General features: G+C 38.9%; 1 protein-coding gene across 1 annotated transcript; it reads right to left on the bottom strand.

The window, feature by feature from the left end:
- Positions 1–22037: 22037 nt before the first annotated feature.
- AKR1D1 (aldo-keto reductase family 1 member D1) lies at positions 22038–61499 on the bottom strand. Its single transcript, XM_054563883.1, has 9 exons — positions 61341–61499; positions 47619–47786; positions 43049–43165; positions 38268–38345; positions 32273–32395; positions 30938–31047; positions 30064–30229; positions 25406–25488; positions 22038–22991 (listed from the first exon to the last, which is right to left on the bottom strand). Exons 1-9 carry the CDS (start codon positions 61431–61433, stop codon positions 22949–22951), a joined length of 981 nt encoding a protein of 326 aa, XP_054419858.1. The 5' UTR covers positions 61434–61499; the 3' UTR covers positions 22038–22948.
- Between the last annotated feature and the right edge of the window lie 900 nt (positions 61500–62399).

Genomic DNA, 62399 nt, shown 5'->3' with positions numbered 1-62399 from the left:
AACAAACTTGGAGTGGGATTCTTTTCCAATATTTCTTCAGAATCCCAGACTATATTGATTGGAGATTGTTATTCATAAGACAAAAGAAGACATAGCTTCCTCTAGTGGTCCCCAAGCCTTAACCAGATGTCCTTCTTAAAGGCAGGAGGACATCTCATGTTCTGTAATGATGGAAATACTCCTGTTGCCTTAAGTCAGACTGGGAAATATAAAACAGAATATTTCCAAGAAATCACCATAAAAAATGAAAGTCTGTGATTATATTATTATACATTTACTTTAAAATGCTTCAGCATGTATAGTGTGGTATAATGTATCTGAGTTAGTTTTACTCTCTTCTTAAAAATAGTTACTTGACATTTGAAGAACTCTAATTGGAAAACATTTGAAATTCTCAGTTCAGAAGCCACATTCCAGAGGAGTTAGGTTATGGTTTCAGCCAACTTTATCTTATATCTGCTTCAGGGGTTTTGTAAATTAATTAGTACAATGAGGTTAGAAATAATTTCTCATTGGGGTGTCAATGCATGAAACATCCAAAGCTGTAAGAATTTTGAGGAGTTTATTTGAGTTAAACTGACAACAATTGCTGGGAAGCAAAATCTCAATGGATTGAGAGAATATTCCAGAGAATGGCAGTTCTGCACCTTATTTTATACATTATAATCAGAGGAGCAGGTGTAAGGGGGTTACATGACATTCACTGGTGATAGATTAGGGAGGCAGGAGAAAGCAAAGTGGGGAAATCTCGGGCTGGGTAAGGAGTAAAACAGACACATACTTCTTTCACGCTGTGGGTAAGGGATAGTTAACAGTCAACGATTGACACAATAATAATAACAATGAAGGAATTCACGTTCTCTGCTTTGACACAGTGGTTGTACTCTCAGGAATCTGGAAGAAAAAAGGAAATTACCCTGGCATTCCAAAGGTATGTTATTGTAGATGCAATAAGACAATAGACATGAAACTGGAAAAGTTGGCGTTTGTGCTGCCTGTCACTACCAGACCCAATAAGTAGAGACAAGGATTGAATCTTAATGGGCGCTTTATTCAGATACCCATGACTTGAGAAGATAGCGGGTTATGTACCCTAAAATATTTCTTAACATCTCATCTCAACTCAACCTTTTTATAAGGAGAAGAAAAAGGTAAGTAAGGGTTTGGAAAAAGGTTAACAGATAAGAGTTGCAGTCTGACGGTGATTCTCCTAGTACTTCTTTATCTGCATCAGGGATGTTGCTTCCCTGGAACACAATGGCTCATATACCATCCCCAGCTTGCAGACCCCCTGGGGCACAAAGGCTGAATTGCCTGATTACCTTGGGAGGCATGTATTCCACTTCTTGGAATAACAGCTTTCCACATACATGAACCACTTAAGCCTATCAACTATAACTATAGCTGAAATCTTTAACTCTTGAGTTCCCCTATCAGACAGGCTCATGGAAGGTACAGGTATAGGACCTGATTACCCGCCATGACTCGTGGTTTACTCTAGGTCTCTGAGTTTATAAGGCTGCCACACAGGCCTTCCCTACGCTTGTCAGATTTAGTGTTGGCTCCCTTTTCATCTACAGGTGAAGTGGGTTTCAATTTATGTGGATTGGCTAAAAATGTTTGATGGGTACACTTGCCTTTGCATAAATGGGATTAAAAAAATCTAGACGGCCTAATAGTTTATTTACTTTGGATTATCTCTCCGTACTTGGGAAACTAAACTGTGTCTATATTTATGATGGGAGGCCTTTGTAACATGGCTGCTGCTTGAGTGTTGGGCCAGGCTTATCCCAAAGTTAGAACATTTGTTCTCCCTGCCTCCACTGTCTGCAGGGAGCTGCTGGAGCACCTCAAGTCCAGAGAGGTAAGACTTCAGTAGGCTCTCTACAGAGGTGATGCCGTTTAGTGAGAGCCAATAACGAAATATTTATGCATATGATGTAATGACCTCAGAATGACGTCTATCTAAGACTTGTTTTCATTATAATACACCATCTGGAAGTGAGGTCTCGGTAGTTAACACCTTGTAACCTAGTAAAGAGTTCATCCACCTGGTGCTGCAGCTAACCAGATACACTGAAACTGGGTTGCAGTGAAAGAAAGTGGCATTTATTGTACAGTGCTAGAACAGGCAGCTTGCGCTGGAAAAATCCAAGCTTCCCAATGGTTTACAGACAAGGGGTTTTATAGAGCAAAAGTCATGAGTAATTATGAGTAAGGGGTTCAGGGCTGAGGGTTGTGTTGATTGGTCAGTTCTTATGTATGCTTCAACAATCTGATTTATTCAGCTCCTGGCAATAGCCCTTCTGGGACTGTGTGACTATGACCAGGCAGCCTGCAACAGAAAAAGAGGTTTGTGAGACATCATGGGACTGTGAGTCAGTGACGATATTTTAAGAGCAGAAAGAAAAGAAGAGAGCTATACATTTCATGCTTAACAGGTTACATTCTTCTGTTATCTTAAGGAGAGTGTACCTTCTGAAACTTGCTTTATAGGCATGTTTACAGGCCCCAGGACATGCTACATTCCAGTGCAGCTATGACTCTCAAGAAGGGCTAATTTAATAATTGTAACTAACAGCTAAATTCTAATATTTCTAGTCTGTTATGATTTGTGGTCAGCTTCAACCTGCCTCCAGTTATTGAAACCATGAATATCCATCAAAAGGCAACTAATAACTGGATGACCACATCAGCCTTGGTACCTTTGAAAGAGCATTGTCGCTCTTATGTCATCCATGGTCTTTGGCCACAAATGCATGCAATAAGCAGGTGAATATCTGTAATATCAATGTAATAACTATCTAAACCTATAGAGATTTTTAATAACAGTGTATTTGAGGCAAACTGACAACGATTGCCAGGAAGCAAGATCTGAAATATTTGCAAAGTGACAGTTTTGCAGTTTCTTTCCTGTGTTTGAAATTAGGGAGGAAATGTAAGGAAGATTATATAAAGGTGGGAAGAAGCAAGGCAAGGATTGGATTACAGGAAAGTGGACAAGATTATGTGCTCTTTTGAGGGTGGTCACTCTTCCAAGGGGTCTGGAAGAGAGGCATTTCCAAGGTGTGTTAACCTAGATGTACAGAAACAATGGACAGGGCTTTCTTAAAGCAAAGGTAAATCTTTTACTAAAGAAGATAGAGGCCTGAGGCTTGATCACCCGCCATGTTCTGCCCAGTTGGGAATTTATGATCAGATCACCCTGTGAGGTTACTTTAGGTTAGATTGATTACAGTGCTCCCTTTTCATCCATAATTTTTTCTTTTGGTCATTAATTAACCTGAAGGATGCAACGATGACCAACCTCTTGGCTGGATGGTGTGGTCTCACAACATTAGGAAGCCTCAGCTTGGCAAACTTACGAAGACATTTTATAAACTCTAGCAACATAGCTTGTAGACATCAAATCAATTATTAATATGGATTTTGTTTATTTTACCTGGGTAAAATATGAATATTATATTTAGTATCAATAACTCAAAAGATATGTCTGTTCTTAAACCAACAAACTTTAACTTTTTTTACTAAAGATGAACCTTAGATCATGTGAACTTCAAAAGCAATTGGGTTCATTTTTATATTTCTCAGGCCAACGTTTAAGCCGCTGAGCCACACCAGCCAGAGCTGTTTTAATATTTCTGAGTTTAGAATACCTAATCCTCACCAGCACTTGCCTTCAAGTCAATTAATTTTAATTTATTAAATAAATTTTAACAATAACATTCAGAAGTAGAAATTATCTCACATTTATAACATGCATATACAGGCACACACAGACACAAACAAAGACCTTTTAGCCATAAGAAAAATTCAGTAGTTCATTAAAGAACAGCTGGAACCAAAATTCTTTTTGGAGACATTTTCAACATGTATGTATGACAAGTCAAGTTCCAAATGAGTTTCCCTCTTTTATAATAAGGACAGCTGTTTTTAACACCTCAAGGAATTGGATTGCCACCTTAACAACATCACAGGTTGATCCATTTATCTCTATCCTCTTTTTGAAGCTTTGAGAGACCAATTAAATATGCTTTAATTCATTCTGCTTAATTTTATAGCTGGCTTTTTCTAATTGTGCGCACAAAAGATTAACTTAGAAGTATCAGCCCTGGCTGGTGTGACTCAATGGATTGAGTGCCAGCCTTCAGACTGAAAGGCCACTGGTTTGATTCTCAGTCAGGGCACATGCCTGGGTTGTGGGCCAGGTCCCCAGCTTGGGGCGTGTAAGAAGCAACCAAATGATGTATCTCTTGCACACGGATGTTCCTCTCCCTCTCTTTCTCCCTTCCTTCCACTCTCTCTAAAAATAAATAAATCCTTTCTTTTTTTTAAAGAAGTATCAAAGAACCCTCCTTTCAGCCATCTTTCTGCAAGAGTGTTAATTGGTCTCTCCAAGCTTCCTCTGCCCTGCCATATAGATAGGTCAAAAAAGTGATCTCTGATAATCTCATATTATAGGCAAGGTGCCCAATTCAGATAGTTAATGGTGGGGGTGGGGGTCTTGTGCTGCCAGGGGGACAGTTGTCATTAGCTCAAAATAATCCACATAGATATATTTTCGGGTGACTTGTTCTGAATTTCTACAGGTGTCTAAAGTTTTACACAATTTTTTTTTATTGCATGGGGGTCGACACCTCTAATCCCAGTGTTCTTTAAGGGTCAACGGTATGCCGTGCTGAACTAAGGAGAGGGAGAGGCATTTAGGGCTGGGCCATGGTTCAATTGACAGAAAGGTGAGAAGGGGAAACATGGTAAATAAAGGTAGCCATGTCCTTCCGGTAAGTCTCTCAGGTAAAAAACCAAAAACAAACAAGACCCCCCACACAACCTTATCTCTGGTAGAAGCTCTCTTCCTGGTACAAATACTCTTTCAAATAGAAATTTTCTTTATAAGTATACATTTCCCTTTCAAAAGGGGAGATTTGTACTTTCTTTTAGGCAATTACGGGGGCGTTAAGAGCATTTCTTGAGTCTGATGGTTGTGATTGCTTTCAGCTCAAAATAATCAACCTATCAAAGTGGCACATGCGGGGATGGCATGTTTTGAACCTTTTCAAGAGTAATAATAGCCTTTTCCTTATTGCAAAATTAACTCTACCTCTCAGTATATAAAGAAATGCATTTTACATATATTAAAGAAATAGATATAAGCACTTTAAAAATCATAGAAGAAACTGATATGTTCATCATCTTGGGGGCAGGGAAGCCTTCTGGAGTATGACAGGAAACCCTGTCAAAAAAAGAATAGAAAAAAAGATTGAGAGATTTAATTAGATAAAAACTAAACACTAAGGGATGATAAAAGATACCAGAAAAATGTTGTTAAAAAGCCACAATCCAGCAGAAAGTATTTGCAACGTGTAAAAAAAAAAAATCAGAAAATAATTACTTCCCATTGCACTAATTAAATTATAACTGACATGGTAGTCCTTAATCACTTAGAGGGTGTGTCTCTCTGTCATTTATCTCAATAGCTTAATTTTTCCTCATTTAATGACATAATTTGCATACATTTCCATATTCCTAAATGTGCTCCTAGAATATAGTTGTGATAACCCCACAGAGCGGCACTGGGCTGAGTGGAGTCTGCGAGGTGCCGTGCCTGCACTGGCATCGCCCTGGAGGGGGTGAGCTGAACATTTTCTCCGAGACCCTCCCCCGTCCTTCCTCCAGGCTGTGACCGCGGCTCCTTTAAATCAACATTGGACACATATTTATGAAGCGGAGCCAAATTATCATCTTGTGTGGGGTACTGGTGTCTTTTGAGCCAGCACTGCCTGTCCCTCTGGGTTCAGTTTGATCAAACCTTTCTTCTTTCTCTTCTTTCTAAGCAGAAGATGGAAAACACATGCCACAGTCTGAAACCAGAAAATGTGTGAAAACCCCATGACTAATTTTCTCAAATAAGCAGCTTTCACAATACATGTATGTACAGATATTTTCACAAAGTAATAGGAAACTGAGTTTGACATATAATTAAATGTAATAATTCCCCTCTTCTGTCACCCTTACATAACACTTTAGTCCACAGAGAATACCAGATAAAAATCATTTTAGGAGTAGTTTCTTATTTATAGAATTTGAAAAAGTTTGCTTTTTATTAGAGCAAATATATTAAAATTTATTTAACAATTACAATGAATGAAAAGTATTTTGTTTGGGAAGTTCACCATTTTGAATAATTTTTTCAAGTAAAATGTTAAAACTTTTACATTTGTAACATGTTAATTGAAAAAAAATGAGGTTGCTTTAATAAAATTAAAATGCATTCTAAAATACAATATTTCAACATTTTCATAAGTTTATGACATAATTCTGATTAAAAAGTAGAGACCAATGGAAAGAAAAATTCATTTAAAGTCTCACAACTATTAATATTTCTTATATTTTTTCAGTCATTTTCTCCGTAGAGGCTCCTCCCGTCTATCCTTCATGATTATTACATTACATATACAATGTGAATTCTTCACTTTTCATCTGATATAAAATAATGCATTTTAATAGAATTTTAATTCTGTGAAAAGGATTGTTCATCTAAAGAATGCACATTTAAGACATGGCTCCTGTAACAACCAGAAATACCACTGTGCTAAAGTGGATGTGTTCATAAGTGAGTCCTTGTTCAGAACAAAACCTTCTTCGAATTTAGGGAAGGCATTTGGGTAGCATTTCTTATTACAGCTCTCTTCCCAATGGCAAAGAGAATGACTTTTGGCAGCTCAGTTTGTAATGTACTGCCAATCACCAGAGGCAATGCTGATAATTAACTTAAAAAAGTCTCATTGCTTTGGACTCAGAAAAGGAAAGGGATACTTCCCAATTTATAAATATTTGGTTTATTATTGCATGGCAAACAGAAAACAAGTTTTGTGAGGAGATACTATTCATGTCAAATACATTCTTCTAGTAGGCTGGTAAACAGACACCTTCTGTCCCCAGATCAGTGGTAGTTACAGCAGAAGTCCCCTAGTTTCAGGCAGCCCTCATTGTACCTGTGACTGATTCAAGCATTGACTTGGGCATTTACATTGTTCTTAACCTTAAAGAGGAGTCACCCACTCCATCATGCATCTCCCTTCAGTGAAGTCTAGCCTCCCTAGAGAAAGCCTGCAGTGGAAGGCGTGGCCGTCTCAAATATCAGATGCAGACGCAATCAATAATGCCCAGAAAATAAAACTAATGCGACTGACCCAAAGTATTCATCTATCTCTGGCACTGGAATTCCCTTCCCAGAAGTAGAAACCCTAACTCTATGAAGAATGAAAAGTACACCATTTCAAAGCAAAATTCACAGTGTGCACAAAGCACTGCTTTGGAATAAAAGATGGCAGCTGCAGAGAGGAATGGTAGCTAGTTGCCATGGTTACCAAGGCTCTGATTCAGCCACCATATGCCACCTGGTGTTCTCAGCCTGAAAAAGCAGGTCTGTGGTGTCCTGGATTGGAGATGGAGTCATGGACATAGTTCTTCAGGGGAACAGTACCGGCCTTTGGTGTGACGCAGTGTTCGCACCGTTTTATCTGGTGATGGGATTATGGAGCTACAGCCTTAACACTTAACGCAGGGATTCAGGTGGGGAAAGAAAATAGACATGCCCCTCCCCCTTTTAAAAATCATTCTTCTCTCATGGAAATGCTGTTTTATGGGCATTCATTCTCAAAGATCATTCTTTATCTTGTTTTCTGGGCAAATTTGCTACCCAAATATGTTAGGTCCTACAATATTGCAATAACAACAAACTCAAAATGTTGGCTACAATGATTGCAGAATATTAGATTATACCAATTCTCAGGCAACCAGGATCTTTAGTACCCTTATCTCCTTCTGAAAGTGCTATATGGCAAACAACAGCCATGTGACTTTCTTTTAATGAATTGTGTCCAAACTTAAATATATATTACAACTCTATAATAATTTTTACACTGCCCTACAACAGAAGGTAGAGATTCTGGGTGCTTGTTTTGGGATCCCTTGAGAATGTTCATAGTCATTTTGTTGTAGTCATGCAGAAGTAAGTAAATATACAGCATACCCTATAATGATAATATCCTATAAAAATTGCAGTCCTTACTGTAAGTTTTGGGACTTAATAGTTGATTTTTATATTTATGATAAAGATACCACTGAGGTTTAGATATTGCTAGTGAATCAACTTTGAAATAAATGCTTCATGTTACCTTTCTCTCCAGTTTTGAGAGAGATTAAAAAAGTGATGACTGATTTCATACTAAGGATTTTGGCATTTGGGATTATATATGTTATTTTGCTGTCATTTTTATCAGTGCTATGGAAACAATTACATACTATAAATAAATAAGATGATTTGAATATAAGAAAAAGAATTATTACTCTTTACAACCATTTCTGCATGTGTCAGGATTTTTAATACTGTGCAATTAAAAAAATATAAAGATTTCTATAATACAGAATGGGGAAAGGAGGTTTATAGTTGTATGTGAAACACAGGGTTTACTCTTGTATTATTATTTATTAATTATTATATTATTTTCCATACAAACAACTGTAAACCTACTTTTACCCTACCCTATATGTAGTATTTTTAATTTTGGGGTTCATTAAAACAGCTTTATTGTCCTAATTAATTGACTTTGCAATAAGTAAATATTACAAATTTGGATTTGTAAACTGCATTATGTCAATTGAAAAGAGCTTTTATTTCTCATATATTGGGGTCTCAAATGCAATTTTTTTTTTTTTTTTTTTTTTTGCATAATGGGTTCTGCTGCTAAAAAGTCTGAGGATCACTAGACTTGATAATGTCAGGGCCCTATCCAAATACCTTTTGAAAAAGAATTGACCTCCTCTCAGTGGACAAATCGATTGAAGGAATTTCAGGTAAGTTAGTCTCCTTTCTGATCCAGGTAGAAGTAGCAGTAGTTTTAACCACCGCCAGAAGAAACTCCATAAATAGTCGTTCTCTATTTCCTCGCGTCTCCCAGCCCCATGTTAACAGGAGAAACTTGGTTATTCTTGCCGATACAGTAAAGAATTACAGATCACCCAGTCCATTAGTATGTAGGCAGGGTTTATTAGTGACATGTTGGGCCTTGCTGAGGTGGGACTGACAGGCAAGAGCATCAGCTTCTTTGTTCTGAGGACATATATATAGTTGGCAGGATGGGGGGTGGAGAAGTTACATATTGATTGATGGGTAAAGGCGGTGCCAACTTTCTCAGGGAGACATGATTACCCAAACTTAGGTATGTGTGGGGGCCTGTTAGCCTGAATTCTTTTCTGGCTCCAGACCCCATTTGTTCATCTTTTTGTAAAACAGATACGTGACAGGAAGCAGTTAATTAAAGTTGGGGCGGTTATCCACAGTTACTTATGGGCTCATTCCATAAGCATTAGGGACTCCCTTGTAGAACAGATAGTGACCAGGGGTAGGCAATTAACCAAAGTTATTTTATGGGATTCTTCTTTGGGCAACGTGGACCTTTTCCTACCTTCCAGGCCTTGGGATGAAAGCACAGTTTCAAAGGCTTTCTTTCCCAGAGAGTGGAGATGATACATAGAATTTCAAGGGCTTCCCTCCTCCCGTGCTAGCGTGGTGTTTCTTGTGATGCTGGAACACCTGGCAATATTATCAGACCAGGCTCGGGACTACTGAGTCAGTGGGTAAGACATGTCTCCTCCCTCCTCCCTGCCTTGGTTTGCTTTCCATCCTACAGAAGTGCTGAACGGCGTAGCCTGGCAACCAGGGTCCCAGATATGGGCCAGTAATAGCAGTGCAGTCTCAGAATTCTTCCTCTGCTTTCTCGTGCCTCAGCTTCCCCCCAAGAGACATGGTTCTTATGAGTTCTTTTTTGGGTCGCTAAGGGGTGACGGTCCGTCTTCTGTAGCTACTTCAGGCTTGGATGGGACAGTGGACCCTGCCCGTCGTGAACCATGAAACTCTCACCCTATTCTATCTGGAAGTTGGTGAAGGAGAATTCCTGAGGCCATCGGGGACACTGCCTGTCGATCAGAGGAGGTGGAGTGAAGTGTCTTTCCATCCATCAGCCATGATAGGTGTCAGGAGCCTGAGGTCCCAGGCATAGACAGTAATTTCCTAGAGGTGACAAATTTGACAAGAAGATTCGTGGAGTGGAGGACTTGGAATCTTATCTGATAAGGGTGAAGTCCTACAGGGACAGAGATATTCTTCTCTGGGCATGAGGTTGAGCCTATTGACAGGCTGGTAGAAAGAGTGTTAGGAATATGGGAAAGGCAATTATATTAGGGTTCAGTTATTAGGTTACTTAGCTGTAACAGGTTCTTGTTTCTTGAAGAGGAGTTTGAGGTCCTTCATGGACAGCCATAGGTCGCAGGCTGTGGTTCCTGTCACACCGCTGGTGACCCATCGGGAGGCAGCCAGCGCCAGGATGTGGGGCGCAGGCGGGAGCACCAATTCAGTGCGTTATTCCTTCGAGTCCTATAAAGCCTTGGCATGTTTAAAGGTATGATTTGAAAATTTGTTTTTAGAATAAGTCAGATGACATAATATTTTGCAAATGCAATAGTAAAACTGTCCTTAAATGAAGAAATACTTAAAACGATGGTTATAAATTAGAATATAATGCAATTAACAAAGCAATTTGCTTTTTGTAACACTTTAAATCAATTAATTGATTTTGCCCACAGACCCTCTGCTATATTCACAATCCTTCAAAATTGCATTTCCATGCCGTATGCCTTCTACCATTAAAACCGTACATTTCTTCCAACTTAATTTGAACTGTTAATTCTTAGAAGCCTTTATTTCCCATGGCAGACAAAACATAAGCAACCGGCATCCCTTAGGTTGGCTTTTATAAATGCACTTTATGACCTTCAGAAACATAGGTTCCTCTCCTGGCAAACAGGACATACTTTCCCTTTAATGGAAGGAAACCTCTTTTGAGTAGAGAGGTCAGGCATCTAGGACTTGTGAGAAAAGAATGAGCCAAGTGACACCTGTCCCAGAGGCAGCTGAAAGGGAGGGCGACGTTTCTGTTGGCGGGCTCTTCCGCTACAGCCAGGACAGTGCAGGTTTGGGAGGAAAGGAGTCTGGAGAAGGAAGTAAGGACAGAATAGGTGGCCCCTGTGCCCAATAAAGGTTATCGTCCTACCTGCCACGTCCATGCGTGCCCTAGGCTCCAGTCCAGCACTGGTGACCTTTTGAGGTGGGGCCAACTTGGGGACAGGGGCAGCTTCAGGCCTGAGTTTCCATTTGCAAGGCAGCTGCAGACCAGGCCCAGGGACCCTGCAGCCTGCAGTCTTACATTCGCAGCAGGGCATCTGAGGCGGCTCATTCCGATTACGACACTCCTTTGCCCAACACCCCTCCTCCCGGCATCCACAACACTTAGTGTCTTTTGAAGCAGGCAGTGCAGGGCCTGTAGGATGGGTGTGCCTGGTCTCCTTCCGTTCCTCCTTCTCCTGGGCCCTGGCCTCCCTCTCCCAGTTGTGGGGAACTGAGAAGGTGCCATCTAGAATATCTCTGTCAGGCCCTGAGGTAGACGTTCTTTGACCCAGAACCAACAGATGAAGCATGATACGATACAAAAAAAACTTGCATGTAGAGAAGCTCCGACCACTTGCCTAGCCTCTGACAGAATGGAATGTAACTGGAACAGAGTGTTGTAATTGACACTCCCATTTTTGGGGCCTTTTTCCCTATATCCTCACTTCTACTGGGGCCAGGTTGTATTACACAAGCAAATCAGCCTCCTCTTCTTGAGATTTTCAAACTTATCCCAGTTCCTAAGAATGCATCCCAACGGGGATCCTGGGGGAATAGAGGATGTATTTCCCATCTGATCCATGGTGCACCTAGGAACAGAAAACAGAGAACTCCTGGGCTCCCAAGAGGCATCCCTCTTGATTACCCAAGGAGCCTTCTAGTGGGTTACAGAGAGTCCCCCAACTTCCTACCGCAAAGCTACCAGATGTCTCTGGCGGCAAAAAGCTCGGATGTGCTGGCCAAAAAAAGACTGAGCTAAACTTACCATGGACTGCTGGTATCCCCTTTGCTATTGGTGAAGTTGACAGCTTCGATTAAACTGGACCTTTTCACCCTGGCTGGTGTAGCTCTGTGGATTGAGTACCCGCCTACTAACCAAAAGGTCACCAGTTCAATTCCCAGTCAGGGCACAGGCCTGAGATGCAGGTCAGGTCCCCAGTAGGGGACGTGCAATCTCTCACAAACTAATGTTTCTCTTCTTCTCTTTCTCCCTCCCTTCCTCTCTCTCTAAAAGTAAATAAATAAAATCTGTAAACTGGACCCTTTCTGCAGATCTCAAGGCCTTTAAAAGTTCGCCTCCAGGCCCGTGAGGGGTCGGAGAGAGAGGATGGCACTGGTCGTTTGGTATATGTTCTGCAAGGACTAGAGGCCAATATAATATTGTTCAATCCAGTGAGGGAGGTCCCAACTGTGGCAAAATATTTGCCACCTATGTGGTCCTGGGTCGCTCTGGTCCCAGGATTCTATTGGATTAAAACACAGAAGGCGTCTAAGGAGGAGAGGCAAGCCTATCTCTGTGAGGTACTGCGGGGAGGTGGGGTGGTGAGCTGGGAAGCAGGCTGTCCTGCCCTTAGAATGGGACCCCCGCCCCCAACCCCTTGCTCTGCTCAGGACAGAGGCTGGAGAAAAAGTGGCGGAGACACCAGGCTTAGGCCTCAGACAGTGGCTGAAAAACAGCCCGAGTTTCAAAAATAAATAGGGCATTGGCCAACAAAGATGAGTGGAGAACAACAACAAAACAGAACAGGATAATGCTGGACGTGAAATTTGAATCAAACATGAATTAGGTTATAAAAAAGATCACCGGCCATTTGAGAGCCTCTTGATATGCAGCCTGAAGGTGAATTTATCAGCATAAACAAGGACGGTGGTTGTGAGGAAAAGGATGATGTCCCAGAGGAAGTGACAAAAAAATCACATTAGAGGAACTTGCAGATATTTCATGACATTGAAAGCAGAAAGCATGAAATGCTGGGATCTGATCCAAACTTACAAAGTGATAGACAATTCTCCAAAGTACAGAAAAATCTCTCTGATTGTACTTTAGGTAAAAAAAAAACCAAAAGCCATTCAAACTAATCTTGATAGGTTTTCTACAAAAAAATAAAACACTTTAGTCCTCAATTAAAGTTTCTAAAGTTTAAAATTAAAGCATAGCAAATAAATATTAGTTCTATTTTTAATTTTACTATACAGAGTAAGAAAAATTTTTTCCCTTTATGTGTTTATTTATTTTTAGAGAGAGGGGATGGGAGAGAGAAAGAGAGGGAGAGAAACATCAATGTGAGAGAGATACACCGATCAGTCGCCTCTCAATCAGTTGCTTCTCTCATATCCCCAACCTGTGCCCTGGCCCACAACCCAGGCATGTGCCCTGACTGGGAATCAAACCAGCAACCTTTCAGTTTGCAGGCTAGCGCTCATTCCACCGAGCCGCACCAGCTAGCGCAAAAATTTTTTGTTTTGACAAAAATTTTAAGTGTCACAGACAATTATAATTTTTTTTCTGTTACTTATTAAGATTGCTTTGCATAGTTTTAGCTTGCATGGTCCTTTTTTAAAGTTCCATGCTAATAAGCAAAGGGAGGATTACCTAGTTGATTTAATTGTTTGTTGGTATAAATTTATGTGCCTTTGTCTTATTTAAAATAATTTAATATTATTAATACTTTTTCACATTAAACTTTAAGCTTGTGTGTTGCATCTGGCCTTGTGCCTGAGCCATAGAAGTTGCTTAATATATATAGCTGACTTACTTTATATGTAAAATATTATTTTTCTGAATACCTTATTATGTTTATATTTACTTTTGAATATAACTTTTACCTTATATATTGGTGAACTAAATACTTTAAAATTTCCAATTTTTAAACATTGGAAACATTCTGCTTGTGTGTGTGTAAAATAGAAATAGTTTGACTCCAAATTCCCTTTTTTTCTCTTGCTTACTCTAAAAGGAAAACAATTACTGATCATCTCTTACTTTATGAAAATTGAAAGTTCAAGATATTCAAATTATTAAAAATATTGTAACTGAACAGACCAGAGCTCAGCCACATGGCACCTTGACACATGACCCAACAATTAGTGTGGAAGGAAACAGGTTTTTATTAACAGGATTCCAACCTTGGGGTGGCCTGTGTGGCTCAGAGCCCTCCTTTCCCATGAGTATTTCCCTTGCTCTCCAAAAGGCTGCCAGCCAAAACCATGCCCAGAAGTTCCCTGTTTCCTTATCTGTTCTTAGGCAGGCTGCGCAAACAGGTCTCCATCCTCTCTGGAATGTGCGCCTGTGGGTTTCAGAATCCCCATCCTCTCCCAGCAGCTCTCTCCTTCAGGAGCTGGGGTGTGCTGTTCTCAGCCTCTGTGCAGTGGTTCAGGGGAGCTTGTGCCGTGTTACACTGGATTGTGGTGAGGTCCAGGGGGCACACGTCCCAAGAGAGTGACTTTTCCATATGTCCTTCAGAGCAGCAGAAGTGTGCAGCTCAGCATTGGCGGGCTCAGCTCGGCTCCAAGCATCCCCCCTGAACCTGTGCTTGGCTTGGCCGATCCCTCACAGCTCTATCAGCTCTGCGGCGTTTTCTCCGCGCAGGCTTCCCAGTGGCTCTCCTCTTTCTCGCTCTAGATCTCTCTGGGCCTCTTCTCTTCGTGGTGGGCTCTCCTCCTATGCACCAGACCTCATGGTGGACCTCTCTGTCAGCCTGCCCATGTTTAAATGCTCGACCTGGAACTTCCTATGTGACCTCATACCTGATGCCTCCTATGATGTGCCATTTTTGCCAAATCCCGAGTATCTTTTACCTTCTTTCAGCTGCCATCTTTAGTCAGGGCAAGAGTTCCCTGCGACACAGGGGCAACTGGAGTGGGCATCCGCCTCTTCTGGCTATGTCACAAGTGCCTATATGCTCTTAAAGCCCTGCTGCCCTGGGTGGCAGCCTTCTTCCCTTCAGGAAAGGCACAGCAATTAACTTGCCATTGTTATGCAAAGTATCTTAAAGGCCATATCATCCATCTCCCCCTTCCCCCAGTCAAGGGTTGTGGGGGATACACTCTGCTGTTTTTAGGGGACCCCCCCCCTTCGCACCCTGCTATAATACCAGCATAAAAATAGCCTTTTTATAATGGCATCTCAGTTAGAAATGGAAATTTAAAAAAGCATTTATAGAAGTAACAAATTATAAATTACCCAAGAATCAATTAAACAAGAATTATGGAACACTTTTCTGAGGAACACTATACAATTTTATTGAAAGACATAAAATAAAACATGAACACAGGATGCTATGTTTCTGGGTGGGCAAATTTAATATAATAGACTTGTCAATGTTTCCCAAAATAAGATATACATTTTATGCAATTCCAAACAAAATCCCAGTGAAGCAGTTGGTGAGATCTTGAAAAGTTTCTATTTTTATCTGAAGAAAAAAAGTGATAATTACCAAGAAATTGTTGAAAAAGAATAATAGTGAGGGAGGACTTAACAGATACTAAAATATGTTATAAAGCAACATAATTAATAGTTTTGGTGGAGGGATAAACAGAAATATCAGAGGTATAAAAGAGAACCCAGAAATAAACTCATGAACACATAAGAGTTTTAAGCATCTGATAAATGGGCATTTAAAATCAGTGAGGAAAGGATGACCCCTTGAATAAATTGCACCGGGACAACTTGATTTCCACTAAAAATACAAAGTTATGACCATATTGCATAGCAAGTGAAAAAGTATTTTCAGATGAGTTAAAGATCTAACTGTTAAAATAAAACAACTAGAACTGATTAGAAAAATAAAGGTAATTTGTATAATGTTAGAATAAGGGGAAAAGATCAGAATGTCTAAAGGAAAATACTGACATATTCAACTACATGACAGTTTACTTTACTTGTTTTAGGTGAACTTCATTTATGGGGCTGAGTTAACTACATGCCTCAGTTTGTGGCCCTAATATTAATAGCTTGTGTGAGGCTTTTCTTTTCTTTTTATATATGAACATAATATATTTATGTATTGCCACATCCCTTTTATCTTTTCACTCCTCTACATATGTAAGTAACTGTTCTAATATTTTAAATGCACATTCTTTTGTTCATGTTGCTCTAAAATGGGTAATGGTGTTCAGAAGACATGTCTCTGTGTAAATTGTATCATGTTGTAGAGCTCGTTCCATTTCTTTTTTTTTAAATTTTAGAGTTCCTATATATTCTTATGACTTAGAACTTTTAAACATGTATTTTTAAATTATAGTTGGCATACAATGTTATATTGGTTTTCATCCCATTTCTTATTTTGTTTTTTTCCCTCGCCATGATTTACAGATCCATGTTGCTATGTTTACAATTAGCCCGTTGCCTCTTCTGGCTGTGCAGTAAGGACTCCACTGTGTGCATTTACTGTATTTTAATCATCCTCTTCACTGCCGTGGGTACCCAGATTGCTTCCAACACTGAACTACAACAAGCAGTGCTTCTATGAATAGCATTGTGCATACAATCTCATGGATATAAGTGGGTATTTCTTCGTGATAAACCCTCAGATATGGACTACCTGGACCGGAGGGCTGCACAGATTTAACATGGACAAGCACCAGATTGCTCTCCCGAATGACTGTACTGGTAAAATCCACTTCTATCATCAAGGCCAAAATCCCCTAATTTTTCTAACTTAACAGGTGTAATTTTGTAAAAAAAAAAAAAAAATAATATTTAAAGTGAGTTTTCTGTAGGTCGCATATAATTGGGTTTTATATTTGTATCAAGTCTGACAATCTGTGCCTTTTATTTTGAATTCTGGAACAAATTATATTAGTCATAATTATAAATTTGATTGGGTTTGGTTCTACTATCTTGTTTTCAACTTTCTATTCCATCTGTTTTTTTTATCTTCTGTTTTTTCCATCTGTCTTTTATATTCTTTTCTGCCTTCTTTTAGGTTAACTACATCTTTTTAAGATTCTGTGTTTCTCCATGATTGCCTTATTAGCTCAATTTTTAAAAAATGGTTGTTTTAACTAGAATTTCCCTGATGCATGTTTAACTTAAAACAGGCTATTGTCCAATGGCTTCATGTTCAATAGAAAAGCCTTATTACAATGTACTTCCATTTCCAACCAGTCATGTAGTCACATGTAGTTTGTTATGTAAATTTCTCCCATGCCACCTCCCACTGATAAACACCTGAAGTTGTCTCCAATGATTAATTTGTGTCTTTCCCGGCAGAGAGGGGATGATGAACACTGTAAATTTATGTCCTCTTTTTAGGCAAATAGACCTTTTCTCATACTTGTTTCTTCTCAACTGCCTCCCACTCAAAATAGTCCATATGCCAAAGTGGCGTGTTTTGAGGTAGCAAATTCTGTTTCCTTCAGTCATAATGCACTAGCCGTTCTGTAGCCAAGGGTCTCCTTTAATGCTGTGTTCTTCTGTTTCCCCTTCTATTGTCACTTCTTCTCCCCATCCCCCACACCAGAGGTTTATTCTGGAATTAAGTCAGAATCACTTCGATTTTCTTGTTTTAATCTTGTCTTTTGTGTGGTTCTTTGAAGTGATTGAAAGCTGTGATCTGTTTCTCAATCCAGTTTCAATACTGTGGTCTTTGCCCTCTTCCAGAATTGTATTCATTTTGTTTAGAAAGAAGTGGTTTCTCAAGCTGGCAATTACCAAATAGTCACAGGGATGTAAAGTACAACAAAGGGAATACCCGTACAATCAACAATATTGCAGTAACTAGGTATGGTGCCAGGTGGGTACTAGACTTTTTGGGGGAATCACTTTGTAAATTACCTGTGTCCAACCACTGTGTCTAACAACAGAAACCAATACAAAATAATACTGAATGCCAGCTGTAATTGAAAAATTAATTTTTTTTTAAAGAAAGAAATTATTTCAGCCAGAAGAACAAACATGGCTCTTGGCAGCCCCTCAGGTCTGTGTGTGTAGGAGGAAATAGCCCTGGTGGAATGTGGGGTCATTGAAACTACTTTTTTTCTTTCAATTTTTTTGACTCTAAGTTTGAAGTATGTCTAAAGTTGCTATTATCTTTGCAGCAGTTGTTTTCTGCAAGCACTTTGGGCTACAGTTGTCTACTCTTATTTCTTTGCCAGTCCAATTACTTCTGCTTTCTGTCCTTAGGGGTTTTTTGGCCCCCTGATGCATCCCTTCTTTATTCTAGATGTGCTGTGGGTTTTGTCTATTCAATTGGCTCTCTGCTTAGTTATTTTAAGGAACTTGGGGCAGGAAGGAAAGCAGATTACCATCTTAATCTAATCTCTCGGATTGCTTCTATATTTCAATAGCAGTCTGTTATTTCTCAGAGCAATTTTCTCTTGACTTAGTCTGAAGAAATAATTTATCATTTCAGTTTCCTGCATTAACTCATTTTCATCGAGACTCATTTGCCCATGCGCTTTAAACTCAAATACTGACAGCATGAAACCTGTTATTAGTTTAATGATCCGAGAAAAGATAAAATGCATAAGAAAAAAAAGATAAATTATGAAGAATGGGAGGCTTACTTTAAACACTCTAAAAATGAGCCTAAATGGGTTAGTTTTCAGTTATCTGCAATAAACGGAAATTACGGTGTTAGGGATGAGCACATTTTGACCTTTTCAAGAAAGACTCTTGTGTTGGCAGGGCTTCTCATCTTTGGCACTTTTGACACTTTGGCCCCGATAATTCTTTGTGGTGGGGCTGTCCTATGGAGGGTGTTTAGCAGCATCTCTGGCCTCCACCTACTCAATGTCAGTATCACCTTCTCTCGCCTCCCACTAGTTATGACAACAAGAATGTCTCCAGACACTGCCAAACGTACCCTGGAACCACTGTTAGTGAGGCAAAGGGGGAAAAGTTGGGACAACTGTCATAACATAAACAATAAATTATAATTTTAAAGAAAGAACCACTCACCCAACATAGCTTTCCTAATATTAGATGGTAAAATGTATAACGTAGAATTGTATGTCCATTATATCCAACTCAGTATTTATAGTAGAATGTGTCTTGTCACAATCCCATGAAATATTGAAAACATTGATGCTATCTGAGTTCAGCATGGATAAAAGTAGGATATAAAGGCTAGAGGGAAAAAAAGCTCTAACACTAGAAATTAAAATAAGACAGGAACTCTTGTAAACAACTATCAACCAAAGAATAAAGCAAAACCCAATGAGTATGTGTAGAAAATAACAAGATTGAGAAAATCTTAACTAAAACAGCGCTCAAAAGGAAAATTAATGTATTCAATGCTTATATTGTAAAACAATAAAAAGAAGAAGAACAAAAAAAAATCAATGAAATGGGCATTCAACCTAAAAAATTAGAAGGCTGTTGAAAAAGTAAGGAAAGTAGACAAGAAATCAGTAAAAGAAAACAAGATATTAATGAAATAGGGAACTGGCAGAACCAATCAATGAATCCTCTTTTCCTTTAGGAATTTTGCTCTAAGTGAAATCCAGAAACAAGAAAAAAATGACTTGATGAATGACTAATTAATTAACTGGAAAAACAACAGAGGGATATACAACATAAGAATGTAAAGGGAGAAATAACCACAGGTTTAGGAAAATTAAAGGAATCAAAAGAGTTCAAATGTGTAGAAGAGCTTAGGAATTTTTATTTTGTTTATTGATCTGTCCCAACTGCCTAGAATAGAGCCTAGCAGAGTGGCACACAAAAAAAGTTGGTTGACTAGATGAACCAATATATTTCCATTTGCTAAACTATACAAAATTGAACAATTTCAAGAAGAAGAAAAATTTGAAATATTGATCCTAGATGAGATACAAAGTATACAGTCTCCCTATTGACAGAGACAAAATTCTCAGGTAAATTCTGTGAACACTTTAAGGAATGAATAATTTAAACTTAATTTAATTTGTTCTAGAGTGGAGAGAGTGAAAGAAAATCTTGCTCTTTTTTAAAAATAATGGTTGAGCACAATTTGATAATAGAAACTAAAGAGTATATATAAAGAAAACTACAGAATAGTCTTACATATAAATATCAATACAAAAATACTCAATAGAGCATTATCAAATTGCAGCACAGTTTAAAAAATGTGCAATTATTTCTGTGTGCTCCTGGTAAGGCTGCTCCTCCCTGACCTCCATGTGGCCGTCAGCAGGACTTAAAGTGAGGTCTGTCCAGCCCCTAGCCTTCCAGCGATGTTGTCTCTTCCTAACAACCCCCACCTGCTCCTAAAGATTCCACATAGCTCTGCATGGCCTTGGAAGGAAGTTTACCAGTAGTGAAATCTATGGAGGACCCTACATAGGTCCATGTATTTGCTACTTCCTACCCGCCTACTCTGCATCTCAGCTCTCAAACTGTCTAAAACACCAGAGCCCAGAAGTAGATTATGGGTAAAACTGATTATCCATTCTTCCCCACCCCCAGCCCTAGCCAAGAGAAATGAGAACATAGGGATTTGATACTTGGAGGTAGAAACATGTAGTCTATAGTTCAGATTTGGGGAGAGTTCACATTCAAGGGCAGGGCTCCACAAAACATCCAGATTTAGTTAACCCGTCTATAGTGATCAGAGATCAAAGTCACCAGCAGAAGCCTGAAATTGCTGGGAGTTCTAGAGAAATACCAAGTGTGGGAAATAGGAGTTTGCTCAACCTTTATTAACTCCTATATCTGTGGTCATAAAGTGTATGCATCTCAAAGAGCTGAAGGCCACAGACTAGGGATCATTGTTTACATCCCTCTCTTGGCCTCTCCCTGCCCTCAGCATTATTACTACGGAAGACAGAGCCCAAGGGAGATCCTCTGAGGGAACAGTCAGGGTAGGCAGATCAAGAAATGTACTCTAGCCTGGGGCAGGAAGCCCTTGCTGCTCCCATCCCTGCGTTTCTGTGGACCAGTGAGCATGATATGCTTTTGGCTGCCTCTCCTTTTCCAGGCAGGTTACTCCACTACTGATATATCTTACTCCCTAGCACATCAGAGACATCTGATTATACAGGACATAGATTTGGGTTAATAACCATCTCCAGGATCACAAAAGTCCCTGGGAGGGTTAAAATGATTGGTCATCAGTGTCTGAGTGCAGCAGAGCTCTGACTAAGTAAGGCCATTTTTATGATTGACATCAACTGGAGAGGCTGGAAATCTTGACGGAGGGATGGTGTGTTAGTTTGCGAGGGATGCTGTAATCAGGTGCCACCAACTGGGTGACTCATACAACAAATTTATTTTTTCACAGTTCTGGAGGCCAGATCCAAGGTCAGGGTGTTAGCAGAGTTGGTTCCTTCCGAGGGCTGCGAGGGAGAGTTTGGTCTATGCTACCTCCCAGGCTCCTGGTGGTTTGCTGTGAATCTTTGAGATTCCTTTCCTTGTAGAAGCACCATCCTGATCGCTGGCTCTCTCTGCACATGGCATTCTTCCTGTGTGAGTGTCTGTTCATATTTCCTCTTCTGAGAAGGATACCAGTCATATTGGATTAGGGTCCACCCTAATGGCCTCATCTTAACTAATGAGAGCTATAATAACCTTATTTCCAAATAAGGTCACCTTCTAAGGTACTGGGGGCTAACACTTCAACATATACATCTTGAGGATACAATTCACCCCAAAGTAGCTGGGAAGCTTGAGAGGGGAGGGAGGATTGACATGCAGAAGCTTGTAGCAGTCTGTCACTCTTTCCTGAACTTCCTTTTTTCTGTCCCCAACATTTCTGTTATGACTAAGAGAGTATTCCCTTCTTCTGATCTTTAGAAATATATACGTTTTTTTCCCCTGACAAATGGTGGGACTCCTTTCCCAATGCTTGTCTTTTAAAAATGATTTGATAGATATGGCCCCTCCTCCATGCTGGCCCCCTCAAAGTACTTTGAAGGGGTTTGACAATAGAGATCAGGTCTAAAGTTTCTGCTCTTCATTTTCATTTCTGTTCTCCTTTTCCTTCCCTCTCTTCCCAGTGATCAATGTGCAATAGGATCTTGATCAAAGGTCTTTCCATTGAATTGATTTCAGATGACCAGCTCCACCCCCACCCCACCCCATCCGACGGCAAAATGGAGAACCATATGGTGGAGCAAATCCTCACAGTTTATTTTTAATTTTTTTGAATAGAACATTTTCCAGAGGACAACATTATACGTATTAATATTGGAACCAGTGGAAATAATTAGTCGAGGTCAATTTTTTAAGTGATAATTTCTCAGAAGTGTATGTTTTCAGGTCATTGAAGATTATGTGTTCAGACAAATATAATTTTTGAAGACCTTTCTTACCCTGTGAAAGTGACCTAATGTGAATGAATAAAATATATTGCTTTAGTTTAATTGAAAATAAGTATATCTCTATTGTGAAATTCTAATAACTTTCTTATTCACTTAAAAAAATCACATACAGCACAATTACCAGTGTTCTTTTGAAATTGCTATCTGGAAATTTACATAATTATCTCAAAAACACTTTTAAAATCTTAAGTATAATAATTTTATAAAGCTTCTTTTTTCAATTTTCTGCCCAAAAGCCCCTTTCTAAAATGCCTTCTTTCAAAATAATCGTCTTTGGACTGGCTCACCATACAGGGTTTTATATGCATATGCTGATAGTCTCAAGTCCTTTTGCATAATGATGGTTATATGATGTGTGACCACCATTAGAAGTGTAAATAAGGGTCACCAGTTAAGTGAAGCTCAGGCCCTTTAAAGCATACAAGAAAGAACTAGCAGTTATCTATCCCTAAAGCTGGGTAAAAACTAATTAAACACACATTGAATGGTAACAACCACCAAATCAGTTTGGTTTTGTCAACCACTTAATTACCTCCAAACCATTATTTCAACAGATTTAACCTTTTTCAACATAGCCAAATCAAAGCCATACGTCACACAGAAGTTAGACCCATCACCACTTCATCTGAGGGGAGGCTCCAGCCAAAGGTTCTGGCACACACGAGAGGGAAACATCAGTTCAGGAGCTCTCCGAAGTCAGTATTCATCATGAAATGGGTATTCAGGATGATCACTCCACCTGCCAAATCGAGTCCCCGAAGGGAAAAATGTCACTCCCAAGGCGCTCGGCTGGATGCGTTACTGGCATCCTTTGGCCCTTTCACCGAGCGCTCCCTCACTCTTTACATCATTCCTTTTGTTTCTGATGCGCCCTCCTCCCAGTTTTTGTCCAGCCAGCACTTTTACCGACGCCCGAGGCAGCATCTGAGTTTAAGTGTGTGTGTTTGGGGCGTGGTGGGGGTGGGGGCGGGCTGCCTCTACACCGACATTTGGCTCAGAACAAAACCACCACTGGTGGGCGACGCCCGCCACATTCCAGCCCCTGCCTCCCCTCTGCTGCTCTGATCGAGGCTCCAGCGCAGGCCAAGGACCCATGGAACCCTCCTCCCCACCACCGCTCTGCCCTTCTCCTCGTAGCCTTTCCCTGCCTTCCTCACTAGGCCTCCGGGGAGCTGGTCATTTGAGATCTAAAATGATGACCAGCAAAGTTTCTGCTGTAAGGATGACAAGGACGATGACGAACCTATCTCTTAAATAGCATTGGTGGAATAGCCTTTAAAAGGACTGGAGTGTGTGTGCATGCGTGCGCTCACATGTGCGTCTCCCATGGGACTTGTCTAAAAGTCAGTTCTCTGAGCTTTAAATTAAAATACAATATAAATTAAATCAAAACAAACAAACAAACAAACAAGTAAACAAAAGGCCCTGAAATCCAGTCAAGGATTAACTGGATGAAAGGCAGAAAAGAATCATGCATTGCCCAGTATGCCTAAATAATGCATGTTTTGGACCCATGGGGCCTAATTCCTAATTCTCCTTGCTGATTTTTCTATTTATTTCCTGGTACAATTAGTTATTTTTCTCAGTGTTTCTAGAATTAGATGCTAAATATGTCAAATGTCCAACCAAGACATGTCATCAATTAACTGTCTGTAAAAGAAATCAGTACATTGGTGGATTGGCTATATCTTACTATCCCTTATTAATTGAATGGTATTTATTCAGTAGAAATCATTTATCTTCGAGAGCTATTAATTAACTTATAAGTGTTTCTTAGCTCCAAGTTTGCGTTTGCCCTTTCATTCTCAATGCGAGGTGGTACCTTTTGATGTTGATAGTTTTTCCCCCTGGAAAACTCACATTAGGAAGTCATTTTATCAATTCAGACGTTTATTTTTAAGATTTTAAATTATTTTTTAGAGAGAGAGAGAGGAAGTGAGGGGAAAGGAAAGGAAGAGAAACATTGATCATATGCCCCCAACAGGGGACCTGGCCTGCAACCCAGGCATGTGCCCTGACTGGGAATACAACCGGCGACCTTACAGTTCACAGGCTGGCACTCAGTCTACTGAGCCACACCAGCCAAGGCTAATTCAGAAATGTTTACATTAACAGAGAGAAGTTTCTGACTCTTGAAAAAAAGTGGGACCAAAAGCGTTCAAATTATATGAACCATTTTAGTGAGCTTTTATCAATGCTCCCTTACAGAGAAGACTGAAAAAAGAAGATGACTATCCAGGTGATCTAAAGAATGGGAAATAGTAATAAAGAATGATTAAGAAGAAAAAAAATGTATGTGTGTATATATACAACAGATGTGTGTGTGTATACGGGGTCCAGCAGAAGTAATGCCTGCCTGAGTGTGGTTGGTAGGGTAATAATGTGGGTGCCATAATTTAGAGTTTTAATTTGAACATTTCACCTAAAATGTCATATGGTGTGCTTGAGTGTGAAATTGTTATGTTACAGAATTACATGCTTATGATTTTGTAATTAAAGATTTTGTAATAAAGAAGGGGCATTATTTGTGCTGGATGCTGTATATATATTCTTTTTTTATTTTAAAGGACCAGTGGCTGAATCTGAAATTTGCAGGAGTGTAAGGAATTTTGCTGGTGGAAGGTCTCCTCAGAGGTGGAGCTAAAAGCTTCAAATCTTACAGGCAAACATTCATCTAAAACTAGTTTCTTGGCTTCCAACCTGGTGCTCTTTCTACTACACTCTCATGTCTCTGTTCCAGGCATTGCTTTTTGTGGCTAACTTTTGCTCTCATTTGTGCATCACTTTGATTTTTAGGAAGAAAGGCATATGGTATTTGAATAATGGTGCAGCTATTAATTAATTTGTATTGTATTGTACATACACTATGACTAAATTCTCCTCAAAGTCGTTAGCCTGCTATGCTTTAACCTGTCATGAGAAGTCCTATGAATGCCAGAAATCTTCTTTTAAATAAAAATGCAGATTTGCAGGAAGTTCCTAGAATGAATATAATTTACCCAGACTTATTTCATATACAGAATATGCTGCCCAGTGGCCTTGAGCCTTGTGCTTCAGTGGACACGGGCGCGGGTTCGTAAGAGCCCTCTTGGTTGATGCTTGATAACCCAACACCTTTGGGTAGTACCTGATCGATGATCCCCCAGAACTCACATGAGCAGTTGCACCAAGCGGACCTTTTTATCCAAGGCTTCGACGCTCTTCATTTCTTCTTCGGTGAGAGAAAAGTCAAAGATCTGAAATAATGGAAATAAAAGACAGACTTTTATAGTACTAGAAAATGGGTCAAGCTTGGGGACAGGGAGGGAGAAGAGCCAGCCATCGGAAACCTTCAAAGATTTATGAACATCTCTGCAAATTCTAAGAAGACTTGGACTAGCGCTGGGAGCAACCCCACTGTCGTGGAGCAGGAATTTTCTTCTGCGCTTTGTCTTTCAGACAGTTCTGCTGGGGACGCCTTGCAAAGAATTCCAAATGCCATGAAACGTTAATTGAGGACATGTGAAATTCCAGGAATAAAGAATTCTTCTTATTTCTGGATAACGTGATGAACTTTTGATTCTCTACTAGACCTTTTGTACACTTAAAAAATATTCCCTTGTCTCTAAATTTGCTTCTGTATTTTGAAAAAAGTTTTAATTTGCTTTGTTTTGCCTTTCTACTCATTTCTCTCATCACTTTTAATGTCTCTTTATCTAGCTTTTAATTCTTATTATATTTTCATTGTTTTGTTTTGTTTTTAGCTGGTATACTTTATACTCTGGTTTTATAATTGTCCTTTATTAACATTTTTATACTTTATTTTAGCTTATTTATATTTTTAACACTTGATTTACCTGTTTATATAATTTATCTACTTTTTATCTTCTTTATCTTCCTATCATTTAAATTTTATTTTAAATGGTACACTTAATCATTTTCAATCTTTCATATAAATAATACGTAAGTAATGCTTTTATGTAAGTAATGCATATAATATGTATTATTCATGGAATAAGTAGTGAAAATTGTTACCCACTACCCTAGCCCTATTCTCTGTCCTAGATGTTCTTTCCAAACATTCAACACACAGTAACATGCAATAATTGTATTATATCTATATTATTCTGCAACTTTCTTTCATTTACAGAATGTCTTGGTGATTTTTTTTCTGTCAAAGTAGGCAGACTGACTTTATCTGTTGTTTAACACTGTACCCATGGTATAGGTGTAACAGAATTTACTTAATCATTCTCCCGTAGTCTGTTACTAAGCGCTTCCTCCGCTGCCCCAAGGAAACCCTTTCTTTGATTATTTATTATCCAAGTTTTGGAGTTTATGAGATTGTGTAAGAAAGCAAAAGTTTGCATAACTTAAAAACAATCATGAATGAACCAATTGCATATAAATTGAGTCCTTCCTCAAACTACCTTTAAGCTTTTTTGCCCGTTCCCTGAGTGCTGGTGAGTCAGCCTCAGACGCCGATGGATACGCAAAGCATCCAAACCACAAAGTGGAGTTGCAAACCCTGCCAAAGGTGCAGGATTTCATGAAGTCAATGGAAGTGATCGTGGGGATTTGCTCTATTATAGGCACACTCTTTTTCAAATTAAGACTCTGATACAGTTAAAATCTACTTTGGTAGATATATCTACCATAGAGTGTGATTTGGGGAAAAAAGGGATTAAGAACCTCCTTCAGATGAAGCCATCTGAAATTTTACCAAAATTATTGTTTTTATGATCACTTTATAAAAACCTTTGTGAAGTAGCAATGTGATGTGTTATATAACTTTGTGAAGTGTATATCAAAAATCAACTGATTCACTGTTTCTTTAGGGCACATGTGTGATTTTAACCTAAGTTTTGTTTAATATAAAATGAGTATCCCTGGCCAGTGTGGCTCAGTTGGTTGGAGCATCGTCCTGTAACCAAAGGGTTGCAGGTTTGCTTCCCAGTCAGGGTACATGCCTCGGTTGTGGGTTCAGTCCCCAGTTCGGTGCCTACAGAAGGCAAACAAACAATCAATGTTTGTCTCTCACATTGATGTTTTCCTCTTTTCCCTCTTCTGTCTCTAAAAAACAATGAAAAAATGTCCTCGGGTGAGGATTAAAAAAATTAAAAATTATAAAATAAGTAAAATTACTTTCATAAATTTTGGTTTCCATTTTAAGATAAATTTCCAAATTCCCTCTCCCTCCATTATTTCTATGCAATGCATTTCCTTATCATGTGGATTGGTTTTTAGTAGTCTTCCCCCGCCCCAATCTCCTGGCACAAATTATCCTAAGTGAACGAGGAGCTCATATTAGAAAACTGAGCTCCTGATATATTCCCCCCAACCTTGTTTCTCTTACAGGAAATATTTCAAGAAGGAGAGAATGTTAATTGATTGAGCTTCTGTTGAAAGATCTAGTAGGACAGAACGAAGAACTAATTCTGGGGTCTGGGCATGTGGGGGTCCCTGACGAGAGCAGTTTCAGCACTTCCCAGTTCAGCCTCACAGTGGCGTCTCAGTGTTGAAGTGGAATGAGGAGTTCTAGGTCTCTCACTTTAAATCAAAAGCTAGAAACCATGAAGGGTGGTGAGGAAGGTATGTTGAAAGCCAAGATAGGTTGAAAGTTAGGACTTTTGTGCCAAAAAGCCAAATTGTAAGGGCCAAGGAAAAGTGCTTGAAGGGAATTAAAAATGCTACTCCCATAAACGCAGGAATGATAAGAGAGCGAAATGGCCTTATTGCTAATGTGGCAAAAGTTTTCATGGTCTGGACTGAAGATCCAACCAGCCACAACATTTCCTTAAGCCAAAGCCTAATCCAGAGCAAGGTACTAACTCCCTTCAGTCCTATAAAGCTGAGAGAGGTGAGGTAGCTGTGCAAAAAAATTTGCAAGTAGAGAGGTTGGTTCATGAAGTTTAAGCAAAGAAGCTGTCTCCTCCATTATGATAATAATATATGAAATATTGCAACAATTACCAAAATGGGACACCTAAAAGTGCCAGGTGAAGCACCAAGTTGTCCAGAATCTCTGGCTAAGGCAATTCTTGAAGGTGGCCCCACTAAATAACACATTTTCAGTGTAGACAAAACAACCTTCTGGTGGAAGAAGATGCCATCTAGGACTTCTACAGCCAGGAAGAAGTCAGTACCTGGCTTCAAAACCTTAAAGGACAATGTCTTCTTAGGGGTAAATGCAGCTGGCGACTTCGAGTTAGAGCCAATGCTTGTTTGCCATTCTGAAAAACTAGAATTTTAAGGATTATGCTAAATCTACTCTAGAACAACAAAGCTGGGGTAGCAGTACATTTGTTTACAACATGATTTGCTGAAAATTTTTTTTTCTGCTTGTGATTTAGAGAGAGGGGAAAGGAGGAAGAAAGAGAGGGAGAGAAATATCGATGTGTGCGAGAAACATCAATGAGTTGCCCCTTGCACCCCCCAACCTGGGATCAAACCTGCAACCCAGGCATGTGTCTTGACTGGGAATTGAACCTGTGTCCTTCTGCTTTGGAAGACAACGCCCGAACAACTGAGCCACACTGGCCAGGGTAATTTGCTAAATATTTTGAGCCCGCTGTTGAGACCTACTGCTCAAAAAAAAAAAATTCTTTCAAAATATTACTTCTCATTGACAACACACCTGATCACACGAGACTCTGACAGACACGTACAATGAGATGAGTGTTTTACGCCTGCTGACTCAATAGCCCTTCTGCAGCTTATGGATCCAGGACTAGTTTTGAATTTCAAGTCTTATTTAAGAAATATATTTTATAAGGCTATAACTCCTTAGACAAGGATTCCTCTGATAGACCTGACAAAGTACTTTGAAAACCTTCCAGACAGTATTCACCATTTTAGATGCCTTTAAGAACACTCCATGGGAAGAGGCCAAAATATCAACATTGGGAATGTCTTCCAAATTCCTGACAAAAGTCAGCTCTCATGGATGATTTTGAGGGGTTCAAGGCTTCAGTGGAGGAAGGAATCGCAAATGTGGTGGAAATAGCATGAGAACTAAACTCAGAAGTAGAGCCTGAATATGTGAGCGAATTGCTGCAGTCTTACGATAAAACTTTAGTGGATGAGGAGTTGCTTCTTATGGATGAGCAAAGAAAGTGGTTTCTTGAGATGGAAACTACTGCTGAAGATGCTGTCAATACTGTTGAAATGACAACAAAGGGTTTAGAATATTACATAAACTTAGTAGATAAAGCAGGCTTTGAGAGGATTAACTCTCCTTTTGAAAGAAGCTCCGTGGGTAAAATGGTATCCGGCAACAGCACCACATGTAACAGAGAAATTGTTTATGAAAGAAAGAGTCAATCAATATGGCAAACCTCACTGTTTTCTTATTTGAAGAAATTGCCACCCCCACCTTCAGCAGCCACCAGCAGCCCATCAACATTGAGACAAGACCCTCCACCGGCAAAAAGACTGTGACTTGCTGAAGGCTCAGATGGTTGTTAGCACTTCTTAGCAAAAAAGTATTTTTAAATTAAGGTACGTACATTTTTTAGACATTCTTTTTTTTTTTTTTTTCATTCTATTGCCTTACCTTATTGCAATACACACTTTATTGTGGTGGTGTGGAATGGTACCTGCAATATTTCCAAAGTATGCCTTAATAGTCAAGTAGCAAAGCAATCCCCTAAGTACTAGGAATTGTCTCAAATTCAGCTAAACTTAAATCCAGATATGGGCAGAGTAAGGGAGCTGGTATAAAATAAAATATGAAGGCATTACAAGTTTCTTATTAATCTAAGCAGAAAATTTGCTAAATTAAAAAAAAAAACCAAACCTACTGTTTACATTTTCAGCAGCAGTGCTCTTACCTGAAAGTTTTCTTTGATCCTTTCAGGGTTAAAGCTTTTAGGAATGACAACGACCCCTCGCTGGATGTTGAAACGCAAAGCAACTTGAGCTGCTGTCTTGTTGTACTTTTTCCCCAATGAGTTTAGAAGTGTGTCCTTTAGCAAAGATGGGAAGGATACATTCACCCTTAAAAAAAAGTAGAAACATGCATTATATTTAGCTTGATCAACAAGAACCAATGGTTTATTGACCCTCCTCTGTCTTCCCAATTCACCTGGTAACCTACCAGGCCATTTCAGATCATCTGTAACTAATTTCTCTGATGGCAGAGTCCTCAATGAAGAGTTGCTCTTAGTGTGGGGAAATCAAAAGAGGTAAAGTTATAGAGCTGCCTCTTTCAGAAAGTAAATGATATTTTTTCGATGTGTCTTACGCAGAGAACTGGGTTACAAGTATATGTGGGAAAGCAGGAAGACTGGAGTGGAATAAATAAAAGCACAACTCTTGGAATCATCTTAGAGTAGAAAAATTTCTACTTTGGTCTGTGGAACACATCACAGTAGACGTTGCCATTGAATGCAGAGGTCAAAAATTCTACGATTTCAGAATATGGCCATAAAGACTCTGTTGAATAATATCTAAACTAACATTCATGGACAGACACATTTCCATGTTTTAGGCACTGTTAGGTAATTTCATACATATAATCAATTCTTACAGCATCTAAGTGAGGAAGATTTTATTAGCTCGATTTGTATGGAGAATGATTTGAAGAGATTAAGTAACTTTCTTAAGATCACATTGTCAAATAGAGTCCTTTCAATCTATTCACAGCAGCCTCATATTCTACATCAAAGGAAACAATTCCTGAAGAGATAATACAGCATTACTTACCATGTTGGATCTCTACTGGTCCCCAAAGGGCTATATCCAACAATGACAATGTCATGTTGTTGGCAAAATTTCAGGAGTTTTGTCTGGATGAAATATGGGTGGCACTCAATCTATGTGGATGCATTGAAGAACAGGGCACAAAATTAAGGCCTTTTAGATGAATGCAATGTTACATAGTTTTAAAAAAATCCTTAAATAAAATTCATTTAAAATATTATGGATAATGGAATGACTTCTAAATGTTTTTCCTAACAAGGAAACTTACATTGTTTGTATACTGGTGAGATTAATTACAACAAGCTTGGTGAGAGTTTTATATTAAAAAATAAAACAAAAGCTTCATTAATTTGACAGAAAATGTAACAATCACACTTAAATTTAAATTTCTGTAATTACTAGTACAACTTTCATATGTTTACCAGTCTTACAGTTGTTCTCCTGTGAATTTATTTGGCCCATTTTTCTGTTGAGCCTTAGTATTTTATTTTTTTCTCACTAATTTTTTTCATTGATTTTTTCATTAGTCTTTTAATTCACTAGGATATGAACTTCTTTTTCTATTATATTTTTAAAAATATAATTATTGCCCTAGCTGTGTGGCTCAGTGGATTGAGTGCATCTTAACACACACACACACACACACACACACACACACACATTTTTGTTTGCCGTTCGTTTCTGATATTTTTAGATATAACATTTTTTTTACTAAATTTAACCTATTCTTTATAATTTTCCCATGGCTTCCTTTTCTATTTAGAGCTCCAGAAAACTGAAATTCTTGTTTAGTATTTACAAATGACTTCCTCTTTCTCTTTAACTTTTGATCATAGGGACATTCACTTTGGAACATGATATAACGCAAAGATCTATATTGTTTCCATATAACTGGGCATTTTCACCGCACCATTTACTAAAAAATCCATCCTTTTGCCACTAGTTAGTGCTACTTTATTTTACATCAAGTTCTTGTACTTGGGCCTGTTTCTACAATATTTCTTATTTTCTATTTATCTGTATTATTGGCTCTTGTGCTAACCTTATGTCTAGCATATATTCTATATGTCTTGATACCTGGAAGGTCTTGTTCCCCCTCATTATTTTTCTTCAGAATTTTTTGGGGAGGTTAGTTACTTTTGTCTGTATTTAAACTTTCAAGTCTTTTTTTTTTTTTTTTTTTAAGAAACATAAATTGAGAGAAGTTGAAAGACTTGCCTAGGGTCTTATGTAGAGCAATCACAGAACTTTCTGACTCCTAGCCCAAGGTTCTTGCTCTTAAATAACTATTGGAACCCCTGGCCACATCCCACCCCCGTCAAAATGTATCTACTGTACCTGGTTGCTGACTGGCTTATACTTGAGTCCTGGTTTGTTCAGGATTAGCTCCAGTTGCCTGCGGTTAAAATTGGATACACCAAGAGATTTCACCAGGCCAGCATCTTTGCAAGCTTCCAAAGCCTGCGGAGCCAATGAATAAGACAAGAAAATAAAACAAAAGCTTTGCTAATTTGATATACGATATAAATGAATTAAGAAAGAAGTTTCAAAACAAGCAAGAATGAATGTTTATAAGGGTTAATATAAATTCTTTTTTCTTTTTTCTTTTTCTTTTTTTTTTGGTAGAGTGAGGGCAAGGGAGGGAGAAAGAGAGAGAGAGAAACATCAATCAGTTTTCTGTATCTGCCCTGACTGGGACCAAACCTGCCATCTAGGCATGTGCTCTGACCAGGAATCAAATGGAAGCCTTTTGTTTACAGGTCAACACCCAACCAACTGAGCCACACCAGTCAGGGCTTAATATAAATTCTTTAAAAACAAAAGTCCTTGAATATGTCAATAGGCATTCTGTGAAGGAAAAGAGAGGAGACACACAGGAATTGTGTGATTGAGTTTGAGGAGTATTGTATATGATATCTTCCCCTTGTAATGTATATAATGATCCTATTTCTTGAAATTTGTTGAGGCTTTCTTATGCCATGGTACCTAATCATTTTTTATAAGCGTCCGATATGTATAAAAAATGTATATTCTCCTGGTTTTGGATGCAAATCTCTCTCTCTCCTTGTATCTCATATACACACACACACACACACACACACACACACACACACACACATTATATATAAAATTAGGGCTAGCTTTTCTTGGCTTCACAATAATTTAAAGGAATATGTTAGAAATCTCCCACTATAATAGATTTATCAATGACTCTGTGTATTCTATTTTTAAATATGTTTTCCTATAATTTTTGCTTTATATATTTTGAAGATATTTTATTGGGTGCATATGTGTTTAAAATTGATATGTCTTCTTGGTAAAATTAATCTTTTATCATGATGTGGGATCCTTTCCATCCTTTGAATTTTAAGCTTATGTTGTCAGCTATTAATATAACTATACAACTTTTCCTGATAAGTATTTGACTGATAAGCTTTTCCTCTGCCCTTTAAATTTTAACTTTCAGCCCTGACCACAGCTAGTTAGACATCATCCAGCAAAGTGAAAGGTTGCTGATTCAATTCCTGGTCAGGCTACATGCCTAGGCTACAGAGTAGGTTCCCAGTGGGGGTGCCTACTAGAGGCAACTAATCGATATTTTTTATCCTTCTCTTTCTCCTTCCCTTCCCCTCTCTTTAAAAATAAATCAATTAATTAAATAAAAATAATTTTTAACTTTCACATGTCTTTATGCTTAGTTGTACCTATCTCTAATCAGTCAATCTTGGTCTTTTAGTAGGTGAATTTAGTTTCTATTTATTGCAACTATAAATATATTTGGACTGTTTCTTTTTTGTATTTTTAAGAAGTTTATATCGTTTTTTAAATAAAGACAAGAACTTAACAAGCTTGCACATTTCTTGATTTACCCCCATCCCCAACATCTAAGAGATTAATAGTCTATGTAGAATTTAAGTTCCAATTATTAAAGGTATATTTTTCTCTTTTTATTTGATCTTAGAAAGTTTTATAGATTATAAAAACTGTATCAAGTTTGATTTGGTCACTTTCACTTTATACATTTCTTGGAGCCTCTTTTAGGTTTTTGCTCTGCTTATTTAGCAGTGGCTTTCAATGTTCTTTATGCAGCAAAACTTCTGAGCAGTGTGTAGATCAGAAACTGTTTTTTATCATGCTTCATTTTTTGTTTGTTTGTTTTTTAAGTTTAATCTTCATTGTATTTTTTTTCCATTACCATTTAGTCCCTTTATATCACCTTCCCCCCAGTAATCACCACACTGTTGTCTATGTCCACGAGCCCTTTTTCCTTTTTGCTCAATCTCTCCACCCCTTAACGCCCCCCCGACCCCTCACTAGCTGTCCTCTGCCCTCCATCTATGAGTCTGTCTCTGTTTTGCTTCTTAGTTGAGTTTGTTCATTAGGTTCCACATATGAATTAAATCATATGGTATTTGTCTTTCTTTGACTGGCTTATTTCACTTAGCATAATGTTCTCCAGGTCCATCCATACTGTTACAAAGGTAAAATTTTCTTTTTTACGGCCGAGTAGTATTCTATTGTGTAAAATTCCCATAGTTGTTTTATCCACTCATCTACTGACGGACACTTGGGCTGCTTCCACATCTTGGTGATTGTAAATAATGCTGCAATGAACATAGGGGTGCTTATGTTCTTTTGAATTACTGTTTGGGGCTCCTTAGGATATATTCCCAGAAGTGGGATCATTGGGTCAAAAAGCAGTTTCATTTTAAATTTTTTGAGGTATCTCCACACTGCTTTCCACAGTGGCTGCACCAGTCTGCGTTCCCACCAACACTGCAAAAGTGTTCCCATGTTTCCACATCTTTGCCTGCACTTGTTTGTTCATGCATCATTTTTGCCTTACAGTTTGACTGGACATAAGCTTCAAGGTCAGTGTTCTTTATCTTTCAATACTTCAAAAGTACTACTCTATTCCCTCTTTGGCACCCTGTGCTGCTGATAATAAAACAAAACCAATCCAAATAAAACTGATACCGATCTCGTTGCATATGACTGACTTCTTTACAGATTTACTGAGGTATTATTGATGTGCAATAACAACACATGTTTGAAATGTACGTTTTGATACACTTTGACATGTTTATGCACCAGTAAAATCACCACAATCAAGATCATGAACACATGCAATGGAAATACTGATAAATGTTTAACAACCAGTTATCCAGGGGAAATCAAAGTGCCCCAATGTGTGGTGTTTGTCAATTTCTGTAGTGTAACTGCTCTCACAGGGCGCATTAAGCGTTAAGACATCACGTCACCAAATGTGGAGTTAGGGAGAGGAACGCACTGTCAGTTCTCGCAGGCTGGAATGTGCCAGCTCCAGTACAACCCTGGAAACATGATCTGTGCCCCATTGAATTGCTTGGCACCTCTGCTGCAAATCAACTGACCATGTATATCTTTGTGTCTATTTTAGGCTCCCTGTTTTGTTCCATTGATCTAAATGACTATCTTAATGCCAACAGAGCAGTGTCTTGATCACTGTAGTTGTATAAGATTTCTTGAGATTAGTTAGTGTAAACACTAAAAAATTTATCCTTTTTCAAAGTTGTTTTGGCTCTTTTGGGTCATTTGTAATATCCCATTAGTTTTAAAATCAGGTTTTCAATTTCTTTTGAAATTTTCATTGGGATTGCATTGAATCTATAGAAAATTAATATCTTCTGTATTGAGGCTCTGGTCAAAGCACATGGTATTATCTTTTGTACATATTTTGTTAAATTTATCTCTAAATATTTGATTTTTTTAATTTTTATTTTTCCATGTTGTTTTTAAAAGATTCAATTCTAATTGTATGTTGCTACCATATAGATTAGATAAGATTTCTTATTTCTTCTTTGTCCTATGGGTTATTTATCTGTATGCTCCTTAGTTTCAAAATATTTGATGATTTTTTTCAGATTTATTTTTGTTATTAATATCACATTTAATTCCAATTTAATAAGCCTACTTTGCATGATTAGAATATTTTGAATGAATTGAAATTTACTTTTTGTGTCATCAAGTGGACTATTAAATGTTGCATGTGCACTTGAAAAATAGTGTTCTGTTATATTTTGGCCAAGTATTCTATAAATGTCAATTAGGTCAAGTTGAATGGTAATGTTTAAATCCCCTATAATCTACACGTTTTTTTTCTTTTTTCCCCCTTTGCCCTCCTCCACCCATCCCACTCCGCCTCCCTCTCCCACAGTCAATTCCCACACTGTGTTCCATGTCCATGGGTCATCCATACCTGTTCTTTTCTTAGTCACTTCTTCTTTCCACCATTGTCCTCCTTCCCCATACCCTCTGGTTACTTTCAGTCTGCTCCATGTTTACACAACTGTGGTTTATGTTGTTCGTTAGTTTATTTTGTTGAATAGATTCCACTTATAGGTGAGATCATATGATATTTGTCTTTCACCGACTGGCTTATTTCACTTAGCATAATATTCTCCAGTTCCATCCATATTGTTGCAAAAGGTAGGAGTTCCTTCTTTCTTTTTTTAAATATAGATTGATTTTATTTATTTTTTAATGTCAAAATCCATTATAAAATATTAAAAAATTTAAATCCATTGTAAACTCTCAGCAATTAAAGCAACATGACACCAGCACAGAAATAATCAAGTAGATCAATGAAATAAAATGAGCACTCTAGAAACAAATGTATATATCTAACACTGTAATATATAATTAAATTGATATGTCAAATCAGTGGGGGAAATAAGACTTATTCAACAAATAAGGTGCACGGACCACTATTACTTGAAATAAAACAAATGTAGAGCTCTTTTTCATCCTGTAATCTATAGATTTTCTCTTTAGTTTTATCTTAATTATTGAGATGGAGGTTTAAAAATCTTTGACTATAATTGTGGATTATTGTCTTTCCCTTTTCAATTCTCTTAGTTTATGTTTCATGTATTTTTAGAGTTCTGGTGTTAAGTACATAGATGTTTAGGATTTCTTTTTTATCGCAAAGCCAACTTCTTTATCCCTGGTAATACTTTTTGCTCTGAAACCTTTGTTGATATGAAAATAGCTACTCCAGCTTTCTTTTGATTACTGTGAGCCTAGTTTATCTTTTTCTAGCCTCTTAATTTTTTTAACCTTTGACTTTAAACATGTATGTGTGTTTATTTAAAATGGGTTTCTTACATATAAGATATAGTGGGGTTTTGCTTTTTGTCCATTCTGACAACTTCTGCCTTTTATTGGATTGTTTTGATTATCTACACAGACTGTGATTATTGATATCACTGTGTTTAAATTTCCCATCTTGGTATTTGTTTTCTATTTCCCCACTTATTTATTTTCCTTCTGCTCTTTTTTTCCTGACTGCTCTTGGGCTGATTGTCTTTTATTATTTCATGTTGTTTCCTTCTTTGGCTTGTTTGCTATACTCTGGAAGCATTAACATTTTCTCTTCATGTTTGATATCCTGAAATTTCTCTATAACATGTCTAGTGAATTTCCTTCTCTTTCCTCTTTGATAATCTGTGCTCTTTCAATGTCTTTTGTTCTTCCCCTTCAAATATTACCTCTTTTCCTTTTTTCTTCTTTCTTTTTTCCTGAGGTTTTTATTATGTGAGTATTGTAAATTCAAATTTTATCCTGCACATCTCTTAGCTTTTTTATCACATTTAATTTTTTCTTATCTTTTCCTTCTTTATATTGGGAGATTTTTGCATCCTAATCTTTCAATTTGATAATCTTTTTTCTTATCTATATCCATTTCACTTTCATCCCATCTATTCCGTGGTTTTTTATTTTTCCTAATTATTATTTAGTGCTTTTTTTAAAAAGTTCTCTTGTTCTTGTTTCACATTGCTAATATCTCTTCTTATGTCCTTTAATACAGTAGTTGGCTAATTTGAAAGTTCTTGGTCCTCTGTTCTGTTTATGTTGGGATCTCTAATTGGGATATGTTATTTCCTTATGAAATCAATACCTTGTTATTTTGAGCTGTGAGCTAATTTTCTCCCTGGGATACTGGCTTTCCTGTTGGGCAGACTCTTAGAGGAGAACACCAGGCTCCAAATCTGGTCCGTTCCAGTGAGGTCAGGAGCGAATATATGGCCTCACAAGTAGAGAGCCCCAGGCATCAGAAAACCAGAAACTGCCTCCTCCCCCTTGGACACAACTCCACTCTTCAGATCTTCAGCTGTTATCTAGAGAGGGGCACCCACTGGAAAGAGATACTGTGGTCACTAGAATATGTTCCCAGCCTTTGGAGTCTGGCATAGGAGTGTAAAGGCTGTACTGCTACTTACATCCAACAGGAATGATCAGATTACAATAAAAATATATAGTCTTTTAAAATAAAAGGCCTACTTGAACTTACCTCCCAAGTGGCACATAGATCTGTCTTGTGATATAACCATTTGCCGTTCTCATCTTTAGGAAGTATTGCATCTCCAGGCTTTAAAAAAAATAAAAAAACAAGCATAATTCATTTTATTTATACCTGAGAATTGAAATTATGGAATTTGAATTGTCATTATGCCAATATATCCTAGTCCTGGGAAAGCAGTTCAAATTTAATGATTTATAGGTTTATATAATTACATAATAAACTATATATATTTTCTCACCTTTGGGGGACTGTCCAGGCATTCTTTCACTTTTTCCAAAATAGGTGACACATTGATCTCATGACCCTACCCTGCCTTTAATTTTCCCTTTACTTGTTGACAGATTATTGCTCTTAAGTCATGAACTTCTCTCCTAGTGACAAAATTACTCATAAAAAAAAGAGTGGAGGCTGAGCATTAGGACTTTGAGACTCAGTGTTGCGGTAGTCCGTTTAGCCTGGGCAAAGTTTAGCACCACGTGATACGTGACTTCTCATTTCTGGCTAACTTGCACGCTGGCTATTTTCCTTCCGTCTCTGGGCCCTCCAGGGGTTTAGCATCTCTTTTGCTTACTCTGAAGTAATCATTATCTGAGGGTCAAATTTCCTTCTCTGGTTTTTGGGTGATCCTTTCCCAACTAAGACTAACTGTGGTGTGAAATGTTGCCTTTCAGATTTCTCATTTTTGGCAATTTCTAAAAATAGGACCCATTTCTTATGGGCTTGGAAATGGAATAGAGATAAAAAAAAAAAAAGAAGAAGATGATTCCTAGGCTACTTGGGTGGATGGTGGTCATCGCTTCCCGAGGTTGGGTTAGGAATCAAGAGTTTCAGTTTGGATATTTTCAGTTTGGAATGACTATAATGTGCTCCCCTGTATAATGCGCAGCCACGGTTTTGTGCACATTATACACGGGATTATTATACCTATGGTATGTAATCATTATACCCATATATAATGCACATCCTTATTTTTCCCTCAAAATTTTGGGCAAAAAAGTGCATTTTATACACGACAAAGTGCAGTTGTTCAAATGGTTATTTGAGGAGGCAACTAAACAGAAAAGTCTCAGAAAGAGGCCCAGAAAGATATCATGGCTGCAGACAAAATGTGGTTGCATATAAAATGGTATTTAATCCATGCAACTATACGAGATCACCTATAGAGAGAGTGTGCCTCAGTAAGACAAGAATATAGAGAATAGAGGTCCTGGGCCTCACAACGTTTGGAGGTTGGCAGGGAAGAAGCTGTCAAAGAATCATGATAGGGTAGCATTCCAGAAGCTACAAAAAGAAAATGTGTACAGGAGATAGTGGTCAACTGTGTTGAAATAGGTCGAATAATATGAGAATAAAGTGTTTATTGGTTATGGTTGCCAGCATGGAAGTTTTTGTACACCTTGATAACGGGAATTTTTATTTAAAATCAAGCGGTTGGACAAAATTCATTACATTAAAAAAAAATTTTTTTTCCTGTCATCTCACCTGAACAGGACTTTCCCCTGGTGGTAACACTTTTTTTAGCAAAAACAGCTTTGGCTCAATTTCCTCCTGTCTCACGTAGAATGAGAAAAAGTCTCCTTATTTCTCCACGCCACATCATCATTCCTGTTAACTGCCTTGTCTCTGTTTCCCAGGCCCTTTGATCTTCTCAACACCTATGATCCACATTTCCATTCCAGTCTCCCTCCCGCCTTTTGCATTTCCCAATTTTACTTCTGTTCTGGAATGGTTTTATGCTTCCGGCACAAACTGTTAAATAATTCTTACTTTCCCAGATTTTAATTAAGTCCTTATCACACCTGATCCCATGTTAGATATTTCTATGATCTTCGTCTCAGCTTCCCCTGTACCGGCTCTACTTATCCCTCACTGGATAATCCCATGACCTTTCCTACCACTCCTGCTTCTCCTGTAAGGCATTATTAAAAGAATAATTCAAAGCTCTAAAAACTCATACTATTGATTCTCATTCCTGTTCAGCAGTAATTTTATTTATGTTTTAAAAATGTCATTCATCTTTTAAAAAGTATAAGGCAGAAGGGGCTGTATAGTGTAGGAGAATAAATAAGGGATTCACATCACGGGACCCAGGATCTGGTCCCAGCCTTGATGGATTTTTTAAACAGGTTTTGTTTATTTATTTTTAGAGATAGGGGAAGGGAGGGAGAAAAAGAGGGAGAAAAACATCAATGTGTGGTTGTTTCTTGTGCACCCCCTACTGGGGACATGGCTCACAACCCAGGCATGTGCCCTGACTGGGAAGTGAACCTGCAACCCTTTGGTTTGCAGGCTGGCAATTAATCCACTGAGCCACACCAGCCAGAGCAATAATTTCACATGTGTAATTTTAATGACTCCTCACAACACTTGGCAAGTCAGTTATTATTATCTCCAATTTACCAATAATGAAATTGAAGTTTGGAAATATCAAAGTGACTATGCTAGTAAGTAATAAAGCTGAGAGTCAGCCCCTCTTCTGTGTGACTCCAAAGCCCATACTCTTTCCAGTGCGCCGTGCTTAGGGGATCTGTTATGAGATCAGGTAATAACTTGACCAAGTCATTTGGCTCACATGTGACAGCTGGGATTCGAACTAGACGGCCTGGCTCTGGAGCTCTGCTTCATACCACTGTTCTCATGAGTGCAGTGGGAATTTGTCATTTTGTTTTCTACCATCCTTATGCCATCTTCTACGGAGGTGCTCAGTCCACATTGTTTGTGTGGGCTGACCCAGCTCCACCTCTTGGCTGTACATGTCCATGAGTCACCCAAGCCCTCACACAAAGATTAGTCAGCAGTGGACACAACCCATGACCCCAGCAAGGCTAATCAGTATTTCTCTATGAGATTTAAAGTGTAGTCTCTCTTTCTCTGAAAATGTAGGCTTGCCATGTCAATGGGCACTTTACCATCATATGGAAAGGGAAGCCAATCGGAACACAGGGATAGAGAAGCAGCCAGAGTGCAGACACGTAGTTTAAACTTCTGGATCCAGCTGTGCCTGAATTAGATATCCTTTGGACTTCTTAGGTCCCTTTTTTGCTAACGCCAATTTAAGTCGAACTTCTGCCACTTATAACAAGAGTCCTGACTCACACAAAGGTGTTGAGGTGTGGCAAGTAATGGACCAAAAATGTAGAATTAGCTAGGTCCATATGGGGTTGGGGGCAGTGAGGATTTTCCAGCTGAGAACTGGCTATTCTTTCTATGCAATAGCATGACATCTTGTTAAATCGTTGCTTTGTTGTGTCTTGAGACTCTGACAATGGCATACTAAGGTTGAAGCTTTAGGGGGCTTAGTGGGAAAATGTTGGGTGTTAAAGTTTATTGGCCATTTTTGAAGTCTTCAGGAAGGTCCTAAGGAAAGATAAATGTGTTTATTGCTTCTTGACTTGTAAGACGAGAGGTAAGATCATATTTTGCTAAAACAGCTACTTTCTGCTTCTGGATGCCATCAGAGTGTCAGAAGCTCAGCCCTGAGCCTTCTAGAATGAGAAAAGTCAGGGTCAGCCAAGACAGGAAGGCAAGAATCCTAGAGGGAAATAAACTTGAACTTTGGGGGAATTCTCGTCCACATCTCTCCGAAGGCAAGATCTTGAGCCATGGATGCCCTACCTGTCAAGGGAGCACCATCCAGTGAGAAGCAGACTGGGTGCAAGGAACCCGATCGCTGTGCCTCCCTGTGTTGTATTATTGTCAGCCAGATGTGAGCTATATTAAGCTTAAAACTGAGTAGAAGAGCAGGACAAACAAAGGTTTGGAAACAAGAAATAGACCCTCTAAGAAGCCTAGTTTTAATTACTCTTTTAGGGAGCTGACTGAATGTGAATTTACTGAAAGCCTAAAAGAATTTTAAGGGATATTGTCTTGTCCATGAAATTCCAATCTGGCTAATAAAAGCCTCGGATTACCAAGGCCATTGCGAAGGCCGAAGACCCGTATGCATCTACCTGAAGCAGAATGGGAAAGGGGAATCTTTCCCAGAGCTCATTGTGGATGTGACCATAGAGAAGAGTCACCAAGGAAAGTGCTTCCAGAGGATAGAACAGGGCAGCCAGGTTGGTTGCATAAAGGACTTCTGGCCACTGCAGTGGGAGAGTCCTTGTTCTTCCTGACCAGCAGGATCTGATTTGCCTCATGCACCAGCTTCATTTTCAATCTCTCCTTTCCTCCCTGAAATTTTAAAGCAGTCATTTCTCTTCAGCAGTGTGTCTGGGATGTGTTGTTGGAGGTTACATTAGCACGGAGTCCACAGATTGAGGAAATTCAAGGAAGAAGAGCAATCAAACTAGAGGAATAGCTAGCACCCTGACCTTGCTGCTAACTCCAAAACACCTCACCATTCTTTGAGTTATTTTCCTGTGGAGAGGGTGGAAGGTGAATAAGTTTTCAGCTGTATATATGGTACTATTTTGCATTATGTCATGCAGGGACATTACCTTGACTATGTGAGTGGCAAGAAGGATGTATCTGGATGCCCAACAACTAAAACGTGGACTACCGTTCGGGGAGTACATGATGGTTTTATGGAGAGAGTTTAAATACAGGTGTAAAGACATGATGTAATAAAAAATGCATTAGATTATGAATCAGGAAACATGGGATCCAAGCCTGAGTCTGGCATATATAAACTTTTTGGCCATTCGTTGGGCTAGATCAGTGCTGCCTGATCTATGGTAATAAAACAATAACATTCTGCGGTGCTAACTAATGAGCTAGTTCATGGTTGCCAAAGAGCTGAGGCCAAACCTTTAGGTTTCCGAACTCACCTGAAAAGCCATGGGTAACTCAATGATGTAAAGATCGACGTAATCTAGCTGGAGGAGCCTGAGCGTCCTCTCTAGGCACGGGCGGACGTTCTCTGGGTCATGATCTGTACACCAAAGCTGAAAGAGTAAAATCGGGTTAGTTAACTAATACCCATGCTGGTTTTTTTTTAAAGAATAACTCAGCCCATTACTCTTTACAAAGCCTTCATACACATTTTATTCATTCACTTTATTGCACAAAAATATGTTTATGCTGAAGTTTTATTTGAGTATAGGATAAACTGATATTACTCTTGATACCCATAGTATAACTTTATCAGAATATAGTACCAGAATATACATCCATATGTTCATTGCAGCATTATTTATAAGAGTCAAGATACAGAAGCAACTGAAGTGTCCATCAATAGATGAGTGGATATAGCATTCACTGATAAGGAGTTAATACTCAAAATTTATAAAGACCTTATAAAACTCAACCGCAAAAAATAATCTAATTAAAATATGGGCAGAGGACCTGAATAGACACTTCTCCAAAGAGGACATACAGATGGCCAATAGACATATGAAAAGATGCTCAACATCACTAAGATCAAAGAAATGCAAATGAAAATCACAATGAGACAGCACCTGACACCTGTCAGAATGGCTGTCATCTATAAATCAACACACAACAAGTGCTGGGAGGGTGTGGAGAAAAGGGACCCCTCATGCACTGCTGGTGGGAATGCAGACTGGTGCAGCCACTATGGAAAGCAGCGTGGAGAGACCTCAAAAAATTAAAAATGGAACTGCCTTATGACCCAGTGATTCCATTTCTGGGAATTTATCTGAAGAAACCTGAAGCGCTAATTCAAAAGGATACATGCCCCCCTATGTTAATTGCAGCATTATTTACAATGGCCAAGATCTGGAAACAGACCCTGTGCCCCTCAGTAGATGAGTGGATAGAAAAGCTGTGGTACGTTTACACAATGACATGTGACTTGGCCATAAAAAAACAAGAAGGAAATCTTACGCTTTGTGACAGTATTGATGGACTGGAGAACATTACACTGAAAGAAATAAGCCCGTCAGAGAAGGACAGATACTGTATGATTTCACTCAAATGTGGAATCTAATGGACAAACTGAATAAGCAAAAGAGAGACAGACTCATATACAGAGAGCAGGCTGAAAGCTCTGGGAGGGGTTTGGGGAGCAGGGGGATCGACCCAAAAAAGAAAAACTCATGGACACTGACAGCAGCGTGGAGACTGCAAGCGTCGGTGGAGGACGGAAGAGGATATAAGGGGGATACACAGTAATGGAAAAAAATAGAGTGAAAATAAACTATTGCAAATATAGATGAGTGGATAAAGAAGAAGTGGTGCATTTATACAATGAAATATGACTCGGCCTTAAGAAAAATGAAATCTTGCCGTCTGGAGTGGACCTACAGGGCATTGTGCTGAGTGACGTAAGTCACACAGGAGAAAGACAAATGCCAGACGATTTCACTTATATGTGGAATATAGAAAACAAAATAAACTAAACAAATTCACAGATGCAGAGCGCATTTTGACGGTCGCCAGATGAGAGGGATGGGTGAAAAAGGTGAAAGGGTTAAAAAGGACAAGTTGGTAGTTACAGAGCCATCACTGGCGTGTGAGCCACACTGAGGGAAGAGAGTCAACAGTACCATAGTAACCATGTGGGGTGCCCGATGGGGACTAGATTTCCCAGGGTAATCACTTTGTAAGTTACAGAAATGTCTCCTTACTGGGTTGCACACCTAAAACCAATATAATATTGTACGTTGACTATAATTGAAAGGTAAAATTATTTTAATAAGAAAATATAGGACCAGAGACTTAAAGACCCGCCGGAAGCACAGAGGGCCTCCTTTGGAGAAAAGTCTTCCGCTCCGTGCTAACTTCCTACCTGACTCTCAGCTCTAAAACTTTCCCTCCCTGTGTAACTGGGGAACATGGATCTGAATAGCCGCGCTGACCTGGGTTGACGCTTTCTTTTCGTGTTGCTCTGATAAAAGGTGAGCTTCATTTGAGCAAGAAATACAGTTGTGTGAGCAACTTCACTGCATCCTTCACATGTGGCAGGCAGTATGGGAGCTGGTGAAATTTTAAGTTATGGCAAAGATTTAGATTCTCTCTCCCTGCTCCTTTGTTCTCATTTCCTACCAGGGACCCCAGGGAAATTCTGCAGGTTCCTACTGAGAACTTGCTGGATGTCTGGCTGAACTGATAATGTCACCAAAATGGCAGGCTAGGGGACCCCAGCCTTACCTCACAGCAAGGCCAACAGTTTGACAGCAGTGCATGAGTGCAAATGGGGAGATGTTGGTCCAAGGACACCAACTTCCAGTCATAAGATAAATAAGTTCTGGGGGTTTAATGTATAGCATAGCGATTACAGTCAATAATGCTGTATTATATACTCAATTTTTTTTTTTATTCACTTATTTTTAGAGAGGGAAAGAGAGGGAGAGAAACATCAGTGTGTGGTTCCATTTCACGTGCCCCTTGCTGGGGACCTGGCCTGCAACGCAGGCATGTGCCCTACACTGGGAATCAAACTGGCAAGCCTTTGGTTCACAGGCTGGTACTCAATCCACTGAGCCACACCAGCTAGGGCTGTATTATATACTTTAAAGTTGCTAAGAGAGTAGGTCTCACATGTTCTCACTACAAGAAAGGAATGGTAATTATGTGAAAAGGTGGAGGAGTTAGCTGACATATGGTGGCAAATATTTTGCAATATATAAGTGTACCAAATCAACATGTATACCTTAAATTCACATAATGTTATATATCAGTTATACTTCAATAAGTATGGAAAAAATAAAGCTAATAAACTTAAGTTGCTTACAAAAAAAAAGGAAAAATAAATTACTTGATCTCTAGAGTGTTAGGTAAGGAAAGATTAAGGTTTGGATCATCAACTTGGGGCACGTGCACCCTTGGAGTCAGTAAAACCTAGGTTGCTGAGGGGTACTCAGAGTCTTGGGATAAATTAGTACATCTTCTTGAAGCATCCCGTTTGCTGCAATATTTCTTTGGGAAAAGAGTTCTAAATTTCGGTTCCTTTTTAGTCACAAGTACGGGCAAGCAAAATTAGTAAAATTTGATTTTTTTTTCTTATGTTGGGCAATCATTTTATTTGTCCTGCCTTCAGAGCACAGAGAAGAGAAAACCTGAGGCAGAGAGATGGGTGGGAAAATGGGTTTGGCTGTTACTGTGGGCCCTGTGGGTGTCATTGCTGCCTGAAATGAAAATTCTGTTCTATACATTCTAATCATTTTTATTCAACAAACCCACAGAGTACCAGCTTTGTAGCAGGTACTGTATAAGTATTTTGTAAATGTTAACTCAAAGTGACTTTATGAAATAGTTGATATCATTCGGTTGAATTTTCCAACGTGATAGATATTGCAACAGCTTTAGTGTTCACCAAAGAGATAAGAAGGAAGTTTTGGGGGTCCGTTTTTCTTGGTGGTTATTTAAAACTTCATTCTTACATGAAACAAACATGAATAAAAGATCGAGACAATGCAAAAGTTTTTTAAAAATTTTAAGATAAGTCAAAGTTTTCAAAAATATTTCCGGCTCTGGGCAGGCCACGTTGGCAAAGGTAGTCAGGCTGTGAGGTCGAGTTTACTCTTGTACAGAAACGTGTGGCGAGCACCTATCTAAGCTTTAATGCTTTATTCTAATGAGAGACTGTGTAATAATACAATTTTTAGGAATCAGCATTGTAAAGTTTTAGTAAAGTGAAAAGCTGATATTTTGGGACAGTGACTCCATGTGGATCTTGGAATCATAACCCAAAAGCAGCTGGTAATTTGGGGAATAGCAAACGCCTGGAGAACCTGGAAGGAGCCTGAGTGGGGAACTAGGAGGAAGGGAGGTCTGGGGGCTGGGCCAAGTCAGAAGCAGTGTCTTTTTCTCTTTAGAACCCTCAGGAGAATTGTATTACATTCCTGGAGGGCTGCCTGTAGCTATACATTTAATATTCCCACTGGCTGTGAAGTGACCGCTAGTGGGTACAGGTTTTTTTGTTTTGTTTTGTTTTGTTTTGTTTTGTCTTTGAGCGATGAAAATATTCTGAAATTAGGTAGTGGTTATGGTTGTGCAGCTTTTGTGAATTTACTAAAAACCACTGATTTAAAATGGTGAACTTTATGGTACGTGAATTATAGCTCAATAAAGAAATGAGCGATCTGTGAACAAATTGGTAAACACGAAAGGAAAAGAAGGCTGCCTTTATTGAAAAAGCTTTGGCAAATGCTTCTGTAATAGGAATCATGGCCTCTTTTCCCTCCAGTCTCCAAATTTTTGCTTTGTGGACTTGGTTCTTTGCCTATGTTTTAAATCCTTGCCCGGGTATGAAGAAGGATCCTTGTGGTAGGCCTGCTTTAAGGGGCTGATTAGTCCCTAAGTTCTTGGCATGAGCAAGGAATTAAGCAGCTGGAAATTCACTGCTCTTGGTGAGTCCAACATCCTGTGGCAGAGAGAAGTGACGTCAGGGCCACCATTAATATGAGGAGACAGAGGGCAGAGGGACGCACTCACCTTCCCGCAGTAGAAAATATCCTCTCTCCGCACTTTGCCTTCTGCGATCTTCTCTCTGATGGCCTCCCCGACCTCGTGCTCATTCTTGTACACGTAGGCCCCGTCTATGTGCCGGTACCCGACGTCGATGGCTATCTTCACTGCTGTCGCACAGGCCCCCTTAGGGGTCTGAAATGACAAGGGGGTTGGGGTTTGGGAGAAAAGAAATGGGCCTTTCATTTAGTTTAATCGTTATTAATCAGGACAATTTGCTGTACATTGTTTGAGAGAGAACATGACAAACTCCCAGTTCTGTGCTGCTGCGATTGGAAGGTGACATCTGGAGGCTGGAGAAACTGGCCTCCCAAGGAGCACCCCGTCCGCAGGGGGAGACCCACTCATCCCAGGACCACCCTCAGTTTTGTCGCGTTGGAAGTGTGACTGGATCAATTTTACCAGTGATGGGAGATGTCATGGTATCTGTGCTGGAGAGGGCATGGGTTCATGGATGATTGCTCAATTATAAACCAAAGGTTTGGGTGAATATACTGAGATATCGCCACCGAATGGACGACTACCCAATAATAAAAAAGGAATGAACTATTGATACACAGAGTAACATGGATGAATATCAGATAATTACACAGAAGGAAAGAAACCAGACCGAAAAGAATAGATACTTTATGATTCCATTCCAATAAAATGCTAGAAAATGAAAACTAATCCAAAGCGACAGTCACAGATCGGTGGTTGCCGGGGGTGGGGCTTGCGGACATGGGACCACAAAGGAGCAGGAGGGGGCTTGGTGGTGGCTGGGCACATTCACCCTCCTGGATGCGGTGACAGCTTCATGGGGCCATACTTGTGTCAAACTCATTTGATTGTATACTTTAAATATGTGTAGTGTTTTTGTACATCAATTATATCTCAATAAAGCTGCGGGGGAAAAGATTGTTGAGGGCCACGCTATATTTTTCAAGATATGTTTTTTATCAAATTTGGTAGCCAAAACTTTGTTCATTTTAGTAACCTGCATGAAACATAAAGATGAGAATATCCTCTCCCCTGAACATTGACAGGAAGGAAAAAAAGACAAATTCTTAACATGAAGTATGAGTTATTCTTTTTCAGATTGCACATAAATTACTGTTCTTTAGTTATGATGACATTTTATTTAAATAACGTTGGTTAATAGCACTATGTAGATTTTAGGTGAACAATATTGTAATTTGGTATCTGTATACTCTATTGTGTGCTCACCACCAAAATTCTAGTTTCCTTTCATTATTATATACTTGACCCCCTTTACTCATTTTGCCCTTACCCCCAGCTACCTTCCCTTCTGGTAACCACCATTCTGTTGTCTGTATCTATGAGTCTGTTTTTGTTTTATTTTATTAGTTCATTACATTTTTGTTTTATGTTCCACATAAAGTGATTTTTGTCCTTTTCTGTCTGATCTATTTCACTTAGCATAATGCCCTCAAGATTCATCTATGTTGTCACAAATGGCAATATTTCATCTTTTTTATGGCTGAGTAATATTTTGTTTTATATGTACATCTACCTATATATTACATATACATATGTATATATAAATACATATATAAAATCTTTTATATATGTATGTAATATATGTATGCATATATGTGTGTATATACATACACATATACAATCTTTTTTATAGCTGAGTAATATTTTGTTATATGTATAACATATATACATATGTATGTATATACACACACATAAAATCATCTTTATCCATTTCTCTGTTGATAGTACTTAGTTTTTTTCCATATCTTGGAATTGTAAATAATATTGCAATTAACATACTGCAATTAACATAATATCTATTGTAAATAATGCTGCAATTAACATAGGGATACATATATCTTTTTAAATTAGTGTTTTCATATTTTCTGGATAAATACCCAAAAGAGGAATTGCTGGATCATATGGTAGTTATATTCTTAATTTTTCAAAGAACCTTCCTATTGTTTCCATAGTGGTTGCCCCAATTTACAATCCTTCCAACAGTGTATAAGGGTTCCCTTTTCTTCACATCCTCTTCAATACTGTCTTTTGGATGAAAGCTGTTGTAACAGTGATGAGCTGGTATCACATTGTGATTTTGATTTTCTTTTCCCTAAAAATTAGTGATGATAAACATTTTTTTAATATGCCTGTTGGCCATCTTTATGTTTTCCTTAGAAAAATGTTCAGATCTTTGCCAATTTTTAATTAGGTTTTTTGGTTTCATTTTTTTTTTTGTAGAGTTGTATGAGTTCCATATATATACACACCCTTTATTGAACATATCATTTACAAATATCTTCTCCCATTCACTTGGTTGCTTTTTTGTTGTTGATGGTTTCCTTTGCTGTGCAGAAGCTCTTTAGTTTGATTAGTCCCATTTGTTTATTTTTTCTCTTGTTTCCTTGTTGTTGGAGTCAAATTCACAAAAAATACCACCAAGATCAATGTTCAGAAGCATAGTGTCTATGTTTTCTTTTAAGTATTTTACTGTTTTGGGTCTTACACTCAACTCTTTAATCCATTTTGAGTTAATTTTTGTTTATAATAGAAGATAAGTTGTCTAGTTTAATTCTTTTGCATGTGGCTCTCCAGTTTTCCCACCACCATTTATTGAAGAGATTTTTCTTTCTCTATTGTATGCTCTTGGCTCTTATTCATACATTAGTTACCCGTATATGTATGGATTTATTTCTGAGCTCTTAGTTCTGATCCCTTGGTCTGTTCATCTGTTTGTCTGCCAATACTATACTGTTTTGATCACTATTGCTTTGTAGGATAGTTTAAAACCAGTAAGTGTGATACCTTTGGCCTTGTTCTTTTTTTCTTAGAATTGCTTTGGATATACAGGGTCTTTTGTTGTTCCATACAAACCTTAGGATTTGTTGTTGTTGTTGTTGTTATATTTCCATGAAAAACACCATTGGTATTTTGATAAGGATTGCATTGACTAATGGCTTTGGGAAATATGGGCATTTTAATGATGCTAATTCTTCCTATCCATGAGTACAGTATGTGGTCTATTTATTTGTGTTTTCTTCAGTGTCTTATAATTTTCCAAGTACAGCTCTTTTACCTACTTGGTTAAATTTATTCTGAGGCATTTTATTTATTTATTTATTTTTGAGCCAATTGGAAATGGGATTTTTTTTAGTTTCCCTTTCTGGTAGTTCACTATTGGTGTATGAAAATACAACTGGTTTTGGAATATTTATTTTGTATTCTGCTACTTTACTGAATTCATTTATCTGTCCTAGTAGTTTTTGGTGGGATGTTTAGGGTTCTCTATATACAGTATCATGTCATCTGCAAATAACAACAGCTTGGCAGGTGGAGTCCACGGGGAATCAGGAGGGTGAGAAAGAGGACATCTCTGGGCTGATGCTCTGTGTGTGGGGGGCGGGCATTGCCAGTCGGACTAGTGGGTAAAATGGCCCTCTCCCCAGAGGCACACAGCTCAGTCTCTTTCAGTGTGTCTCTGACACCCCCCGAGTCTACATGAACCTCCTGGAGAGCCTTATAAGAAAAACTGCAGCAGGCCCAGGCTGCCTGCAGCTAGCTAATTTTTTCACAAGGTAGGAGCTTGCCAAGGCTGGGCCATAGGGAGTCAGGAGGATGGGGCTAGAGTAGCTCTCCAGGCTGATGCCCTACGGAGGGGAGTGCAGAATATAGACGGTGTCTGTGGGAGGCCTGGGAAAGGGACTCAGCTCAGGGGCAATGGCAGCTGTCCCTCTAGCCCTTTCCCTGAAGCCACACAACCCAATCTCTCCCTTTATGACTCCATTGTGTTCTAGCTGCCCTCCCTCCATTGGATCCTGGGGGAATATTAGTGAATGCAGTTTTATGTGTTGGTACTTTCAGAGGATGCTTGGGTTTCCAGCAGCCTCCTGGCTGTCCCTGGCAGATGGATTCCCCACTGACTTTTACAGACAGATGGTATATGGGCTTCTCTTCCTGGCACTGGTGCTCCTGGCTCAAAGCCTGGAGTGGGGTTGAGCCCTTCTCTTCTCGGGGGTGGGGGGATCCTTTGCAGCTGAAATATCCCTCTGTATTCTCAACCATAGCACATGTTAGTGCAGGGCCAGCCATTTTCACATCTCCACCCTTCCTTCCAGCCTCCACGGGGTGCTGTACATCCTTAGTGATCAAAGTTCTGTTCAACCAGTCTTCAGTTGGGTATTCAGATTGATTGTACTATAATTAAGTTGTAATTCCAGTTTGGTTCTGGGAGGAAGTGAGTGTGGTTTCCTCCTGCTCTGCCGCCATCTTGGATTTCCCATAGCATTCTTTTATAATCATTTGTATTTCTGTGGCATCCCTAATAACTTCTCATTCACCTCCGATTTTGTCTCTTTTTTCCTCAATGACTTTAGCCAAAGTTTTATAATTTTTTATCTTTTGAAAGGACCAATACAAAACTTATTTTCTATTGTCGTTTTATTTTCCATTTCTTTTATTTCTGCTTATATTTTTATTAGTTTCATCCTTCTAATAACTTTGGGCTTCATTTGCTCTTTTTCTAGTTCCTTAAGGTGTAATGTTGATTGTTTATTTGAGGTTTTTCTTGTTTCTTGAGGTAGGCCTGTATTATTATAAATTTCTCTTTTAGCATCCCTTTTGCTGCATCTCAAAGATTTTGGTATGTTATATTTTTATTTTCATTTATCTCTATGCATCATTTGATTTTTTTTTTTTTTTTGGGTGATGACCAGACATCACCAGGGGATAGTGGAGGATGAGTGGGGAGCCTGATTAGACATCATTGGTGACCAGACATGGAAGATGGGGCGGGGGTGGGGGGGTGTTGCTAAGCTGACTTGGCAGGATTTTGCTCAAACTGGCCAATGCAGAGATGAGGATAGAAGTCCATGCTGGAAGAGTTCAGGGGAGCATGATTAAGGTTGGATCAGTGAAAGAATTTCTGTCAAGGAAGAGGGTGGTCTCACAATCTCTACCTACAAGGACCAGAGAGACTAATCATAATACCCTCTTGGTCTATCCATGCTGTGGCCAGTTGTAAGATTTCATTCTTTTTTATTGCTGAGTAATATTACATTGTGTATATGTAACATATCTTCTTTATCCAGTCATCTATTGATGGACACTTAGGTTGATTCCATGTGTTGGCTATTGTAAATAATGCTGCAATGAACATAGGAATACATGTATCTTTTTGAGTGAATGTTTTGGATTTCTTCAGCCAAGTATTTGGAAATGGGATTGCTGGGTCACAGGTAGTTCTATTTTTAATATTTTGAGGAACCTCCAAACTTTTCCACAGTGGCTGCACAATTTGCATTCCCACTAACAAAGCACCCTTTTCTCCACATCTTTGCTAACACTTGTTGTTTGTTGCTTTACTGATGATAGCCATTCTGGCAGATGTGAGGTGGTATCTCATTGTGGTTTTAATTTGCATTTCCTGAAGGACTAGTGACATTGAGCATCCTTTCATGTGTCTATTGGCCAACTGTACTTTGAAACATACTCTTATATATTTAAATGCCATCAGAGAGCATGACAGCAGAGCGTATAGGCCCTGTGTATCTCCCCTTAAATTTACAGCTAATCAGGCATCTGTAATGCAACAAAGGTTCCTCTGTTCCTACACACTAGCGAGCTTGAGAGAGCCATACCTTGGTACGTTTGAGGGAGGTTCTATTGGAATACACAGGGGAGGCAAGATGAGGGAGAAAACAGGGTTGGTGCCTGAAGGTGCAGTTTCATAGCCACCATGGCTGGCCTGTGGCCCCAGCGAATGGGTCAGTGGTGGAGGAGTCAGGGTGCAGCACCCCCATGATGGCCCAGTGGAGGGGAAGAGAGAGAGAGAGAAACAGCATTGGCACCTGAGAACCTGCTCCCTCCCCCGTATTGTCGTGGGGCCTGATAGCAGAAGCAAAGGTGTATCTCTGGCCTCCCTGCTATTGCATTATGGCACCAGCAGGGGGCGGGGGGACCCGGTAGCAGCACACTGGGCCCAGAAATTCAGTTCTCCCCTCGCCCACCATATCCTCACACCACTGAGATCCAGGGGCCCCCAAATCAGCGGGAACATACCACCTAGTCACATAAGCGGCAACTCCCACGACCACAGTAACAACCCCTACCTGGAGGGGCGAGTAGCATAGGTAAGAGAAAATGGAAGTTTGCACTATGAGACCATCCACTGGAAAGTAAAGCAAAGACCTCTAATTACCAACGTGCTGAATTGTTAACATCAAAATGGTGCCAAATAGAGCAGACCATACGGAAGAGAGGATTAGTGAGGTTGAAGATAGAAATCTAGAAATGATTCCGATGGAAGAGGAGAGAAAACTGAGATTTTTTAAAAATAAAGAAACTCTACAAGAACTTTCTGACTCTATGAGAAAGGGTAATATAAGGATAATGAGTATCCCAGAAGGAGAAGAAAAGGAGAAGGGAAGAGAGAGTCTGTTCGAAGGAATAATTGATGAGAATTTCCAAAACCTACAGGAGGAACTGGACATTCAAGTATAAGAAGCAAATGGAACCCCTAATTACCTCAAGTCAAAAGACCATCCACCAGTAATATATACAAAGTTATCTTTTAGATATGAAGAAGAAATAAAGGCTTTCCCAGACAAAGAACAGCTGAGGGAATTTACTACAAGACCTGCATTATAAGAAATGTTGAAAGGAGCACTTCTACCTGAAACTAAAAGACAAAGGTACACAAAACTGTGGTAAGGTGACAGACACAGAGAAGAAGAAAACTGCAACTCTCTTTAACAATAAGGTGTTTAACAATTGTAACATAAAGGTTGAAGGGAAAAAGCATTAGAAATATACCTACCGTAATTTGGTAATGAACACACAACATAAAAAAGGGATAATTTGTGAAAATAAAAGGAGAGGAGTAAAAGGATGTAACTTGTATAGTCAAATGAAAATGAGATGCTATCAGAAGAAAAAAGACTGTTTTTATCTATGAGACAATATATACAAACCTCATGGTAACCACAGAACAAAAATCCAGAGCTGAGACACAAAACATGAAATAAGGGGAACCAGAGAGAAACATCATAGAAAACCACCGAACTAAAACAGTAGACAGGAAAACAAGGGAAAAGAAATAATGGAGATACAGAGCAATCAGGAAACAAAATATATAATGGCAGTTACCAGTAAGTCCTCATATATCGATAATCACCCTACATGTAAATAGACTGAATTTACTATTCAAAAGGCACATAGTAGTAAATAGATTAGAAAACGAGACTATAGGAGACCAATTTCAGCTCCAAAGACGAACATAGGTTTAAAGGGAAGGGGTGAAAGCTAATTCTCTAAGCAAATGGTTCCCAGAGAAAACTGGGTGCAGACATACTGATATCAGACAAAATAGATTTCAATACAAAGAAAGTAACAAAAGACAAAAATGGACATTTTAAATAATAAAGGGGACAACCCATCAAGAATACATACACTTATTAATATACATGCACCCAATGTAGGAGCACCAAAATATATAAGGAAATTATTAACAGATCCAAAGGGAGAAATGAATAATAACATAATAAATAATAGTAGGAGACTATAGCACCCCACTTACATCAATGGATTGATCATCTAGACAGAAAGTAAACAAAAAAAAAATCAGCGTTAAATCAACATTAGATAAGATGAACTTAATAGACATTTATTGGCAAGAATCTCGTTGGGTTGCTGTAGCCAGAATCCCCCCTTACCCTGATGTTTTCTCTTAATAATTTTCTATCCACTGACCCCCATCCTGCTGCTTGGTTAGAGATTCCACTTGCCTTTACTGTGTTCAAAGTTGAGCCCAATCTCTCCTACTGCAAAATTCCATCACAGTAGTCCTTGTATCCATCAAAGCAGTCCCTCTCCTTGAATAAAGCCCTCCTTACTATGATTTAACAAGTGTCACTGAGTAATTACTTTTGTTTAACATCCCGTCCCAAGTATAAAAAAAGTACTTGACATAAGAACAAGACTTTGCCTTCTCTAGGTAAAACAATGTTTCCTGGGTTGAGAGGAAGAGAGAGATTAGGTAGACATTGAGGAGAAAGCAAGGAACATTTAAAAGATAGCATAGTTTTGCTCTGGCTGGTGTGGCTGAGTGGATTAAGTGTCAGCCTGTGAAACAAAAGGTCACCCGTTCAATTCCCAGTCAGGGCACAGGCCTGGGTTGTGGGCTCAGACCCTGGTTGGGACTTGTCCAAGAGGCAACTGGTCAATGTTTCTCTCACACATTGATGTTTCTCTTCCTCTCTTTCTCCCTCTGTTCCCCTTTCTCTAAAAAGAAATAAATAAAATCTTACGAGATGGCATAGTTCTGAGGAGGGGCTCTGAGCCTTGTGCCCTCTGCCTCCTCAGACCCAGGGACAGAATGGGCCTGATGAAGCAGGCTCTTTTGGTGCTCATTATGGGCTTGGTCCTCACCTCACCTTTGCCCCACATGCAAAACTGTGGGCTCACTCTCCAGGTTGTGAAAACTATTTGCAGTTACAGAAATCTCAACCAGGGCCACCCAAGAAGAAATATTGGATCAATTATGACCCTCATTCACCTTCCTAGGCCACTTCCTCCCCACAGCTTGACAACTACCCTGTTTTCATTGTTGCTTTCATCTTTGAACAAGTGTTCTCTCTGCTAGAGAGCTTCAGCTTTGCCTTATACTGTGGTTCTATGTGTATTTGTTTTTACTGCTGCAGTCATCTACTTACAGATTTTAGGTTCCTTGTTTCTAGCCCATTGTTTTGATTCCTGTACTGTGCACAAAAATGCCTCACATGTGGTAGGCACACAATAAATATTTATTGAACTGAATTATCGTCCATTTTCCAAAATAGTTGCCATTGATCCTGGATTTGTGTCGTTTGCATACCTGGTAATATTCTTGAGTTTTACTTGAAGTTTTGGATTAATATTAGCTATAAGTTCTATGAGCTGATAGTCATACAAAGTGAATTAATTTCTATCAAAGCAAAAAAAAAAAGAAATGAACAAGACTCAAGGCTCTCACCTATTGGACTTACCCAGATAGAACTACGAGGAGAGCAATAGAAATAATGGAGAGGTGTTGGGAGGCTATTATAGACTCTTTCATCCCTGTATGAAAGCATTCTGGGAGGATTTCATAGATAAAGTCACATAGATAATTTGTGCACTTGAATTTTTTCATTAGTGATCTTTAGGTGAAGTAATACAGAGTGCTTGGTGTTACTAAACATTGGTTCATCTCAAATTCCCCAAATTCAGAGGCATGAAACACCTTGACAAGAAAGTTGGTCTTATTGAGAGAGGGGAAAAAAAGCTTTGTCAGTCAGGAGAAGGTGGGTTGGTCAGCCTCACATGGCTCCATAGAACTGTTTTTCCAAGCTGCTTCACTGCCGTTCCTATCTCCGTGTGTTCCAGGGGGATCTAGACCAGGCAGAAACTGGAGGAGACAGTGCGAGTCTTCCTTATTTTAGCCTCCCATCTCTGCTCCAACCCCGCCCCCCACTGAAGACATGCCGAAATCTTCACTAGGTGCCCTACTGCTCTCTAACTTCTGTATCACAACTGAACAGGATTCCAGGAAAAACATTGACTGGATTCACTATGTACACAAAACACGAATGAGTTCTAGTTAACGAGTTACCTCAACTTGACATTCACCTTGTATCACTTGTAGAGTGAAAGGTTTTGCAGAAACTCTCTGACTTCTTAAGTGGAGGAGACTAAATGTGACATCAGGCTCCACCTCCAGGAATAAGACTGATTCTGAAGTTAAATCTCAGTGAGTACTTTTATTTCAGGGTGACCTACGTGGGGACAGGTGGTTCTAAGCCTCTGTCACATCAGCCCTGGGTAGATAGTAAAGGAGTTTTCGGTTGTTCAGCTTAGAACAGAAAGCCAGAAGTCTGCTCTGTCCGAAAAACTTCCTTCTGTCCACTCCCATCAGTCCCCTTTCTCTGTACCCCACATCTATCGGATACATGTGTATTTTCTTCGCATTAGGGTTTCTGATTTTGCGTGCCTATCATGAACCTTATGTATTATTTTATAGCTGATAATATTCTGATCACAAATGTGGTTTGTGGCACACATGAGCAGTCCCAGCAGCGTTCCTCCCATGCCATGTTCTTTCACTGCTGTATGTCACATCTCGTGTGAGCTAAGTTACAGCTCTTTTTGGGAAATGGCACGTGACTGCTTTTGAATGTGTCTAACCCATAGCATTTATATATCCTAGGATACACGTTTCAGGGCATATGTTCCTAGATATTTTCATTTACAGAAATACACACAGAAAGTCACAGTTAGAAATATGCAGCTTCATTAATAGAAGATATATTCATAACAGGCAATATAGCATAGGGATTAATGCATAAGATCTGAGCCCAAACTACATTGGTTAAAATCCCTGCTCTGTTTCTTAACATTATAAGTTTGAGGGAATTTATTTAACCTCTGTTTTCTCATCTATAAAGTTGGGTTAAATGGTATTTCTTTCAAAATATTGTGAGAATTAAATTAGAAAATGCATGTAATGTGACACACTTAAAAGAGTTCATGGCACATGGTTAAATGTCCAAAAAAAATTTAGCTATTATTTTTATGTCCATTCCCACCTCCATGCCCTCTGATGCTGATATACATATGCATCCCCTTTCAGAAACTCATTCACTAATTGGACAAGCATTAGCTGAACACGCATTACCTCCTAGACACTGTGCTGGGAATAGAGAGCTAAATAAGACATAGTCTCTTTCCTAGTGAATTTCACAGTCCTGTGGGGAAGATTGCAGAGAAACAATAATTACAATATAATACGAGAAATGCTACAATAGAGGTGAGCATAAGAAGCTATGTGTACCCTCAGGAAGGGCAAATTGTGGTGACTGGGACACAGGATTCTAAGGAGAGATATTCTTGAGTTGAGTCTCGAAGGTTTAATAGAAGTCAGCCAAGTGAACAAATCAAGAGAAAGGGGGTTCCAGGTAGAAGGCAGCATGTTCAAAGGCACGGAGGTGGGAGTGATGTTTGAAGAACTTAGGTTGTTATGTTTTCCACATCCGGAGAGGTTGGAAGAGTGGTGGTAGATGCTGCTGGGTGGGCGGGTCTTGACGGAACCATAAAGGCCCAGTGTGCAAGGTAAGGGGTGTGGACTCTACACTATAATTGACAGGGAGCCATTGAAATGATTAAACAGGAGTGCCATGATCAGATGTGGCCCTGAGGAAGCTCGTAATAGCGGACTTTGGATCATTAGTTGGAAGGGAACAAAATTGGAAGGATAGCCCAAAGATAAATTAAGAGCCTAAACTAAGGCAGTGACAATGGATAAATAGCAGGTTGTGAAATGGGGAGATGTTTCTGAGAAAAGTTCAACAGTGTTTTAGCAATCATTAGCACACAACAAAGAGAAGGGGAGAGGTGAGGACGGGGGCACAATGGGGAAATACACTTAGATTTCTAGCTTGCATGGCTGGGGGTGGTGCTATTTGCCAGGAGGAGGAGTATGTTGGGGGGAAGGATAGATGATGAGTATATTTTGTCATGTTGATTTAGAGGTGTCTGTGGAAGATGGCGTGCACATTCAATCGTACAGCAGAATTATCCAAGGAGCGTGTTAAATGCAGATTCTTAGGCTTTTTCTCTAGAAATCCAGATTCTGTAGACCTGAGGTAAGGCCAAAGGATCTGTATTTTTAAAAAAAGGTCCCAGGTGGTTCTGATGTAGCTAGTCCACAGTTGTATAAGGAAATATAACAAAGAGAGTAGGAAATACAGATTTAGGAGCCTCTGCCTACATGTGCTTGCAGCTGCGATTATGAATGAGGTCATACAAAGACCATGGACAACGTAAGAAAAGGAAGGGGCCAATGACCCAGACTCTTATCATTGTTCCAACAGCTATTTTCCTTTGTGTTACCAAAACAATGGCGACTAAAGTGGAATGTGAGATTGTGACAGAAGTGTTAACTGCTCATGGTATCTGTAGTTTAGTTTTCTTCCTCTCTCTTCCATTCTCCATGCCACCCCAGAATTATCTTTCAAAAACACTGATCTGATGATGCTATCCCTCGGTTCCTAAACTTTAAATAGTTTCTCCTTTTCTATAATCCAGTCTCGACTTGCATTTCCAGATCCTTCTGCCAGTACCTCCACCACTAATTATGTGCGTCAGCCACTGTAGACTTGGCCTTTCCGGGACTTATCATATATCTTGTGCCTCTATACTTTCCCTTCTACCTAAAATGTCCTGCCTCAGCTCTGATTCTCTGCCTGACAAGCTCATTCGTAGCTTTACAGAGTTCATTCTTTCATGATCACTCAAATTTCAGTAGCATTCCTACCCATACCACTGATTTTTTTTAGTAATCAGCATGAAGTATTGAATTATAATGGGAACAGCAGAAAGATTTAAGTGGAAACTTTGTCATGTTTCAATGGAAACCCACTTCATTCTCAATGGTTAAATTTAACTATTTCCTGACCTAGTGATTCCACATTTGGGAATATATCAGAAGAAACACACAATACTAGTTCAAAAGAATATAAGCATCCCTATATTTATTGCAGCATTATTTATAATAGCCAAGATACGGAAGCAACCCAAGTGCTCATCAATAGACATGTGGATAAAAAAGCTGTGGTACATATATACAATGGACTATTACTGGCCAGAAAAAAAAGAAAAAGAAGAAATCTTACCATTTGCTATGGCATGGATGGACCTAGAAGAGCAATTTTCAACTGATGTGCCATAGGATTTTTTAGAACATACAGTACCTGACCATTTTATAAGGGGCACTGACCTCTTTTCCCTTGGATTGTCAAATAAAAACAATGACAACAGCCAATATAACAATAGCTGTCCAGTGTGAATGGATCAAATTATACCTATTATTTTTTCCCTCAGATTGGCAAAAAATACATTTTTCGGTGTTCACAGAACTTTAGTAATTAGTTTATGCGTGCCATGAAATGAAAAAGGTTGCAAATCACTTATCTAGAAGGTATGTATGCTAAGTGGAATAAGTCAGACAGAGAAAGGCAAACACCTAATGATTTCACTTATATTTAAAATCTAAAGGACAAAATAAATGAGCAAACAAAACAGAAGCCGACTCATAGACATAGAGATCAAACTGAGGTTGACAGTTGGGAGGGGGTGGGTTGCTGGGTAAAAAAAGGGACGGGATTACAAAATACAAATCGGTGTTTTCTGGGAGATGCTGTCTGCATTTGTAGGACAGTATTTACTCTCATCTTCATTTTTCAGAAGTTTGGTATTAAAAAGTGTATCTCTTCTATCAGATTTTTTATTCCCTAAGTAGCAGAGACTGTTCTCTTCATAGATGAAGCTTCTGGATCTTAGTGCTTCATACATAGCAAGCTTTCACTGTATGTTTGTTAGATTGAACTAAAAATCCTCAAATATGAACTTAAACAAATCACAGGCTATAAACTCTGTAATTTCATCAAATAATAAACATCCAGCTGAATTTTAGTAAAGGAAGCAAAAAAGTCCCATCCTCTAATCCAAGATCATTTAAAATCACAAATTGATTTAGTTTAATGGTTGGTTCAATACTCGTTCAGCCAAACATTAGCCTTGGGAGGTTGCTTTCATTATTACAAAAAAGAAATCAATGAGATCCATTCAAAATGAATTGCAGATTATGCTTTAGGAAAATTTCGTATAAGAAGCAGCAAATAGAAAGAGAGAGGAACTTACCAGCTTAGGATCTGAGTAGGTACCCAGCCCAATGATAGGAATGCTGTTTCCATCATTTAGGGGTATGCGGTGATTTGTAGCACTGAGATACATCTCTGTGAGAGAGCCTAGGACTTCAGATTTCTGAAATTTTGAACAAGTGTCCTAAGATCTATTAGATCAAAGAAACGGGGTCCAGAGGGAGGAGCAGTGGGACGCAAGAGAGATTGACAGATCTATTGCTCAACTTGTTTTCTTCTATGTTGCCCTGGAAATCCTAACTGAGATTGTTTTTTGAACTTTATCAGAGATGTATAAATAACTCATTGAGAGTTTATGCTTACTCCTCTTCTGAGAAAAGATGGAAAAAAACAAAAGGAAACAAATCTAGCTGGGTTCTATCAGGGAGGATGCTCTTGTTGCCAAGTAACAAGTCTATCTCAAACTCATTAAATTAAATTTATAATTTAAATTATAAATGCAATTTATTGGTTCATATGTCTGAAAACTTCAACATTAGGGCTAGCTTAAGGTGAAACTAGAGTAGTTTCCCAGGACTTCCCTGGAGATTCTGATGCAGAGGACAGGGAAGAGGCCTGGGATGTTTATCACCGAATTAAATTTGGGAGACACTGGACTAGATGAAAAAATGACATGGCCAGGAACCTATTCCTTACTTTTTATTTCTTCTCTTTACCTCCTGGCTCTCTCAGCCAACTCTCCCCTTATCATCAAAAGATAGTAATCTTTTCTTGAGGTGGCTCTGTTCTAGGTTGAAGCTGAACAAAAAGGAGTGCTTCCTCCATAGCTCAACAATAACCCAGGAAGGGAGTCTTTGTTTAAATTATTCATAGTGGTCAAAGGAAATAAAAGACTGATTTGACTGACTTCAGGAATTAGAAGCCATTTCTAAATGTGGAGTCGGAGTTAATCCCTCCTGGGAAGATTCCAGATATTGTTAAGAAAAAGAAAAGAAGTAATAATTAGGGAAACAATTAAAAATTGTTTACTATAGTTCTCCTCTAAAACAGCAGTTTTCAACCTTTCTATCTCATGCCACACATAAACTAATTATTAAAA

Source organism: Pteronotus mesoamericanus, unplaced genomic scaffold (assembly GCF_021234165.1).
Source record: "Pteronotus mesoamericanus isolate MK-2021 breed Mesoamerican mustached bat unplaced genomic scaffold, CSHL_Meso_final scaffold_85, whole genome shotgun sequence".
Taxonomy (NCBI): Eukaryota; Metazoa; Chordata; class Mammalia; order Chiroptera; family Mormoopidae; genus Pteronotus; species Pteronotus mesoamericanus.
This window is presented reverse-complemented; position numbering and strand designations above follow the sequence as displayed.

Coding starts and splice junctions, on each gene's coding strand:
- AKR1D1 (XM_054563883.1), bottom strand. CDS start 61,433: ATGTATCTCAGTGCTACAAATCACCGCATACCCCTAAATGATGGAAAC. Junction 43,166..47,618: donor ATATTTTCTACTGCGGGAAG/GTGAGTGCGTCC, acceptor TTACTCTTTCAG/CTTTGGTGTACAGATCATGA. Junction 31,048..32,272: donor ATAAGCCAGTCAGCAACCAG/GTACAGTAGATA, acceptor GCATCCACATAG/ATTGAGTGCCACCCATATTT.